At 47.2% G+C, this 71,868-nt stretch overlaps 2 protein-coding genes across 2 annotated transcripts; one reads left to right on the top strand and one right to left on the bottom strand.

Moving 5' to 3' along the window:
- Nucleotides 1-5,141: 5,141 nt before the first annotated feature.
- On the bottom strand, nucleotides 5,142-24,326 carry mpv17l2 (MPV17 mitochondrial inner membrane protein like 2). Its single transcript, XM_078198548.1, has 5 exons — nucleotides 23,246-24,326; nucleotides 20,958-21,119; nucleotides 18,317-18,393; nucleotides 16,169-16,297; nucleotides 5,142-5,469 (listed from the first exon to the last, which is right to left on the bottom strand). Exons 1-5 carry the CDS (start codon nucleotides 23,433-23,435, stop codon nucleotides 5,422-5,424), a joined length of 606 nt encoding a protein of 201 aa, XP_078054674.1. The 5' UTR covers nucleotides 23,436-24,326; the 3' UTR covers nucleotides 5,142-5,421.
- Nucleotides 24,327-25,900: 1,574 nt separating this feature from the next.
- On the top strand, nucleotides 25,901-54,866 carry plvapb (plasmalemma vesicle associated protein b). Its single transcript, XM_078198547.1, has 7 exons — nucleotides 25,901-26,005; nucleotides 34,482-34,932; nucleotides 39,651-39,702; nucleotides 41,402-42,045; nucleotides 48,043-48,106; nucleotides 48,931-49,039; nucleotides 50,896-54,866. The coding sequence occupies exons 2-7, from the start codon at nucleotides 34,570-34,572 to the stop codon at nucleotides 50,906-50,908; spliced, it is 1,245 nt and encodes a 414-aa protein (XP_078054673.1). The 5' UTR covers nucleotides 25,901-26,005; nucleotides 34,482-34,569; the 3' UTR covers nucleotides 50,909-54,866.
- The last annotated feature ends 17,002 nt before the right edge of the window (nucleotides 54,867-71,868 follow it).

Raw genomic sequence — 71,868 nt, 5'->3', positions numbered from 1 at the left:
TCAGTGGTCAGTGAGTGGCCAATGAGGGACACTCTAATTGTCGTGAGGCACCCGGATGGATGGGTTGCTCAGGTGTATTCTCCTCTCTCTGCTGAAGGCCGCTTTGCTCATGGACCTCCGAACATCAAGACCCCAGCAATGTGTCATTCATTCTGTGCCATTTATCATCAGCTACAGTTAGAGGCAGTAATGAAGGGAGGAAGGAACGGAGGGAGGGAGGGAGGGAGGGAGGGAGGGAAGAAGGCAGGGAGGGAGGGAAGGAGGCAGGGAGGCAGGGAGGGAGGAAGGGAGGCATGGAAGGAGGTGGGGGAGGGAGGAAAGGAGGTGGGGGAGGGAAGGAGGTGGGGGGAGGGAAGAGGCAGGGAGGGAGGGAAGGAGGCAGGGAGGGAAGGAGGTAGGGAGGAAGTGTGGGACGGAAGGTGGCAGGGAGGGAGGAAAGGAAGTGGGGGAGGGAGGGAAGGAGTGGGGGAGGGAGGGAAGGAGGGAGGGAGGGAGGGAGGGAGGGAGGGAAGGAGGCAGCGAGGGAGGGAAGGAGACAGGGAGGGAGGGAAGGAAGGAGGTGGGGGAGGGAGGGAGGCAGCGAGGGAGGGAAGGAGGAAGGGAGGGAAGGAGGAAGGGAGGGAAGGAGGTGGGGAGGGAGGGAAGGAGGGAGGGAAGGAGGGAGGGAGGGAGGGAGGGAGGGAAGGAGGTGGGGAGGGAGGGAAGGAGGGAGGGAGGGAGGGAGGGAGGGAGGGAGGGAGGCAGCAAGGGAGGGAAGGTGGGAGGGAGGGAGGGAAGGAGGGAGATGCCTTCAAGGGGCATGCCCGGTGGATGGCAGCAAACTTTCGACTCTAAATCTCTATCCTCCCGGGCGAATGGTCATGCCTGACAAGAGATCATGTGGTCAGTCTCTCTATGCTGCCATGGCAATGGTCTTTCCATTGGATTTGGAGAGTGGCAGTGCCAAGCAGAAAAGTGCCCACGTGATGGCTCATTACACTGGTCAAAGAGCAATGTCTCCAAACACATTCATTTATGAACGGGAGGAATATCCATCTCCGGCCTCCAGGATGCCCCTTACCCTGAAGGGGTTGGCGGTTGGTGGCGGGGGGGGGGAGGAGGGGGTAGGTGAGGGGGCGGGGGGGGGGGGGGGGGGAGGTGGGGGGATGCCAACTCTGGATAGAAATTCATAACGTGAAAAGGTGAAATTCGGACTCCTAAACCTGGTGCTGAGAGTGGAACAGATTGAGGGTGGTGGATGGTTGAGTTGAGCAGATTTGGAACGGTGTCTGTGCTCGCTGTCGAAGACGGTGTATTCTGTGCTGGATTTGAAACATTCAGGCATTTGGTCCATATTTAGCTTGTTGTAAGCACTATATTGCAAAGCTGTTTAGTGAGACGGTAACCATAGCAAATCAAAGTCAATGTGACTTATTATGAGAAATTGATTCAGCTGAGAAAAAGTGGATGTGCCGCAGAATTGTTTATCTCGTTGAAGTTACTGAAAAGGATGAGTATAGAATAATTGTCCCCCATCAAACACTCCCAGGACAGGTACAGCACGGGGTTAAATACAAAGTAAAGCTCCCTCTACACTGTCCCCCATCAAACACTCCCAGGACAGGTACAGCACGGGGTTAGATACAGAGTAAAGCTCCCTTTACACTGTCCTGTCACACTCAAAAGATAGATATTAGCAGCTTCTGTCCAGAACGCATGAAATATAGATTCATAGAATCCTACAGTGCAGAAGGAAGCCATTTAGCCATTTAGTCTGCACCAACCACAATCCCACCCAGGCCCTATCCCCATAACCCCATGCACTTACCCTAGCTAGTTCCCCTTACACCAAGGGGCAATTTAGCATGGCCAATCCACCTAACCTGCACATCTTTGGACTGTGGGAGGAAACCGGAGCACCTGGAGGAAACCCACGCAGACACGGGGAGAATGTGCAGACTCTGCACGTGACAGTGACTCAGGCTGGGAATCGAACCCGGGTCCCTTGGTGCTGTGAGGCGGCAGTGCTAACCACTGTGCCACCGTGCCACCACTGAGACCAGTTCCAATCGGGAATGTAGCTTCCAACATCATTTTGAAAAGCAGAACATAACTGAAGAGGCTGGTTGAATCTGCTCCAATCAGCTTCCCGCTCTACTCTGATACTGTTCACCTCTCGTTCGGAATGTTTCAGAGAATGTCGAACCCGGAAACGGCATTCAGGATAACCAGTCTGCGCTGCTGTTTATGCCCCACACGTCCCTCCTCTCGCCTGACTCCATCCCACCCTCTCCTTGTTTATGCGGGAAGCACACACCCTGTTGTGCCTCTCTGCTTAAGAGACTGCTGAGCACCACGAGACTATTTGACTATAGGGGCGTCGCAGATGAGCCCTAACCTGCTGTATCATTCAGTGAGAGTTGTGGGACAGGATGCAAATCCCACTTGCTGGCCGCTGAAGTCAGTTGTCCCTAACCGCAACACTCAGAGTTTTAACATTTACCCGTGCTCCACAATGAGGGAAAGGAGTGGGAAAAGGCCATTCGGCCCCTCAAATCTGTTCCGCCATTCAACAAGATCACAGTCGAGCAATGTCTTGACTCCACCTTTGCTCCAGAACCCTAATTATTCATTTTAAAAATCTATCAATTTCCCAGTCAGAGTGAGAGTTCTAGATGTCTGATATCTTCACATTTCATTCCCCTCCTCACTATCTGTATGAAATCAAATCCATATAAAGTAATTCTTCAAGTTAATCATTCCGAGCTCTGAACCGCCTCCCTTCGTGCATCTCACAGTAATTACTCAACTTTACCTCGATATTGACAGAGAGTGTTTTTGACCTTTCAAAAATCGCTCCACCCTTCCTAGTTAGACCTTATTCAGTAATTACAGTTTGTGTTGACACATGGTGGGAAAACGTTCTGGAAAAAGATTCCTCTGTCCCAACGGATTTGCTGTGACATTTCCCCCTCACGCCCAAACAAAGGCTATCAGACACTGCAAATCTGAAATAAAAACAGAAAACATTGGGAATGTTTGGCCGGGTTAATAGCATCTGCAGAATGCTTCAGTCCAATGACTTTCTTCAGTAAAATTGATGACAATTATTGACCCAAAACGTTAACTGCTGCTCAACCTACTGAAATTCTCACCAAGCTCCACCTTGAAATTTTCAACTGAGTCCCAGTCTCAACCTCCTTTTTGGTGGGACGCTGTTCCACATTTCCAGTACCCTGTGTGTTTCTAAGTGCCATTATCCTTGAACGGCCTGGACCTAATTTTAAGGTTCTGCCCCCTTGTTCTGCACTCTTCTCATCCCCTCCCACCCGAGGAAATAGGATCCCTTTGCCGACCCCATTGCATCCTTTAATCATCTTAAACCAACCAATCAGATCACCCCTTAATCTTCTAAACTCACTGGAATACAAGTCTACTCTATTCAACTTGTCTTCATAACTTAACCCTTCCAACCCTTACTTGCCTTCCAAGGGGAGGCAGTGGTGTACTGGTATTGTCACCGGACTCGTGATCCAAAGCAAGACCTGGGGACCAGGTTCAAACCCCACCACGGCATGGTGGTTAGCACTGCTGCTTCACAGCGCCAGGGGCCTGGGTTCGATCCCTGGCTTGGGTCACTGTGTGTGAAGTCTGCATGTTCTCCCCGTGTCTGCGTGGGTTTTCTCCGGGTGCTCTGGTTTCCTCCCACAGTCCGAAAGACACACTGGTTAGGTCCATTGGCTATGCTAAATTCTCCCTCAGTGTATCCGAACAGGCACCAGAGTGAGGTGACTAGGGGATTTTCACAGTAACTTCATTGCAGTGTTAATGTAAGCCTACTTGTGACATTAATAAATAAACTTTAATTTGAATTCAATAAATAATATCTGGAATTAAGAATCTCCTGATGACCATGAAAAACATTGTCGATTGTCGGAAAAATCCATCTGGTTCACTAATGTCCTTTAGGGAAGGAAATCTGCCGTCCTTACCTGGTCTGGCCGACATGTGACTCCAGAGTCACAGCAATGTGGTTGGATTCTGAAAGGGAGGGCAGTTAGAGTCGGGCAATAAATGCTGCTACAGCCAGTAATAAAAATACCCACTATCCATCCCTCCATGGGCAATATATCCTGAGAGGTGTAATGTGTAGCACTGGTCACTAAGGCACGCTAACCCTGCCAGTTTCATATCAGCCCCTCTCCATCCTGAGTTTTCACTGTACATTTGTTGATGCGGGAGAGTGAGAGAAAACAAGCCCGACAGCACCACCTAGCTGTGGTTCAGTGCCTAGCTCCTGAGCCCATCATCCAGACTCACCCTGTGCTGCCCCGAGGGTGAGCCGTGCTGTCAGAGGTGCTGTTTTGCAGACCAGACAATAAACTGAGACCCCGAATGCGGTCTCAGGTGGACTTAAAAAACAAATCCCATGGCCACTATTTTGATAAGGAACAGACCATAAGATGGAGGAGCAGAAGTAGACCATTCAGCCCATCGAGTCTGCTCCGTCATTCGATGAGATCATGACTGATCTGATGTGATAATCCTCGACTCCACTTTCCCGCCTTATCCCCATAACCCTCGACTCCCTTACGGATGAAAAGAGAGTTCTTCCCGGTGACCTGGCCAACATTTATTCCTTGACAATCATTCCTTGACGAAAGCAGGTAACATTGCGATGACCTCTTTTTAAAAATAAATTCTCTCTCGGGATGTATTCTCACAGTCAGCAATTGTTGCCCATTCCCAGCTGCGCTCGAGAAGGTGGTGACGAACCCCTGCACCCACAGCGTCGTTAGACAGCGAGGAGATGGCACCTTGCATTGGCACACCATCGCACTGGCACACCATCGCACTGGCACACCATCGCACTGGCACACCATCCCACTGGCACAGTCAGCACAACGTGCCTAAATCTCTGGAGGGGGACCTCCAATCCCCCGATTGAGAGGCAAGTCTACTTCCAGAGCCTGGAGTTACACATGAAGCTAATCCGTGGAAACCGCGCAGGGGCGCCACATGGCTGCTGCGATTTCTACAACAGTAATCGCACTCCAAAAAGGTACAGACTCAATGGGCTGAATGGCCCCCTTCTGCACTGTAGGGTTTCTATGATTCTACGATATCTCCTTTGCTGTAAATGCAAATCCATTCATTAGCGACTCATTTAAAAAATATTTTAATTTGTCAAAAGTCCCAAGTGACAATTTCCACAATAAAATATAATTTCATTTAGAATATCTCAACAGTAACCATTTTTCCTTCTGCGGCGAAGACTGGGAGCATTATCTCCGTTTGTTGGGGTCCCAGTTGCCAGTGGGCTGAATTCTGAGCTCTCCTGGAACATCCTTCACCGGCTAGCGGGTCCACATCGAGCCGTCAGTCGAGGTCCTCAACTCTCATCCTCCAACAGCCTCTCTCTGAGCTCTCCGGTTCCGTCTGCTATTTGTCCAGAACGCCCGCCTTATCCAGCGAACCTCCATGCTGATCCTGAGAGGAGGCGAGAAAGAAAGTTGTGCATTTATATAGCCACCACTTCAGGACATTGCAAATGATCTTACAGACAATAAATTGCTTCATTTGTCGGAGCGTTGCTGATCTATTAGCGGAAATAATGCAGCCAATTTGCGCTAATGTGGAGTTGCTGGTGTTGGATTGGGTTGGGCGCAGTAAGAAGTCTCACAACACCAGGTTAAAGTCCAACAGGTTTATTTGGTAGCACGAGCTTGCCGAGCGCTGCCCCTTCAGGAGCAGTATTCCGAAAACTCATGCTACCAAATAAATCTATTGGACTTTAACCTGGTGTTGTGAGACTACTTAATTTGCCACAAGGAAGCTCCCAGTGAGATTAGGGCAAGATTCTGGCGGAGGGATAAATATTGACCCAGGGCAGCTGGGAGAACTCCCCCTCCAACCCCCCTCTCACTCCTCTTCAACAAGTGTGATGGGATCTTTCACATCTACCCGAGAGAGGAGACAGGACCCAAGTCTGACAGCAGGCACCTCTGACAGTGCAGCACTCCCTCAGCGCTGCACTCCTGGCTGTCAGCCTGGAGAACACACTTCGACATTAGGTTCAAATTCACAAGGTGAGAGGGCGCCACCCAAATCCAGATATCAGTGCTGAACTAAGCATTATGTCAAATCCCCAGGGTTTTGCAACCCCCCCCCAGGATTGAAGAGTGATCTCCAGGACACGGCTGTGCGATCCTGGAGAAAAACCAACAGGACATTAGAAAAGATTGGGGCTGTTATTTGTCATCTTGTCTGAAATTTTCTCTGTAGCAGATATAAAAATATTGAAAATGGGGGAAGGCTGTTTGGCTGACAGCCCGGCATCGTCCAATTGGACACTGAGTCATTCTCATTCACAAAAAACTACAAAGGGTCGTGAATGTAACCCAATCCATCACGCAAACCAGCCTCCCATCCATTGACTCTGTCTACACTTCCCGCTGCCTTGGCAAAGCAGCCAGCATAATTAAGGACCCCACGCATCCCGGACATTCTCTCTTCCACCTTCTTCCATCAGGAAAAAGATACAAAAGTCTAAGGTCACATACCAACTGACTCAAGAACTGCTGCTGTCAGACTTTTGAATGCACTTACCTTGCATTAAGTTGATCTTTCTCTACACCCTAGCTATGACTGGAACGCTACATTCTGCACTCTCTCCTTTCCTTCTCCATGAATGGTATGCTTTGCCTGTATAACGCGCAAGAAACAATACTTTTCACTGTATGTTAATACATGTGACAATAATAAATCAAATCAAAAATCTCCTTTCCTATTGGTGTAGGAAGGCCGTATGTCACAGGGATGGATGTGTTGGCCGATTAATGGCTGGAGTGTGGGACAAGTCATGTGAGAGAACCTCCAGGAATACACGTGGTCAGAGTTGGCGACCTGAGTTGACCTGTGAGTCTGCACTTTGCTCATCCGCCCTGAGATTTCAGATACAAATCCACATGCCGGAACTCCCGCCCTGCGGGGGTGACAGCGCAGCGCACTGGCCACGATGTGGAGACATGGGGGTTCCACCTCTGCGGGCGACATCCCACCATCCCTCCCTCCCAAGTGGAACTCCGAGGGCAGCTTCGCTCCCGCTGCAGGTTGCTAATAGATCCCACAACATGTCCATGGGAAATGGGAACTCCCCGATTGGCCAGCTGCAGAGTTACGCCCTTGGCCAACATCGGACAAACTGCTTCCTGCCCATTGTGGGATCCTGCTATGCACAAACCAGCTGCCCCACATGTAAATAACACATTGAGCCTGGCTCAGCGTCTCCCAGAGAAACAGACCATTCAGCCCATCTGCTGCGGCCTGGTGCTTAAAATGCACATGAGCCTCTTCCCACACCCTCTCCATCCCCGAGACCCACAGTCTCCCCACTCCCCGTGGGAGCGCGCGCCGCAGCCTCCCCGCTCCCCGTGGGAGCGAGCGCCGCAGCCTCCCCACTCCCCGTGGGAGTGAGTCCCACATTCTCCCCACTCCCCGTGGGAGCGCGCGCCGCAGCCTCCCCACTCCCCGTGGGAGTGAGTCCCACATTCTCCTCACTCCCCGTGGGAGCGAGCGCCGCAGCCTCCCCGCTCCCCGTGGGAGCGAGTCCCACAGTCTCCCCACTCCCCTGTGGGAGCGAGTCCCTCATACTCCCCACTCCCCGTGGGAGCGAGTCCCACATTCTCCTCACTCCCCGTGGGAGCAAGCCCCACATTCTCCCCACTCCCCGTGGGAGCGAGTGCCGCAGCCTCCCCACTCCCCGTGGGAGCGAGTCCCACATTCTCCTCACTCCCCGTGGGAGCGAGTGCCGCAGCCTCCCCACTCCCCGTGGGAGCAAGCCCCACATTCTCCCCACTCCCTGTGGGAGCGAGCGCCGCAGTCTCCCCACTCCCCTGTGGGAGCGAGTCCCTCATACTCCCCACTCCCCGTGGGAGCGAGTCCCACATTCTCCCTACTCCCCCCGTGGGAGCGAGCGCCACAGCCTCCCCGTGGGAGCGAGTGCCGCAGCCTCCCCACTCCCCGTGGGAGTGAGTCCCACATTCTCCTCACTCCCCGTGGGAGCGAGTCCCTCATACTCCCCACTCCCCGTGGGAGCGAGTGCCGCAGCCTCCCCGCTCCCCGTGGGAGCGAGTGCCGCAGCCTCCCCACTCCCCGTGGGAGTGAGTCCCACATTCTCCTCACTCCCCGTGGGAGCGAGTCCCTCATACTCCCCACTCCCCGTGGGAGCGAGTGCCGCAGCCTCCCCGCTCCCCGTGGGAGCGAGCCCCACATTCTCCCCACTCCCCGTGGGAGCGAGCGCCGCAGCCTCCCCGCTCCCCTGTGGGGGCGAGTCCCTCATACTCCCCACTCCCCGTGGGAGCGAGTCCCACATTCTCCCTACTCCCCCCGTGGGAGCGAGCGCCACAGTCTCCCCTCTCCCCGTGGGAGCGAGTGCCACAGTCTTCCCTCTCCCCCCGTGGGAGTGAGTCCCACATTCTCCCCACTCCCCGTGGGAGCAAGTACCACAGTCTCCCCACTCCCCCCCCCCGTGGGAGTGAGTCCCACATTCTCCCCCACTCCCTGTGGGAGCGAGCGCCACATTCTTCCCACTCTCTGGCTACAGAAGCTTCTCCCGAGTTCCCCACTGGATGACCTTAGAATTATGACCCCTTAATTTGGAACTTTCCCACAGGAGATTCCATTTGTGGCTAACGTTTTGCAAAAACAAATGAATAACTGTCGTCGCACACACACCAGCTTTCACACACAAAAGGTTTATAATATTCTCTCAGCCCTCCCTTCGAATCAGTCAGACTTCATCGATCATGTGCCTTTCACGAGTCTCCACATGTTTATTTTATTTGTCTCGCCCTTTTCCGAACTCTCCTGCTGCAGATTCACTCAGGCACTATGTTCACTGTCAGGAGGCTTTGCAACCAAACACAGGCTTAAAACAACTGGTAAAAAACACAAGGGGAGGCGATGAAGAAACTGTTTTTATTTTTACGCAGCGAGTTGTTGTGTTCTGGAAGGCGCTGCCTGAAAGGGCGGTGGAAGCAGATTCAACAGGAACTTTCAAGAGGGAGTTGGATAAATCAGGAAGAGGGAACAAAAATGTTATAGCAGTGGAGAATTAAACAATGGAATGGGGGGAGGACAGGATTGATTATACACACACAACGACTCAGACACACAACGATGCCAAAATGAGCCGCCTTCTGTATTGTAACATTCTGAATTAGGAGATGGCTAATTAAGACTGACTAAGTCTGGGCAGCAACTTAAATACACAGCAATCCCTCCACCACCAGTGCACAGGGCAGCCGTGTGTACCATCTACACGATACACTGCAGCAGCTCATCAAGGTTCCCTTGGCAGCACATTTCAAACCCATAATCACTACCTTCCAGAAGGTGGTCCTGCTGGGACCACCACCACCTGGACGTACCCCTCCTAATCACTCACCATCCTGACTTGGAAATACCTCGGCTGTTCCTTCATTGTCGCTGGGTCAAAATCCTGGAACTTCCTACCTAACAGCACTGTGGGTGTACCTACACCAGATGGACTGCAGCGGTTCAAGAAGGCAGCTCACCACCACCTTCTCAAGGGCAATTAGGAATGGGCAATAAATGCTGATTTATCACATGTATATAGTGAAAAGTATTGTTTCTTGAGCGCTATACAGACAAAGCATACCGTTCATAGCAAAGGAAACGAGAAAGATGTAGCGTGTAGTGTTACAGTCATAGCTAGGGTGCAGAGAAAGATCAACTTAATGCAAGGTAGGTCCATTCAAAAGTCTGATGGCAGCAGGGAAGAAGCTGTTCTTGAGTCGGTTGGTACGTGTCCTCAGACATTTGTATCTTTATCCCAACGGAAGGTATCATAGAATCATAGAATCCCTACAGTACAGAAAGAGGCCATTCGGCCCATTGAGTCTGCACCGACCACAATCCCACCAAGGCCCTACCCCCATATCCCTACATATTTTACCCACTAATCCCTCTAACCTACGCATCTCAGGACTCGAAGGGGCAATTTTTAGCATGGCCAATCAACCTACCCCGCACATCTTTGGACTGCAGGAGGAAACCGGAGCACCCGGAGGAAACCCACGCAGACATGAGGAGAATGTGCAAACTCCACACAGACAGTGACCCAAGCCAGGAATCGAACACAGGTCCCTGGAGCTGTGAAGCAGCAATGCTAACCACTGTGCTACCGTGCCGCCCAGGTGGTGGAAGAGAGAATGTCCATGGTGCATGGGTGCCTTAATTATGCTGGCTGCTTTGCCGAGGCAGCGGGAAGTGTAGACAGAGTCAATGGATGGGAGACTGGTTTGAGTGATGGACTGGGCTTCGTTCATGACCCTTTGTAGTTTCTTGCGGTCTTGGGCAGAGCAGGAGCCATATTAAGCTGTGATACAACCAGAAAGAATGCTTTCTATGGTGCATCGGTAAAAGTTGGAGAGAGTCGTAGCTGACATGCCAAATTTCCTTAGTCTTCTGAGAAAGTAGAGGCGTTGGTGGGCTTTCTTAGCGATAGTGTCGGCATGGGGGGGGACCAGGACAGGTTGTTGGTGATCTGGACACCTAAAAATGTGAAGCTCTCGACCTTTTCTACTTCATCCCCATTGATGTAGACAGGGGCATGTTCTCCTTTACACTTCCTGAAGTCGATGACAATCTCCTTCGTTTTGTTGACATTGAGGGAGAGATTATTGTTGCCGCACCAGTTCACCAGATTCTCTATCTCATTCCTGTACTCTGTCTCGTCATTATTTGAGATCCAACCCACTACGGTGATGTCGTCAGCAAACTCGAAAATCGAATTGGAGGGGAATTTGGCCGCACAGTCACAGGTGTATAAGGAGTATAGTAGGGGGCTGAGAACACAGCCTTGTGGGGCACTGGTGTTGAGGATGATCGTGGAGGTGGTGTTGTTACCCATCCTTAACAACTCCACTTTTAGTGGAGTGGACTCGATGGGCCGAATGGCCTTACTTCCGCTCCCATGTCTTATGGTCTTACTGACTGTTGTCTGTGGGTTAGGAAGTTCAGGATCCAGTCACAGAGGGAGGTGCTGAGGCCCAGGCCACGGAGTTTGGAGATGAGTTTCGTGGGAATAATAGTGTTGAAGGCTGAGCTGTAGTCAATAAATAGGAGTTTGACATAGGTGTCCTTGTTATCCAGATGTTCCAGGGTTGAGTGCAGGGCCAGAGAGATGGCGTTGGCTGTGGACCTGTTGCGATGGTAGGCAGACTGTAGTGGATCCAGGTAGTCCAGGAGGCTGGAATTGGTGCCATGACATGCATCACTTCATAATGATGGATGTCAGAGCCACCGGCCGATAGTCATTAAGGAACGCTGCTTGGTTTTTCTTAGGTACCGGGATGAAGGTCGTCTTCTTGAAGCAGAGAGGAACCTCAGATTGTTGTAAAGAGAGGTTGAAGATGTCTAAGAATACCCTCGCCAGCTGGTCCGCGCAGGATCTGAGTGCTCGTCCGAGTACCCCATCCGGGCCAGTCGCTTTCCGTGGGTTGACCTTTGAGAAAGCTGCTCTGACATCTGCAATGGTGACCTCGGATACAGGTTCATCCGGGTCTTCCAGAGTGGAGGGCATGCTCTCGCTGATCTCTTGCTCAAATCGGGCGTCGAATGCATTGAGTTAATCAGGGAGGGGTGCGTTGGAGCCGGCGATTTTACATGCCTTTATCTTGCAGCCTGTTATGTCCTTGCCATAGTCAGCGGGGGTCCGTGTGGCTACCCTGGGACTGTAGCTTGGTTCGATACTGCCTTTTGGCATCTTGAATGGATCTCCTTAGATCGTATCTGGCTTTCTTGTATAGTAAGAAGTTTAACAACACCAGGTTAAAGTCCAACAGGTTTATTTGGTAGCAAAAGCCTTTTGCTACCAAATAAACCTGTTGGACTTTAACCTGGTGTTGTTAAACTTCTTACTGTGTTTACCCCAGTCCAACGCCGGCATCTCCACATCATTTCTTGTATAGTGTCGCCTGACTTGAACGCCTCAGACCTGGACTTCAGCAAGCAGTGGATATCCCTGTTCATCCATGGTTTCCGATTGGGGAACAGGCAGATTTGCTTCTTTGGCACGAGTCTTCTACACACTCACTAATGAAGTCAGTTACTGTAGTGGCGTACTCGTTCAGGCTGGTGGCAGAGTTTTTAAATACTGACCAGTCCCCACTGACTCCAAGCAGCCCCGTAGGAGATCATCCGATTCCTCAGACCAACATTGCACGACTTTCTTTGATGGATTCTCCCGCTTCAGTTTTGTGGTCTGATTTGCCAAAGTGTGGTGGGGCGGGGGGTGGGGGGTGGGGGTGTGGTGGGGCGGGGGGGAGGGGAGGGGGGTGGTGGGGCGGGGGGGGAGGGGGGGCGGTGGTGGTGGAGCAGGAGGTAGGATGTTCTTGAGCTTAGTCCCCGGCCACAATGAACAAGGCCTTGGGATGTTTCGTCTCAAGGCTATTCGTAGTGCTGTATATTTCGTGCAGCGCGATCTTCAAGTCCGCATGGGGTGGGATGTAAACTGCTGTCAGGATAACGGAGGTGAACTCCCACGGAAAGTAGTAGGGGTGAGATTTTAGCGTCAGGTATTCTAGATCCGGGGAGCAGAAACTTGCTACTGTTGCTACATCTAGCCTAGCTGTCTAGCCAGCAACACCCACATCCTGTGAAAATGAATGAAAGAGGTAATCGTATGGTCCACCCCACTCCCTAGAAGTACAAAATCCAACACGCTAATGCCTCCTGATGTTAAAATCATTCGGATCACAACATAACAGCAGCAAGGTTAGAGTTCAAAAGCAGTTTATCCCAAATTCTACCTTCCCTGCGGCTAATAGGCTTGGCACAGCTTTCGCTCAGGTCAAAGGTACAATACAAAGTGTAAATATCCGAGCCGAAAGTTCTGGGAAACTAGCAAATACTTACTCAGAAGGGAGTGCTCAAAAATTACGCAAGGACAGAACAGAAAGTGCAGTGCTCGATATCTAACCTCGTGCTGTCCCTGCCCTGAGAGTGTTTGATGGGGACAGTGTAGAGGGAGCTTTACTCTGTATCTAACCCCGTGCTGTCCCTGCCCTGGGAGTGTTTGATGGGGACAGTGTGGAGGGAGCTTTACTCTGTATCTAACCCCATGCTGTCCCTGCCCTGGGAGTGTTTGATGGGGACAGTGTAGAGGGAGCTTTACTCTGTATCTAACCCCATAAGAACATAAGAAATAGGAGCAGGAGTAGGCCATCTAGCCCCTCGAGCCTGCCCTGCCATTCAATAAGATCATGGCTGATCTGACGTGGATCAGTACCACTTACCCGCCTGATCCCCATAACCCTTAATTCCCTTACCGCTCAGGAATCCATCCATCCGCGCTTTAAACATATTCAGCGAGGTAGCCTCCACCACCTCAGTGGGCAGAGAATTCCAGAGATTCACCACCCTCTGGGAGAAGAAGTTCCTCCTCAACTCTGTCTTAAACCGACCCCCCTTTATTTTGAGGCTGTGTCCTCTAGTTTTAACTTCCTTACTAAGTGGAAAGAATCTCTCCGCCTCCACCCTATCCAGCCCCCGCATTATCTTATAAGTCTCCATAAGATCCCCCCTCATCCTTCTAAACTCCAACGAGTACAAACCCAATCTCCTCAGCCTCTCCTCATAATCCAAACCCCTCATCTCCGGTATCAACCTGGTGAACCTTCTCTGCACTCCCTCCAATGCCAATATATCCTTCCTCATATAAGGGGACCAATACTGCACACAGTATTCCAGCTGCGGCCTCACCAATGCCCTGTACAGGTGCATCAAGACATCCCTGCTTTTATATTCTATCCCCCTCGCAATATAGGCCAACATCCCATTTGCCTTCTTGATCACCTGTTGTACCTGCAGACTGGGCTTTTGCGTCTCATGCACAAGGACCCCCCAGGTCCCTTTGCACGGTAGCATGTTTTAATTTGTTTCCATTGAGATAGTAATCCCATTTGTTATTATTTCCTCCAAAGTGTATAACCTCGCATTTATCAACGTTATACTCCATTTGCCATATCCTCGCCCACTCACTCAGCCTGTCCAAATCTCTCTGCAGATCTTCTCCGTCCTCCACACGATTCACTTTTCCACTTATCTTTGTGTCGTCTGCAAACTTCGTTACCCTACACTCCGTCCCCTCCTCCAGATCATCTATATAAATGGTAAACAGTTGCGGCCCGAGTACCGATCCCTGCGGCACGCCACTAGTTACCTTCCTCCAACCGGAAAAACACCCATTTATTCCGACTCTTTGCTTCCTGTCGGATAGCCAGTCCCCAATCCACTTTAACACACTACCCCCAACTCCGTGTGCCCTAATCTTCTTCAGCAGCCTTTTATGGGGCACCTTATCAAACGCCTTTTGGAAATCCAAAAACACCGCATCCACCAGTTCTCCTCCATCAACCGCCCTAGTCACATCTTCATAAAAATCCAACATGTTCGTCAAGCACGACTTTCCCCTTATGAATCCATGCTGCGTCTGATTGATCGAACCATTTCTATCCAGATGCCCTGCTATCTCCTCCTTAATAATGGATTCCAGCATTTTCCCTACTACAGACGTTAAGCTGACCGGCCTATAGTTACCCGCCTTTTGTCTCCTTCCTTTTTTAAACAGCGGCGTAACATTAGCCGTTTTCCAATCAACCGGCACTACCCCAGAATGCAACGAGTTTTGATAAATAATCACTAACGCATCCACTATTACATCTGACATTTCTTTCAATACCCTGGGATGCATTCCATCCGGACCCGGGGACTTGTCCACCTTCAGTCCCATTAGTCTACCCAGCACTGCCTCTCTGGTAACATTAATCGTATTAAGTATTTCTCCTGCTGCCAACCCTCTGTCGTTAATATTTGGCAAACTATTTGTGTCCTCCACCGTGAAGACCGACACAAAAAACTTATTTAAAGACTCAGCCATATCCTCATTTCCCACTATTAACTCCCCCCTCTCGTCCTCCAAGGGTCCAACATTCACTCTAGCCACTCTATTCCTTTTTATATATTTATAAAAACTTTTACTATCATTTTTTATATTAATTGCTAGCCGAGCTTCATAGTCTATCCTTCCTTTCTTTATCGCTTTCTTAGTCTCTCTTTGTTGTTTCTTAAATTTTTCCCAATCACTTGTTTCTCCACTATTTTTGGCCACTCTGTACGCAGCTGTTTTTATTTTAATACTCTCCTTTATTTCCTTCGTTATCCACGGCTGGTTCTCCCTTTTCTTACAGTCCTTGTTTTTTGCTGGAATATATTTTTGCTGAGAACTGAAAAGGATCTCCTTAAAAATCCTCCACTGTTCCTCAGCTATCCTACCTGCCAGCCTGCTCTCCCAGTCTACCTTAGCCAATTCATCCCTCATCCTATCATATTTCCCTCTGTTCAAACAGAGGACACTGGTTTGAGACCAAACTTTCCATGCTGTCCCTGTCCTGGGTGTGTTTGATGGGGACAGTGTGGAGGGAGCTTTACTCTGTATCTAACCCCGTGCTGTCCCTGCCCTGGGAGTGTTTGATGGGGACAGTGTAGAGGGAGCTTTACTCTGTATCTGACCCCGTGCTGTACCTGTCCTGGGAGTGTTTGATGGGGGACAGTGTAAAGGGAGCTTTACTCTGTATCTAACCCCGCACTGTACCTGTCCTAGGGGTGTTTGATGGGGACAGTATAGAGGGAGCTTTACTCTGTATCTGACCCCGTGCTGTACCTGTCCTGGGAGTGTTTGATGGGGACAGTGTAGAGGGAGCTTTACTCTGTATCTAACCCCGTGCTGTACCTGTCCTGGGAGTGTTTGATGGGGACAGTGTAGAGGGAGCTTTACTCTGTATCTAACCCCGTGCTGTACCTGTCCTGGGAGTGTTTGATGGGGACAGTGTAGAGGGAGCTTTACTCTGTATCTGACCCCGTGCTGTACCTGTCCTGGGAGTGTTAGATGAAGAATGAATTTGATAAAATTTCAGGACTAATGTCTCTCACCGAGAGGTGCACCTAAGGGGGAGAATTTTATTTTGTTCTTTCAGGCAGTGGGGTTGCAGTTTTTACACGGCGAGTTGCTGTGATCTGGAATCTGCTGCCTGAAAGGGCAGTGGAGGCAGGTTCGAGGACTGGGTAAAGAGGAAGGTTTCAGCTGCAGTTGGGATCCACCTACCTGGTGTTTCAGATACGAGAGGAAAGTATCCCATCCGACAGTCACAATGTTCACGTACAGGACACGGTATTGTGGAGACAGGAAATAAAAGTTGATCATTTGTGCTCCTGGCCACACCATGCAATCAGCCTGCAGACAAATCAAATCATGTAAACTGTTAGACCTTCCAAAACAATTCCACAAGAGCAACCTCGCACTACAAACAGGCTTTCTCCAGACAGAGTCACAAACAAAAAACGATCGGGTGTGGTTTCATCCTGAGTGTGACGATTGTACAGCTGACCCCACACTCAGGGCCCTTCCCCCACACCCCCATTCCAATTCACACGGCCTTTACCCTATGAGGGGAGCTGGGCTAATGGGCCAAATACAACAACGTTACCCACTTTGTGACGGTACGTTTCCCTGGAGCGGCAACTGCAGAATAAACTCACTGGATCATCTCAGGAAAAAACACTTAGAGGGAAAGACAGGCTCACATTTACACAGTTCCATTCATGTCTTCAGAACATAGAATCATAGAATCCCTGCAGTGCAGAAGGAGGCCATTCGGCCCATCGAGCCTGCACCGACCACAATCCCACCCAGGCCCTATCCCCGTAACCCCACATATTTACCCTGCTAATCCCCCTGACACTAAGGATCAATTTAGCATGGCCAATCCACCTAACCCGCACATCTTTGGACTGTGGGAGGAAACTCACGCAGACACGGGGAGAACGTGCAAACTCCACACAGACAGTGACCCGAGGCCGGAATTGAACCCGGGTCCCTGGCGCTGTGAGGCAGCAGTGCTAACCACTGTGCCACCCAACATCTCTATCTTACACCAGAGGGAGGCAGTGCCATAATGGTAATGTCATTGGACTAGTAATCCAGTGACACAGTAATCCCACCACAGCAGATGGTGAAATTTGAACAGTACAAATATTTGGAATTAAAAGTCTGATGAGTTAATATCCTTTAACTGGTCTGGCTGACATGAGTCTCCAGACTCACTGCCCTTTGAAATCATAGAATCCTACAGTGCAGAAGGAGGCCATTCAGCCCATCGAGTCTGCACCGACCACAATCCCACCCAGTCCCTATCCACATATCCACCCACTAACCCCTCTAACCTATGCATCCCGGGACACTAAGGGGTAATTTAGAATGGCCAATCAACCTAGCCCGCACATCTTTGGACTGTGGGAGGAAACCGGAGGAAACCCACGCAGACACGGGGAGAATGCGCAAACTCCACACAGACAGTGACCCGAGCCGGGATTCGAACCTAGGTCCCTGGAGCTGTGAAGCAGCAGTGCTAACCACTGTGCTACCGTGCCACCCCAATGGCCTCGCAAAAACCTCAGCTCAAGACCGATTAAGGATGGGCACTAACTGCTGGCCCAGCCAGCAATGCCCACATCCTGTCAATACATTTTAAAAAAACTACACTTCAAAAGTACTTCGTTGGTGGTGAAAGGCTGATTCTGTTTGTAAAACAATGGTCTAAGAAAGAAAATAAACCTGCATTTATATAGCGCCTTCCATGACCTCAGGACTTCCCAAAGCATTTTGCTTTTGTAACATAAGAAATGCAGCAACCAACTTACGGACGTAAAGCTCTCAAAAAACAGCAACGTGTTAAATTACCAGATAACCGACATCACAAGAAGAATGTTAAAGGATGAATATCGATCATGATATGGGAGAGAATTCCCCTTGTTTGGCAAATGGTGACATTCATCTTTACCAAGGGCCAATGGGGCCTTGACTTAACATCTCAGAAGGAAGGCAGCACCTATAGCAGTGCAGCACTCCCTCAGCACTGCACCAGAGTGTCAGCCTTGATTTTTGAGCTCAAGATCTGGAGTAAGGTTTGAACCCACAACCTTGTGAATCAGAGGTCAGAGGGCAACCAACGGAGCCACAGCTGACACCAACTCAAGCAGGATCGTGATTCAGTCTAATCTTCTGTAAAACCCTCGATCCAGTGGCTTTGCTATACGCACTTTGATTAAACTGCAAGATAGTCTAATAAACAATGCAAGCTCTTGTCTAACATACAGTTCTGTCAGAAATGCCCACAGTTAAGGAGGATGCATCTGACAAGGACATCCTGATACACCCAAAATCAAAACCCCATCATAAAGAATTAAATTTTACCTTGTAAAATTGCCAGAACTTTCTCCTGAACTCCATCAGGCAGTCCTTGGGAGGATGGCCTTCTAGCATTCCCATTCCTGTCACAACATATTAGCAGCATGGTCAGTAAAACCTTCATCTCAACAACGTAACATACTATTGAATTCCGAGACAATTCTGTCATATCACTGCTGATCTCTGGGAGGCCTTCTGGTGCAGTGATAGCTTCCCTACCACTGGACCAGAAGCTCCGGGTTCAAGTCCAACACCAGGACTTGTGTTGGCCACCGACAGAATGTTCAACACGGTTCAACAGGGCGGTAAGATGGCACAGCGGTTAGCACTGCTGCCTCACAGCGCCAGAGACCCGGGTTCGATTCCCAACTTGGGTCTCTGTCTGTGCGGAGTCTGCACGTTCTCCCGTGTCCGTGTGGGTTTCTTCCGGGCGCTCCGGTTTTCTCCCACAGTCAGAAAGACGTACTGGTTAGGTGCATTGGCCGTGCTAAATTCTCCCTTAGTGTATCCGAACAGTTGTCGGAGTGTGGCGACTAGAGGATTTTCACAGTAACTTCATTGCAATGTTAATGTAAGCCGACTTGTGACTAATAAATAAACTTTAAACAGGCTGATAATCAGCTTAGGAATCGTTCCACCACTTCCCCCAAAGGGTAAAAAACAGTATGGGTGTGAAGATATGTTAAGAATAACTGCTGATCTGTAATATTAATTGTATCAACCATGGGGAAGTACGTACAGGTGGAGGGCATTGATTGGATGGTTATTTGAGTACATATAAAGAGACACTGACACAGGAGGAGAATGGAGATATATATACCTGTAATATTTCACTCTACGAATAAATCTGTTCCGAGTAAAGACTAGCTCTGGTTTATTCTCTCACAAACTGACTATCAGGACAATAACATGGAGCACAACTTCCATTTCCCCACTGTTGGGTCCATTCATTTGTTCGAATAGATGAGGGGACAGCACTTGGTACGATTTTTAAAATGGTTTTCTTGTATTGAACAGAACGAAAAGAAAATTAAATCATGACGGAAGCAGAGAAAAAGCAAAGTGAGCTTGGAGAGACTGGGTTTTACTCTCAGCCCCTGTACTGATCACACCGCAACAGATCGAAGAAACAAAACACTGAAAAAACACACCGAAATCCAAACTATATTTCAACCCTTATCTCGTTATTGGAAATGTTTTTCGCAGTCTGGCTCCATCTTAGAAAAACAATCCTTGCAGCTGCCGTTATGAAAAACTTGTTTGCCTGCATTGTGTACCCTTCAGGAATGCAGTCAATTTCTAGCTAACCTTTAGCCTTCTCACTCTACATGTAGTGAAGTTAGCAGTCGATTGTTTGGCTGAGCAGAGTTAGTTGCATAGGCAAAAATATCTTAAAATGATGTATTTGCATAGACTGCAAGCAAACAGAGCTAAGCTTCCACAGGATCACTCACCCACCTTTGTTCCAGATTCCTCAGTACACTTGCTTCTTAAAAAATGATTAATCTTAGTCCTGAAAGCTCCAACTGACTCCCAACATCCACAGCCTTTTAGGGCAGAGATTATCCTTTGTCTTACTGACATCAACCCAGAACAGCTGACTGTCAGCTTCTGCCCCTTTATCCCAGACTGGAACCCACCCGAAAGAAATACTTTGTCTCATCCTAACTCAAATGTTTTAATCAGATTAAACACGATGATTAGACCCAGCCTTTGCCCTTCTGCACGTGGTCCCGGTCAGTGCGAAACAGTCCTCATACTTTAACCCTTTCAGAGCTGTCACCATCAGTGTTATACAATCCTGTTTGTCATCAATTTCTGTTGGACCTTCTTCACAAATTGATTGGGAGCACCAGAAAGTTTGGGTGGTATCAGGAACAAAGAACAAAGAAAATTACAGCACAGGGACTCGCCCTCCGGGCCTCCAACCCTGCACCAACAATGCTGCCCAACTTAACTAAAACCCCCTGCCCTTCCGGGGACCGTATCCCTCCATTTCCATCCTATTCATGTATTTGTCAAGACGCCCCTTAAAAGTCACTATCGTATCTGCTTCCACTACCTCCCCCGGCAGCAAGTTCCAGGTACCTACCACCCTCTGTATAAAAAAAAAACTTGCCTCGTACATCTCCTTTAAACCTTGCCCCTCGCACCTTAAACCTATGCCCCCTAGTAATTGACTCTTCCACCCTGGGAAAAAGTTTCTGACTATCCACTCTGTCCATGCCCCTCATAAGCTTGTAGACTTCTATCAGGTTGCCCCTCAATCTCCGTTGTTCCAGTGAGGACAAACCAAGTTTCTCCAACCTCTCCTCATAGCTAATGCCCTCCATACCAGGCAACATCCTGGTAAATCTTTTCTGTACCCTCTCCAAAGCCTCCATGTCCTTCTGGTAGTGTGGCGACCAGAATCGAACACTATATTCCAAGTGCGGCCTAACTAAGGTTCTATAAAGCTGCAACATGACTTGCCAATTTCTAAACTCAGTGCCCCTTCCGATGAAGGCAAGCGTGCCGTATGCTTTCATCGGCATAGGTGGAGGAAGGCGGAGGGAGGGAGGAGAGGGGGTAAGAGAGGGAGTGGGTGGGGGGGGGGGGGGTGCTGGTGTATCCGAGATGTCTGAGAACGCAGAAATCTAACACTTACCACAGAAATAGATGATGCCAAAGATAGGTGAGGCAATGAGCTGGTCCAACAGAACCTTCTTCAGCACAATATGCGTGGTCCTTCCTGGGAACCTGCCATCCAGTGCCATGTACCAGAAATGGCCAAAGGGTCCCATTACACAGCCGGTGGCAAACATTCGCCCTGTGACAATGTGAAGACAGCAGACAGTGATACTGGCAATAGTGTGAATATCCCGTCTGTTAATGCAAAAGGGTCGACAGCTCTTATATCTTCAGATGTTGAGTAGAATAAATCTTAATCTTGAATTAGCGCTAGGATGGCAGGTGTGTCATAGGAGACACCAAGTCGGTTAGGATTCTATTCATTGGAGTTAAGAGTGAGAGGGGATCTCATAGAAAGTTATAAAATTCTAACAGGGTTAGATAGAGTAGATTCAGAAAGAATGTTGCTGATGGTGGGGAAGTCCAGAACTAGGGTCATAGTTTGAGGATAAGGGGTAAACCTTTTAGGACTGAGGGGAGGAGAAATTTCTTCACCCAGAGGGTGGTGAATGTGTGGAATTCACTCCCACAGAAAGTAGTTGAGGACAAAACGTTTTCTGATTTCAAGAAGAGATTAGATATAGCTCTTGGGGCTAAAGTGGTCATGGGAAATGGGGGGGGGGGGGGGGGAAAAGGGGAACAGGATATTGAATTCGATGATCAGCCATGGTCAAAGGCACAGTGCTGATGACAGCACCGTAGTGGGTCGGATCTCCAACAATGATGAGAGGGGGAATCTGGTGCAACGACAATAATCTCTCTCTCAATGTCAACAAAATGAAAGAAATTATTATTGACTTCAGGAAGCGAACATGCCCCCATCTACATCAACGGGGATGAAATAGAAAGGGTCGAGAGCTTCACATTTTTAGGTGTCCAGCTCACCAACAACCTGTCCTGGCTGTTTCTCCAGAAGGAACTCTTCAAAATGCAGCTAACGAAAATACAACAAAACTCACTCCAACTTATAAATCAAAGAAAGGGTTTAATAAAGAAACATCATTACTCCAAACTTGGGGCCTCGCCCTGGGCCACTCCAAGCTCCCCACAATTCTACATAGTTCCTTATTTATAGTGAATCAGCTGGTCAGCTGACTCTGTAATTGGTTCCGGTGTGATTCTGTTACCTGTGTAGTACGGGGGAAGGGTTGCAATGCCTATGACTGGGCATGGAGATGGCTCAGCATGGTGCTAAAATGCTATCCTGATTAAATCCCCATGCGCGAGGAACTGAATCCCAAGTTTCCAGCAGCCTGATGTGTCTCAGAGTGGGACGTTAATAACGGCTGCTGGTTCTCCCCACCCGGCACCAGCGTCAGGGGAGCTCAGCAAGTTCCATCCCTTTGGGCAGTGCCAACCTGGCACCTCAGTAATGCTCATCAAGCACCTTGGCACTGCCTGAGGTGGGGCCTATGAAGGCAGGGCCTATGGGGGAGAGGGGGGGGGGGGGGGGGGGAGGAGCACACGGGGCGGATCGGAGGCGGGGCAGGGCAGCCCACTCTGCATCGCGATCATTGAGTGGGGGGCACGTCAATCTGAGCAGCGGGGGGGGGGGGGGGGGGGGGGGGGGGGGGCTGCATGTTGGGCAGTGTAGGGCTCATGAATAGCCACGGGAGGAAAAAACAAATCACTGTGTTCAGGCTGCCTGCAACAGCAGAGGCCTGACAGCTCTTGCTCTGTCAGACCTCTGCTGCTGCTGCTATTGCGCATGTGTGCAGAGTCACCAAGATCTACGCATACACAATAGCTCCCTCTGCAGTTGCTATCGCGCGTGTGCAGTCACAGAGGTATGTGCATGCGCAATAGCTCCCTCTGCAAACTGGCTGGTGAATTAAGCGCAGCCCACTGTCTGCAGCAGCTGGAAATGTTCGAGACCATTTTTCCATGCACAACGTGTACAAGGTTGGGCATTAAAACCCACCCAAAAAACAGATCTGCAACTCTCCCATTTTCACGCTAGCTGGACACTTGGAATCATTTTCGAAAAATTCCGCCGCTCACCTTTCCGATATGACACTGAACCTCTCAGGTGGGTGTAAAGAGCCCAAAACCACTACTCTGAAGAAGAGCTCATTTTTGCTCGCGGTCAACATCCGAAAGTTATCACATTGCTGTTTGCGGAATCTTGCCATGCACAAATTTCTTGCTGGGTTTCCGACAACAGTGACCACACTACAGAAAGGTACCTCGCTGGCCGTGAAGCACCCGAAGGACATGCCGAGCTGGGGACGGGGGGGACGGGGAGGCTCTGTATAAATGCCTTACCTGTTCGAGCCCATTCACGCACACGGGCAGGCTCCCGCCACATCTCACGAGTTTGTTGGATCGTGTCACCAACGGCCATCAGAGCTCCACAACTCACAGTGTTGGTGACAAGCAGAAGCTTGCCGCTGAACAGAGGTTTCCAGTAGCCCAGTAGGCGGACAAAGAAACTCTGACATGGGGGACCAGACATCCTGGCTGGAGGGGCGAGGTGTTCGACTAACAGACAGAATAGGACTCCAACCCACTGCCTCGTACAGAGATCTTTAAGCTAATTGACAAAGTTTATTGACTAGCCCTCGCTAATTTCACTGAGTTCGTCAAGGTAGCCTTGAAACCTCCTGTCAATGTACAACGTTAAAAATTAAATAAGCCAAACTTCAACTCTAGGAACAGCATAAACTTCAGATTACAATCTAATCTGCATGAGACTCACCCACATGTGACATTTAAGCTTCATTACACTCAATTAGCACACCATCAAAATGCTGCTTTCTGGATATATTAAGGTGTTAACCCTGAGTCTGAACCATTCAATATAATGACAATTGGTTTCTGTAATACTTTTATATTAATAGTATTTGGAATAGGCGGTGTTGCCTCTCCCAGTATGGGCTCCTCACACTTGCTTCTGCCCAGCTGTCTAAGCATGAATTGAACTTTGACTCTTGCAGGGTCACAATAACTCAGTGCCTTCTCCTCAGTATGTCTCCATAAGTCTCCAGTTCCGCCCTACACCACCTGCCTGTATTGTCTGTGTGTGTGTTCACTCCCTTTGATCCCTGAGCCTTGTGAATGTCTATTACTGTCTGAGACAGTTGCCCTCTCTGCCCTCTGTCCTCTCTCTCTCCCTGTCAGTCCATCCCCATTTACACTCTAACCTATCTCGCTGACTTGATTCCACTCCTGAACCCTCTCTCTTTCTCCTGCCTCTATATATTTCTCTCTCTCTCTCCCTCCCCCTCCCTGCCCCTCTCTCTCCCTCCCCCTACCTGCCCCTCTCCCTCTCTCCTCTTCTCTTCTCTCCTCTCCCCTCCTCTTTCTCTCCTATTTTCCTGTTGCCATTGAGCCTCAGTCACGTGGCTCAGAATCCGGAAGGAAATTACAATTCCCAGCACTGTAACACTTGCGCTGACCAATCACATTCCTCCACTGCTTCAATTGCTACAATTACTGGCCAATGAGAGCTGCTGAATGAAGCCGGCTCCATTGACCAATCAGAATGGACAGTGGGTGGGGTTACTGTGCATTGCGTCATCCCCTGTTTTGCATACGTTAATATTTAAATTAGATCCCGTGGATCCACGCCCCCAAGGCGTCAGGACTTAAAGGTACAGGCACCCAGGCTTCAGCGAGGTTACGCTTTATTGATCAATCAGATGACTTGTTTCCACTCCGGGGAGGTGAGTTTGGTCAAACTGTCCAAATCAGGAGCACAGTAAGAAGTCTCACAACACCAGGTTAAAGTCCAACAGGTTTATTTGGTAGCAAATACCATAAGCTTTCGGAGCACAGCTCCTTCGTCAGATGGAGTGGATATCTGCTCTCAAACAGTGCAAACAGACAGAATCAATATCCACTCCATCTGACGAAGGAGCTGTGCTCCGAAAGCTTATGGTATTTGCTACCAAATAAACCTGTTGGTCTTTAACCTGGTGTTGTGAGACTTCTTACTGTGCTTAGTCCAACGCCGGCATCTCCAAATCAGGAGCCACAGACTCTGCCGCAGGGTGACACGGTGGCACAGTGGTTAGCACTGCTGCCACAGAGCGCCCAGGGACCCAGGGTCAATTCCCAGGATCACTGACTGTGCAGAGTCTGCACATTCTCCCCGTGTCTGCATGGGTTTCCTCCAGGTGCTCTGGTTTCCTCCCACAGTCCCAAAGATGTGCTGGTTAGGTGCATTGGCCATGCTAAATTCTCCCTCAGTGTACCCAAACAGGCACCGGAGTGTGGCAACTCGGGGATTTTCACAGTAACTTCATTGCAGTGTTAATATAAGCCTACTTGTCACACTAATTGTCACCTCTGGGCGGCACGGTAGCACAGTGGTTAGCACTGCTGCTTCACAGCTCCAGGGACCTGGGTTCAAATCCCGGCTTGGGTCACTGTCTGTGTGGAGTTTGCACATTCTCCTCATGTCTGCGTGGGTTTTCTCTGGGTGCTCCGGTTTCCTCCCACAGTCCAAAGATGTGCGGGCTAGGTTGATTGGCCATTCTAAATTGCCCCTTAGTGTCCCGGGATGCATAGGTTAGAGGGATTGGTGTGTAAATATATCGGGATAGGGCCTGGGTGGGATTGTGGTCGGTGCAGACTCGATGGGCCGAATGGCCTCTTTCTGCACTGTAGGCTTCTATGATTCTAACTAATAAATAAACATTAAAGCTCATTGTTCCAGAGGAGCAGCTAGAGTGGTGGTTCAAGTGAGGAGAGCGAGTAGGTCAGAGGTATTTTTAACTTACTCTTTTTTTTCGGTGTTTTGTTTTCTCTAAGGCAGCCGGGAGCGTAAAACCGGAAGTCGGCCCCAGTGAATGTTTTGAGTCAGAGCAAGGGGGAGGCAGCGAGTGGAACGCGAGACTGCGCAGGCGCCTGACGTCAGCCAGTCGCGCGCGGAAGGTTTAAAAAGCAGGCCACTCTATCCAGCGGGCAGCGTTGTGAGCGGGTGGCGGAGTGACAGGGAGGCGGAGTGAGAGGCAGCAGAGTGGGACGGCTTTGGCTCAAACAGGCTTCAGCGTGAACAGGCAGAGGCGAGGGTAGGTTCCGGTAAGTTGTTTTTTTTTCTTCAGAGTGGAAAGAATGCCAGGCAGGATGTTGGTATGCTTCCCTTGCAGGATGTGGGAAGTCAGGGAGACCTCTGGTGTCCCTGACAATGACACCCGCAGGAGGTGCATCCAGCTGCAGCTCCTAACAAACCGCGTTAGGGAACTGGAGCAGGAGCTGGATGACCTCCGGCTCATTCGGGAGAATGAGGAGTAGCTTCATGATGGTAGCTTCAGGGAGGCAGTTACGCCAAAGGCACAGAGCACAGGTAATTGGGTTACCATCAAGCGAGGGAAAGGGAAAGGGCAAGGGCAGGCAGAGCAGGGTTCCCCTGTGGTCATTCCCCTCCACAACAGGTATATTGATTTGGATACTGTTGTGGGGGATGCCTTACCTGGGGCAAGCTGTGGCAGCCGGATCTCTGGCACTGAGTCTGGTTCTGCAGCGCAGAAAGGAGGGTGGAAGAAGAGGAGAGCGGTAGTGATAGGGGACTCGATAGTCAGAGGTACAGACAGGAGGTTCTGTGGTCGTGACAGAGACTCCCGGATGGTTTGTTGCCTCCCGGGTGCCAGGGTCAGGGATGTCTCTGATCGCGTGCACAGCATTCTGAAGTGGGAGGGTGATCAGCCAGATGTCATGGTACACATCGGTACCAATGATGTAGGAAGGAAGAGTGAGGAGGTCCTGAAGAGTGAGTATAGAGAGCTTAGTAGGAAGTTAAAAAGCAGGATCCCGAGGGTAGTAATCTCAGGATTGCTACCTGTGCCACGTGCCAGTGAGGGTAAGAGTAGGATGCTCGGGCGGATGAACATGTGGCTGAGGAACTGGTGTAGGGGGCAGGGTTTCAGATTTCTAGATCATGGGGCAGGTGTGACCTGTACAAGAGAGACGGGTTACACCTGAACTACAAGGGGGACCAATATACTTGCAGGAAGGTTTGCTAGTGTTATTGGGGAGGGTTTAAACTAGATTTGCAGGGGGATGGGAACCAGAATGCCAGAGCAGATAGTGGAGCGGGGGTGAAAATAAATGATGTTAATAGTTCATGCAAAATCACAAATAGAAGGGTTGTGTGTGGTGGTAATAATCTTCTGAGGTGTGTCTATTTCAATGCCAGGAGTATTGTGGGGAAGGCAGACGAGCTGAGGGCGTGGATTGACACGTGGAAATGTGACATTATAGCCATAAGTGAAACTTGGCTACAGGAGGGGCAGGACTGGCAGCTCAATGTTCCAGGGTTCCGATGTTTCAGACGTGATAGAGGCAGAGGGATGAAGGGTGGCGGGGGGGGGGGGGGGGGTGGCATTGCTAGTCAAGGAAAATGTTACAGCAGTGCTCAGGCAGGACAGATTAGAGGGCTTGTCTACTGAGGCCATATGGGTGGAGCTGAGAAACAGGAAAGGTATGACCACATTAATGGGGGGCGTATTATAGATCACCCAATAGTCAGCGAGAATTGGAGGAGCAAATCTGCAGAGAGATAGCAGACAACTGCAGGAAACATAAAGTTGTGATAGTAGGGGATTTTACTTTTCTACATATAAATTGGGACTCCCATACTGTTAAAGGTCTAGACGGGTTAGAGTTTGTAAAATGTGTTCAGGAAAATTTTCTAAATCAATATATAGAGGTACCAACTAGAGAGGATGCAATATTAGATCTCCTATTAGGAAATGAGTTAGGAGTGACGGAAGTGTGTGTAGGGGAACACTTTGGTTTCAATGATCATAACGCCATTAGTTTCAACTTGATCATGGATAAAGATAGATCTGGTCCTCGGGTTGAGGTTCTAAACTGGAAAAGGCCAAATTTGAAAAAATGAGAAAGGATCTAAAAAGCGTGGATTGGGACAGGCTGTTCTCTGGCAAGGATGTGATTGGTAAGTGGGAGGCCTTCAAAGGAGAAATTTTGAGAGTGCAGAGTTTGTATGTTCCTGTCAGGATTAAAGGCAAAGTGAATAAGAATAAGAAACCTTGGTTCTTGAGGGATATTGGAACTCTGATAAAGAAGAAGAGAGAGATGTATGACATGGATAGGCAACAGGGAGCAAATAAGATGCTTGAGGAGTATAAAAAGTGCAAGAAACTACTTAAGAAAGAAATCAGGAGGGCTAAAAAAAAGACATGAGGTTGCTTTGGCAGACAAGGTGAAGGATAATCCTAAGAGCTTCTACAGGTATATTAAGAGCAAAAGGATAGTAAGGGATAAAATTGGTCCTCTTGAAGATCAGAGTGGTCGGCTATGTATGGAACCAAAAGAAATGGGGGAGATATTAAATGGGTTTTTTGCATCCGTATTCACTAAGGATACTGGCATGGAGTCTATGGAAATAAGGCAAACAAGTAGGGAGGTCATGGAACCTTTACAGATTAAAGGGGAGGAGGTGCTTGCTGTCTTGAGGCAAATCAGAGTAGATAAATCCCCAGGACTGGACAGGGTATTCCCTCGGACCTTGAAGGAGACTAATGTTGAAATTGCAGGGGCCCTGGCAGATATATTTAAAATGTCGATATCCATGAGTGAGGTGCCGGATGATTGGAGGATAGCTCATGTTGTTCCGTTGTTTAAAAAAGGCTCAAAAAGTAATGCGGGAAATTATAGGCCGGTAAGTTTGACGTCAGTAGAAGGTAAATTATTGGAAGGAATACTAAGAGATAGGATCTACAAATATTTGGATAGACAGGGACTTATTAGGGAGAGTCAACATGGCTTTGTGCGTGGTAGGTCATGTTTAACCAATCTATTAGAGTTTTTCGAGGAGGTTACCAGGAAAGTGGATGAAGGGAAGGCAGTGGATGTTGTCTACCTGGATTTCAGCAAGGCCTTTGACAAGGTCCCTCATGGGAGGTTAGTTAGGAAGGTTCAGTCGCTAGGTATACATGGAGAGGTAGTAAATTGGATTAGACATTGGCTCAATGGAAGAAGCCAGAGAGTGGTCATGGAGATTGCTTCTCTGAGTGGAGGCCTGTGACTAGTGGTGTGCCACAGGGATCAGTGCTGGGTCCAATGTTGTTTGTCATCTATATCAATGATCTGGATGATAATGTGGTAAATTGGATCAGCAAATTTGCTGATGATACAAAGATTGGAGGTGTAGTGGACAGTGAGGAAGGTTTTCAAAGCTTGCAGAGGGATTTGGACCAGCTAGAAAAACGGGCTGAAAAATGGCAGATGGAGTTTAATGCAGACAAGTGTGAGATATTGCACTTTGGAAGGACAAACCAAGGTAGAACATACAAGGTAAATGGTAGGACACTGAAGAGTGCAGTAGAACAGAGGGATCTGGGAATACAGATACATAATTCCCTAAAAGTGGCGTCACAGGTAGATAGAGTCGTAAAGAGTGCTTTTGGTACATTGGCCTTTATAAATCAAAGTATTGAGTATAAGAGTTGGAATGTTATGGTGAGGTTATATAAGGCATTGGTGAGGCCAAATTTAGAGTATTGTGTGCAGTTCTGGTCACCTAATTACAGGAAGGATGTAAATAAGGTTGAAAGAGTGCAGAAAAGGTTTACAAGGATGTTGCCGGGACTTGAGAAACTGAGTTACAGAGAAAGGTTGAATAGGTTGGGACTTTATTCCCTGGAGCGTAGAAGAATGAGGGGAGATTTGATCGAGGTGTATAAAATTATGATGGGTATAGATAGAGTGAATGCAAGCAGGCTTTTTCCACTGAGGCTAGGGGAGAAAAAAACCAGAGGGCATGGGTTAAGGGTGAAGGGGGAAAAGTTTAAAGGGAATATTAGGGGGGGACTTCTTCACACAGAGAGTGGTGGGAGTTTGGAGCGAGCTGCCGGATAAAGTGGTGAATGTGGGCTCACTTTTAACATTTAAGAAAAACTTGGACAGGTTCATGGATGAGAGGGGTGTGGAGGGATATGGTCCAGGTGCAGGTCAGTGGGACTAGGCAGAAAAATGGTTCGGCACAGCCAAGAAGGGCCAAAAGGCCTGTTTCTGTGCTGTAATGTTCTATGGTTCTATGATTTGACAGCTGGTGTTCAGTGAGGTGGGTGGGATGCTCTGGATTCTGTGCTCTCTTTCCGTCTTACCAGTTTTTAAAAAAGTTCCCTAACTTTTTTAATGCCAAAGCTTTAAGAGTTTACATTTCTGTGTTGTCTCACTTCCCTCCGTCTCAATGATCTTCTACAACAATGTGTAATTTTGGAATGCGTTCTCTGTTATCATGCAGCTGCTAATATCGAGAGCAGCAAGATTCCAAAATAACAATACCCGGAAATATCCATCAATCCTTACTGCATCTTACAAACTTTATCAGTAAATACTGAAGCCAGAGGTTACAAAAAAGAGAGAAATCAGCTGAAAGGGAGGAAATCAAAGAGACTCCAATACTGCAGTTTGAATCACAATCGCTACAGTGCAGAACCATAGAATCATAGAATCTCACAGTGCAGAAGGAGGCCATTCGGCCCATTGAGTCTGCACCGACCACAATCCCACCCAGGCTCTATCCCCATAACCCCATGCATTTATCTTAACTAGTTGATACATTGGCCTTTATAAATCAAAGTATTGAGTATAAGAGTTGGAATGTTATGGTGAGGTTATATAAGGCATTGGTGAGGCCAAATTTAGAGTATTGTGTGCAGTTCTGGTCACCTAATTACAGGAAGGATGTAAATAAGGTTGAAAGAGTGCAGAAAAGGTTTACAAGGATGTTGCCGGGACTTGATTCTATGATTCTGCACTGTAGCCATCTAGTGACACTAAGGGGCAATTTAGCATGGCCAATCCACCTAACCCGCACATCTTTGGACTGTGGGAGGAAACCAGAGCAGACTGGGGGAGAACGTGCAAACTCCACACTGACAGTGATCCAAGCCAGGAATTGAACCCCGGTCCCTGGCGCTGTGAGGCAGCAGTGCTAACCACTGTGCCACCCTGCCGCCTTTAGAAGGAGGTCATTCGGCCCATTGAGTCTGCATCGACCCTCCGACAGAGCATTCTATCCAGGCCCATCCATCGTCCTATCCCATAACCCCACTAATCCCTCTAACCTATGCATCTCAGGACACTAAAGGGCAATTTAGCATGGCCAATCCACCTATACGACACATCTTTGAACTGTGGGAGGAAATCGGAACGCCCGGAGGAAACCCACATAGACACGGGGAGAACGTGTAAACTCCGCACAGACAGTGACCCAAGGCTGGAATCAAACCCAGGTCCCTGGCGCTGTGAGGCAGCAGTGCTAACCACTGTGCCACCATGCCAGTTTGGTAAGAATGATCTCGTCAATCAGTCGAAGACACAGAGAGATGAGACGACATGTAGTACCGGCTGGTGGAGTCTGTAGCCACACGAGGGGAACTCATTGATTTCGGGTATTGTAAATGTAACTTTTCCACAAACTCATTGTCAATAGGTTTGTGGAAAATAAGGGCGGCATTGTGGCACAGTGGTTAGCACTGCAGCCTCACAGTGCCTGGGACACGGGTTCAATTCCGGCCTTGGGTCACTGTCTGTGTGGGGTTTGCACATTCTCACCGTGTCTGCGCGGGTTTCCTCCGAATGCTCTGGTTTCCTCCCACAGTCCAAGGCTGTGTTAGATTGATTGGCCATGCTAAATTGCCCCTTAGTGTCAGGGGCAATGTCAGGGGCAGGATAAATACGAGGGGTTACGAGGATAGGGCCTGGGTGGGATTGTTGTTGGTGCAGGCTCGATGGGCTGAATGGCCTCTTTCTGCACTGGAGGGATTCTATGATTCCATTCTATGAAACAATGCTAAGTGGAAACAAATTGAATCTGATCTGAGTGTGTCACATTCAGACCTGTCCAGAGTAAGGCTCTAAACTAAAAAGTAAGATTTTCAGATCCAACAGAGTCTCTGGTGTCTCCGACTCAGGGGGTCTTGGTGAGAGTGCCCACAGGCTGACAGAAAATGCCTCGTTTAGCTGGCCTTGCTCGACCCAGTCTCTTTTCTCTCTCGTTTCTCTGTCCCGGATTATTCTTCCTTCCGCCCTTATCATGTCTCCACCTCACTCCTTTCCCCTCTCCTTCTCTTCCCCAGCTCCCCAGCGACCTTGGTGTCTCTCTCCTGCCCCGCTCTGGAGCTCTGGCCCTTTCCCCAGTCTGTCATTCTGCTCCCCTACTCTGTGGTCTGCAGAGTCCACAGTTCCCTTCTCGATCTGCAAATGGACAAATATTCAAATGTAAATGTCCATTCTGCAGAGGAATGATTCACGCAGTCAAATCACAAAGTGTTTTACATGTCCCGAGATCAAACATCAAACCGGTTTAAATTGCTCACAGGGCAGGAAACGCCGCAACTGCAAAACAGACAACACCATTGGCACAGTGGTTAGCACTGCAGTCTCACATCGCCAGGGGCCCGGGTTCGATTCCCGGCTCGGGTCACTGTCTGCACGGAGTCTGCATGTTCTCCCCGTGTCTGCGTGGGTTTCCTCCGGGTGCTCCGGTTTCCCCCTACAGTCCGAAAGACGTGCTGGTTAGGTGTGTTGGCCGTGCTTAATTCTCTCTTCATGTACCCAGGCGCCGGAGTGTGGCAACCAGGGGATTTTCACAGTAACTTCATTGCAGTGTTTATGTAACCTACTTGTAACACTAATTAATAAACTTAAACATCACCATGAGAGAGAGAGAGAGACAGCAAGAGAGAAAGAGCATGACAGAGAGAAAGATATAAAGAGAGACAGAAAGAGATAGAAAGAGAATCAGACAGTACAGGAGTGAGAGAAACACTGGAACAGAGACAAAGCAAAGAAGGAGTGGGAGAGTTAGATGAGGTTAGATAGGGAGAATGACACAAAGTGAAGAAATTGGAGCGAAAAACAAGGACAGAAATGGAGAGGGGTGCTTGATTTAATGCAGTCTGTCATTCTCTGATATACGCCTCACTGTCACACTCTGATATACCTGAACCCCCTCACTGTAACACTCTGATATACCGCACACCCCTCACTGTAACACTCTGATATACCCCACACCCCTTACTGTAACACTCTGATATATCCCACACCCCCTCACTGTAACTCTGACATATCCCACACTCCTCACTGTAACACTCTGATATATCCCACACTCCTCACTGTAACACTCTGATATATCCCACACCCCCTCACTGTAACTCTGACATATCCCACACTCCTCACTGTAACACTCTGATATATCCCACACCCCTCACTGTAACACTCTGATAAATCCCACACCCCTCACTGTAACACTCTGATATATTCCACACCCCTCACTGAACACTCTGATATATCCCATACCCCTTACTGTAACACTGATATATCCCACACCCCCTCACTGTAACACTCTGATATATTCCACACCCCTCACTGAACACTCTGATATACCCCACACTCCTCACGGTAACTCTGATATATCCCACACTCCTCACTGTAACACTCTGATATATCCCACACCCCCTCACTGTTACACTCTGATATATCCCACACCCCTCACTGTAACACTCTGATATATCCCACACCCCCTCACTGTAACACTCTGATATATCCCACACCCCCTCACTGTAACACTCTGATATATCCCACACCCCTCACTGTAACACTCTGATAAATCCCACACTCCTCACTGTAACACTCTGATATATTCCACACCCCTCACTGAACACTCTGATATATCCCATACCCCTTACTGTAACACTGATATATCCCACACCCCCTCACTGTAACACTCTGATATATTCCACACCCCTCACTGAACACTCTGATATACCCCACACTCCTCACTGTAACTCTGATATATCCCACACTCCTCACTGTAACACTCTGATATATCCCACACCCCCTCACTGTTACACTCTGATATATCCCACACCCCTCACTGTAACACTCTGATATATCCCACACCCCTCACTGTAACACTCTGATATATCCCACACCCCCTCACTGTAACACTCTGATATATCCCACACCCCCTCACTGTAACACTCTGATATATCCCACACCCCTCACTGTAACACTCTGATATATCCCACACCCCTCACTGTAACTCTGATATATCCCACACTCCTCACTGTAACACTCTGATATATCCCACACCCCTCACTGTAACACTCTGATATATCCCACACCCCTCACTGTAACACTCTGATATATCCCACACCCCTCACTGTAACACTCTGATATACCCCACACCCCTCACTGTAACACTCTAATATATCTCACGCTCCTTGCTAACAGCAAGCTGCTATTACTGCTCCTTTGTCCTTCAGGATCAGTGTTAGGGGACAAGCTCCACACCCAGGAGCCAAACCAAACACCCACCAGAGATTGTCAATGGCTCTTTTCCTGTGCTTCGCTGGATGTGGAGAATTGTTGAAACCTGGTGACTTGAACACAAGGTCTTGCAGGAAGGATCTTGAGAGGCAGATAAAACAAACAGACAAAGAGTGTTTATGCTTCATTCCGGATGATTCATGTGCAGGCTCTCTTGAGATCAGGTCACGTCTAACCAATTACGTCCTTACAGAAGTGGTGCCGTCTGTGTCCCGCCTTTCCTGCTCTCCGATGCCTCTGCCGATCTCACCCAGAAGCTCGACAGTGCGAGGAGTCGAGTGATGGACCACAACAGCTACCCAATGAAGAAACTGGGCTATGATAGCAGGGACTATGAGAGGGCGAAATCCAATAGCTGTGGCACCTACGTGAAATACTTTCTCCTCTGCACCAGCATCATCCAGCTGCTGATAATCATGGGGCTTGTACTCTTCATGACCTACGGGAATAACCAAAGCAGACAGCAGACTCACCTGGAAAGCACCCAGAACCAATCTGTTGAGTTCATTGGAGAAATTAACAAACTCCGTGCCATCAGATACAGCCAGGGTAATGAACTGATGAATTGTGGGTACAAGAGTGGCAACCTAACGGCCCAACTCATCAAGATCAACAAAGTTCTGAACACCTGCATTTCCCAAAAGGCAAGTCTCTGTTATTAACAATTCCTAACTGCGGCATGGACAGGGTAGATTCAGAAAGAATGTTCCCAATAGTGAGGGAGTCCAGAACTAGGGGTCATAGTTTGAGGATAAGAGGTAACCCTCTTAGAACTGAGGTGAGGAGAAATTTCTTCACCCAGAGGGTGGCGAATATGTGGAATTCACTCCCACAGAAAGTAATTGGGGCCAAAACGTTGTGTGATTTCAAGAAGAAATTAGATATAGCCCTGGGGGCTAAAGGGATCAAGGGATATGGGGGGAAGGGGGAATCAGGATATTGAATTTGATGATCAGCCATGATCAAAATGAATGGTGGAACAGGCTAAAAGGGACAAATGGCCTACAGCTGCTCCTAGTTTCTATATTTCTATGTTTCTTGATTTGATTTGATTTATTGTTGTCACATGTATTAGTATACAGTGAAAAGTATTGTTTCTTGCGCGCTATACAGACAAAGCATAACATTCATACAGAAGGAAAGGAGAGAGTGCAGAATGTAATGTTACAGTCATAGCTAAGGTGTAGAGAAAGATCAACTTAACGCAAGGTAGGTCCATTCAAAAGCCTGACGGCAGCAGGGAAGAAGCTGTTCTTAAGTCGGTTGGTACATGTCCTCAGACTTTTGTGTCTTTTTCCCAACAGAAGAAGGCGGAAGAAGAGAATGTCCGGGGTGCGTGGGGTCCTTGATTATGCTGGCTAGTTTTCTGAGGCAGCAGGAAGTGTAGACAGAGTTAATGGATGGGAGGCTGGTCTGCGTGATGGACTGGGCTTCGTTCACGACCCTTTGTAGTTTCTTGCGGTCTTGAGTAGAGCAGGAGCCATACCAAGCTGTGATACAGTCAGAAAGAATGATTTACATGGTGTATCTGTGAAAGTTGGTGAGAGTTGTAGCTGACATGCCAAATTTCCTTATGAAATTTTCTAATGTTCTCAATGGTTTGCAGCATGAAACACGGCCTTCTGCGTCTCAGTCATCGTTCAGTGGGTGGCACACTCAGCCCTGAAAGCAGGAGCTTGCGGAGGGGGTGGGGAGGTACCAATCCCAGGTCAGAGACTTGAGTGTGTAATCCAGACAGACAGACACTGCCAGTACAGTACTGAGAGAGTGCTGCACTGTTGCTGCCTTGTCTGTCAGATGAAACCATTTACCGAATCCACAGCGCGATAGTAAAGTGACGGCGGCGGTTTATACCCTCGGTGTCCTGGCCAATACTTAACCATGATGTGGAGATGCCGGCGTTGGACTGGGACGTTGGACTTTACCCCAATACTTAACCCTCAGGTGAAATAGCCACTTCACACATTGCTGTTTGTCAGTGCTTGCTGTCCACAAACTGGCTGTCACATTTCTTTCATTACAACATAGAATTTACAGAGCATGAACAGATAATTTGGTCCAACTAGTGGATTCTGCTGAACACATTCCGCATGACCTTATCCAAGAACCATCAGCAAGAAATCAGATCGAGAAACGCCAGGAGAAATGTCTACCCCAGCGAGTGGTGAGAATGTGGAACTCGCTACCACAGGGTGAGGTGAAGGGTTCAGGCACATTTAAGTGGAGGCTAGATAAGCAGAAGAGAGAAAGAGGTTCCGCAGTAGAGGATTAGAGTGAGGCAAAGAAAGACACTGGGATTTTCCAGCCGCACTCACCCCAAAACTGGAAAATCCCACCCGAGGTCAATGGATCTTTCCATGCTCCACCCTTCACCCGCTTCAATTCCCATGGCGGGCGGGACGGGAGAATTCCCCCCACTGTTATTTACTGCTTGGCCAAATGGCTTGTTCCTGTCCTGTAAATTCAATGCCATTCTATGAATATCTTTATCAGTGTTTCCATCTGTCTGGTGATTATTCAGCATTCTATGAAATTTTTCTTTGAATGTTTCATTGGATTTGTTGCTGACTATCTCATACTTATTGACCCTTAGTTTATGATTTCCACTTTCATGACCTTAAGGACCTTCATCAGGCCACCCTTTGGTCTCTCTTCGCTAAAGACAATGTTCATTCTTTCTGAGAAGGTGTAACCTCTCCTTCCTGGTGCCATTCTTGTAGATCCTTATCGCACCTTCCCTGTGTCTCTATGGCCGGAATGTTGCCGCCTCTCCCGCCTCAGAATCGGAGCGAGCGAGGCTTGCAGAATGGCATTCCCCGTAGGCCTCGGGCGGGACCTTACAAGCCTCAGGTGGGCGAGCGGTAATATATCTTTTCGGGAAGATGGGGAGCAGAACCATTCACCGTACCCCTGATGTGGTCTAACCAAGGTTTGATACAAGTATAGCCTTGCTGCTTTCCAATTCTCTCTCGTTAGAAACAAGCTCCAGTGCTTTGTAATGGTATCAACCTGTGCTTTTTGTGATGTGTGTGTCTTTAGCTCCAGCTCCCTCTGCGCCTCCACCTCATTCAAACTCTGCTTCTGCAGAGAGTAATGAGCTTCCTTATTCTTCAGAGCAAGATGAATCCCCTCACCTTTACTCAGATTGCAATTCATTTGCTCTGACACCCATTCTGCAGCTTTAATGATGTCTTCCTGTATTTTGTTGCATTTTTCCCCCAGTGTTAACAATCTTACATCATCCGCAAATCTTGAAATTATCCCGCTAATTGCCGAGTCCAAATCATTAATATAAATAATGAGGATTCACGATCCAGCCCCAATCACTGTGGAACGTCTCTTATCATTTGTCAGTCTGAGTAACTGCCTTCGATAACTATTCTCTGTACTCTCGGTTTTGTAATTAACTTGCTGTCCATTCCATTACACATCTCTTTACCTCACAGGGTCCAATGTTAGCCAATAGTCTATTTACTAAATGCTTAAAAGAAAGTACTTTGTTTGCTATAAAGTGGCACGGTGGTTAGCATTGCTGCCTCACAGCGCCAGGGACCCGGGTTCAATTCCGGCCTCGGGTCACTGTCTGAGTGGAGTTTGCACGTTCTCCCCGTGTCTGCGTGGGTTTCCTCTGGTTTCCTCCCACAGTCCAAAGATGTGCTGGTTAGGTGGGTTGGCCATGCTAAATTGCCCTTTAGTGTCCCAAGATGTGTAGGTTAGGGGGATTAGTGGAGTAAATAGGGATAGGGTGGGGGGTGAGCCTGGGTAAGATCCTCTGACAGAGAGTCGGAGCAGACTAATGGGCTGAATGGCCTCCTTCTGCACTGTAGGGATTCTAAAGTGTGTTGGGACATTTTGAAATCATGAAAGTCACTATGCAAATGTTAATTTGTTTAACCTTTGGTGGGACACCAAGACATATAACAACAACTCCTAGTTATATAGCACCTTTTAATGAGGTAAATCATCCCAAAGTGCATCACAGGAGCATTGTTAAACAACATTTAACACCAAATCACAGAAACGTTTAATGGGCAGCTAACCAGAGGAGTTTGGTTTTAAGGAGTAGCTTACAAGAGGAAGAGTGAGCTGAGGCACGGACAGTTTTAGGCAGAGGAATTCCATAGCTCGAGGCTCAGAGGGATTTGATTAAAAAGTGCGAATCTGTGATGTGAGGATCTGGCGAGATTCTCTTTCACATTCATGAAGACAGGAGCATGAATGACTCAATAGATTGGACCCAACACAACAACTTGTTGCCACAGCAATGAATTTTGAACATTGTCTTACTCTGTCCTATCTCTAATTTTCTTGATCCTACAACCCTCTGAGATTTCTCTACTTCCTCAATCCTAGTCCCGATTTTAATGACTTCCCCATCGCCATTCTTCCCTTCAGCCTCCTGGGTCCTAACTCTGGAATTGCCTCGGATAATCTCTTGGACTCTCTACCTCTCTCCTCCTTTAAGACATTCATAAAACCTGCATCTTTGATCAAGCTTTTGGTCACCTGTCTTAATATCTCCTTTAGAAGTTTAACAACACCAGGTTAAAGTCCAGCAGGTTTATTTGGTAGCAAAAGCCACACAAGCTTTCGGAGCTCCAAGCCCCTTCTTCAGGTGAGACTCACTGCGGTGAGGCACCTTGGAATGTTTTACTGTGTTAAAGGTGATATATAAATGCAAGCTGTTGTTCTTAGAATCATTGAATCCCTACAGTACAGAAGAAGGCCATTCGGCCCATCGAGCACCAACCACAATCCCACCCAGACCCTATCCCTGCAACCTCATGTATTTACCCTGCTAATTCCCCCGGCACTAAGTGCCAATTTAACACATCCAATCCACCGCCTAACCTGCACATCTTTGGACTGTGGGAGGAAACAGGAGCACCCGGAGGAAACCCACGCAGACACGGGGGGAACGTGCAAACTCCACACAGCCACCTGAGGCGGGAATTGAACCCAGGTCCCTGCCGCTGTGAAGCAGCAGTTCTAACCGCTGTGCCACCCATTGTTGCACTGAGTGTTCATCCTGCTCTTTCCTCTATAGGTTGTCCCATCCCAGGATCTCATCCCCTCTTCTTCCTCGGCCTTTCCTTTCTCTCACAATCCAAGGACACTTGATGCCCAGTCTTGGCATCTTCTAACCATGGCCACCTGATTTGCTGCCTCTTAGTTGCAGCTATACCAGTGTTTGAGCTGTTTTGTTCACAATGGGTGGGGGGAGGAGGTGGGGAGAGCTCATGATGAGTTGACCTGCTCCCCCTTCAGATTAAGGGGTGGGTTTGGAGACGATGGAATATCTGGGGTTGAAATGATTGTGGTCACATGAGGGATAATAACGGCGGTTTTATTTCACCAACAGAATGCCTTAAACAGCACCCGCTTCCACGGCATTATTAATCCCTACAGCTCCGGTAAGTCACTGAACTTTACTACTATGTGGGACTCAGCTAGATCTGAACAAATTCAGGGTGATGTGGGGCAGCCCTGCTTCACACAGGGGAGTGGGAATCTGGAACTTTCTCTTCCAATATAACTATTGCAGTTGGGAGACTGCTGAAAAGTTCAAAACTTGAGATTGATTATTTTTTCACACGGTTCTTTGTTTGGTAATGAGGGTAACCTGGTAATGAGGGTAACGGTTACGGAAGCAGGGCGGGGAGATGGAGACAGGTAAGCTGTGATCTAACTGGACTGCGGCACGGAACAGGCTCTATGACCTCCTCTGGTCTCTTTCTTCCTTGGGATTTAATTTTGTTCCATTTTGTGCTTTCCAAGTGCATGTGGCTAATTACTCACATTGCATCGCAATCCTGTTCTCATTGTGCAGTGCAATGGATCATACACATGCCCCACATTACTATAGAACATCTTCCTGACATGCATTGTTGCAGAACATAGAAACATAGAAAAACTACAGCACAATACAGGCCCTTCAGCCCACAAAGTTGTGCCGAACATGTCCCTATCTTAGCGATTACTAGGCTTACCTCTAACCCTCTATCTTACAAAGTTCCATGTACTTATCTAAAAGTCTCTTAAATGACCCTATCGAATCCGCCTCCACCACCACTGACGGCAGCCCATTCCACGCACCCACCACCCTCTGAGTGAAAAACTTACCCCTGACATCTCCTCTGTACCTACTCCCCAGCACCTTAAACGTGTGTCCTCGTGTGGCAACCATTTCAGCCCTGGGTAAAAGCCTCTGACTATCCACTCGATCAATACCTCTCAACATCTTATACACCTCTATCAGGTCACCCCTCATCCTTCGTCTCTCCAAGGAGAAAAGGCCGAGCTCCCTCAACCTATCCTCATAAGGCATGGTCCCCAACCCAGGCAACATCCTTGTAAATCTCCTCTGCACCCTTTCTATGGCTTCCACATCCTTCCTGTAATGAGGTGACCAGAACTGAGCACAGTACTCCAAGTGGGGTCTGAGCAGGGTCTTATATAGCTGCAACATTATCTCACGACTCCTAAACTCAATTCCTCGATTGATGAAGGCCAGTACACCATACGCCTTCTTAACCACAGCCTCAACCTGCACAGCTGCTTTGAGCGTCCTATCAACTCGGACCCCAAGATCCTTCTGATCTTCCACTCTGCCAAAACATGTTTCTGACATGCATTGTAGTAGAACATGTTCCTGACATGCATTGCTGTAAATATGTTTCTCACATGCATTGTTGTAAACATGTTTCTGACATGCATTGTTGTAGAACATGTTCCTGACATGCATTGTTGTAGAACATGTTCCTGACATGCATTGTTGTAGAACATGTTCCTGACATGCATCGTTGTAAATATGTTTCTGACATGCGTTGTTGTAAATATGTTTCTGACATGCATTGTTGTAGAACATGTTCCTGACATGCATTGTTGTAAATATGTTTCTGACATGCGTTGTTGTAAATAGGTTTCTGACATGCATTACTGTAAACATCTTGCTGAGATGCATTGTTGTAGAACATGCACCTGAGGTGCATAGCTCTAGAACATGCTCTTACCAGGTAATATGTACTGAAATGATTTGAGTTTGAAATTGTTTTGAAAAATTACGAATAGATTAAAAAAAAGTAACTGTCTTTGCATCTTTAATGACTCCAGGCCCCAATGTGAAAAGTCAATGGGAATTCATGAAGTCATGTGAGAGCTTGCAAGCAAACTACTCAATCGTCCAAAGGAAGCTTGCAATTGCCAACGGTGAGAAAGAGCTGCAAGAGGCCAGACACATCTTGGTGGAAATGAAACTGAACAGTCAGCTAGCAGAGCTCCGAGGGAACTGCTCCTCCATGGGCAAAGCATTTCAAAAGATGATGGCAGAGATCAAGACAAATTATGAAGTTCGCTTCAGGCCTCTTGCAGAACAGATCGGGAGGCACTATGATCAGAGTCTGAGTCAGAAATTAGAGAAAATAAGAGCCAACTGTATCCCACTGTCCTCAAACTTCCAGAGTGAGCTCCAGGAGAAGATAGACCGCTTTGATGCAATCGTCAAAGGTGTGTGGCAGAACAACAATGATCAAAGCTCAAAGATAAGCACCTTGGAAAAGATGAACGAGAAATGTAAACGGGACGCAGAAGCCGAGAAGTATCAATTCAAAACCAAGGAGTCGGAAATGCAGGATGAAAAAGCAAAATACTTGGCAGAGAAGGTGCAGCTCCTGGTGGAACGGAATACGTTGAGGGGTCAACTGGAAAAACTCAAACCAGAATTCATCAATGCCCCATCATCCTGCCACAGAGAAATTGTGAGTGAGTGAGTGAGGCTGGTGGAGTAGATTTAATTTGATTTATTATTGTCACATATATTAGTATACAGTGAAAAGTATTGTTTCTTGCACGCTATACAGACAAAGCATACCGTTCATAGAGAAGGAAAGGAGAGAGTGCAGAATGTAGTGTTACAGTCATAGCTAGGGTGTAGAGAAAGATCAACTTGTGAAGTAGGTCCATTCAAAAGTCTGACGGCAGCAGGGAAGAAGCTGTTCCTGAGTCGGTTGGTACGTGACCTCAGACTTTTGTATCTTTATCCCGATGGAAAAGATCAGACTGGTTATTGAGCTGATTAATTTCAGAGATGAGTTGATCACCCAGATAGACTAAGAAGAAACCCTCAACTTCCTGGGTCAGTAATCAGAGACAGGAATTTAGAATAACTGGCAGGAGAACCGGGAGGGGGGCGGGGGGGGGGGGGGGGGGGGGGTGTGGGTGGGTGGGAGGGGGGAGGGGGGTGAGGGGGGAGAGGGGGGGAGGGGGGAGGGGGCAATGTAAGGAGGAGCTTCTTGGGATGTTAAGAGTGTGGAATGATGGTGACATCAGTTAGGTGTGCGTTTGAAGAGGACATCTTTGCAGAGTTAAGGAGAAAGGTCTGCCTCCGAGGTAATTTTAGGGTCAGCTCTCCCTAAGAATTGTTCACGGTGAATTGATCTTTTCAGACGAGGCAGCCACCCATGGGACCCTCAGCTTCTTTCAATGTCTGTGGTTACAGGAAGTAAAACATCTGCAGGCAGCAAACCAACTCTGGAAAAGAAACAAAAGAAAGATCTACATTTATGTAGCGCCTTTCACAACCTCAGAGAATCCCAAAAGCTTTGCCATCAATGTGGTGCTTTTCAATTCTCATCACAGTCAGTGAGTAAAGGAGGAGAAGTTTGTGATGGGGGTGGGGGTGGGGGTTGGGGGGGTAAATTCCAGAGATTGGGGTCCAGGCAGCTCAATGCATTGCCGCCAATGGTGGAGAGATTGAAATCAGAGGACGCGCAAGAGGCCAGAATTGAAGAAGCGTAGAGCTCTCGGAAGGGTTGGTGGAGGTTACAGAGATGGAGGTGGAGGAGGTGGGGAGGGAGGTTGGATGAGGTCATGGGGGAGGGTTGAGAAAGATGGGGGTTGGTGGGGCTGTGGGAGGGCTTGATTTGAATTCCCACGCATCTACATGGCAAACAGGTGTCAGATCTGACATGGCTGATATTGGTGGCATGCCCTTCTTAACATGTTAATGTTTGCTGACTCCACCAAACCTTACCATTTAGGAGTGGAGAGGGGAAGCCTGGAGGCTCCAAATGGGACTCCAAAGAGGGAGAAACCAGCCCACTTTTTCAACCCACAAGGAAACTCCTGGGTCCTTTCTGGACCTGGGACTACTCTGGGTGGGGGAGCTGCCATTGTGCACACTCAGACCCAGTTTGAAATGGTACATCAGACCTGCATGACATTAAGGGAGGCTTATTTTATTTATACATTTTATGGGATGCGGGCATCGCTGGTTGGGCCCAGCATTTATTGCCCATCCCTAACTGCCCTCCATTTCAGAGGGCATTTAAGAGTCAACCACATTGCTGTGGCTCTGGAGTCACATGTAGGCCAGACCAGGTAAGGACGGCAGATTTCCTTCCCTAAAGGACATCAGTGAAGCAGATGGGTTTTTACAACAATCGACAATGGTTTCATGGTCATCAGGAGATTCTTAATTCCAGATTTTTATTGAATACAATTTTCACCATCTGCCGTGGTGGGATTTGAATTCTGCTCCCCAGAGCATTACCCTGGATCCCTGAATTATTAGTTCAGTGACAATACCATTATACCACCACCTTCCTTGACCTGCATATTTCAAGGGACCCCAAGTTCCATGTTAACTCTGGCCTCACCAATACAGAGAATTACTTTGAATTTATGACAAAGAAACAGACCATTTGGCCCACCTACTCTATGCTGTTTTTTTATGCTCCATGTAATTCTCCCATTTTCCATCTACCTCTTCCTGATCTTTCAGCAAACAGTTTATTCCCTTTTCTCTCATGTTTTTTTCAGGAAACATCCTTATTCCAGTCTCACATTCTCACCACTCTCAGGAAGTGGTTAGAACAGGAAGCAGCTGTTCCCCTTGGCCGAGGGGGTCAGTCACGAGGGGGCGGAGTTTTAGGGTGAGGGGCAGGAGATTCAGAGGGGATTTGAGAAAATGAAATTCACTCAGAGATTGGCGGGAACCATGTAACGTTTTAAAAAGTATTTGGATGAGCGCTTGAAACATCACAACATTTATGGGACAAGTGTTGGAAAATGGGATTCGCTCACTGCATCCTAGTGAGTGGAGAGCATTCTGGAGAGAACGGAAAAAGCTGGAGGAAGATGCACATCCGAACAACTTTATTAGACACAACTTCCTTTCCATAAAGTCCCGTTGGCTCAGAGTCTGATTGCTTTGACTCCCACCTGAAGCTCCTCTGATTGCTTCCCTGATAACTGTTAAAAATATTTCCAGCACAGCTCGCAGAGAGATAAAAATGCACATTTAGACACCACTTCAGGACATCCCAAAGCACTTTACAGACAATTAAATGATTTTTAAAGTGTGGTTGCTGTTGTGATCTGTAATGGCCAACCAGTGTGTACACTGCAAGATTCCACAAACAGCAATGAGCAACGGCAAAGTCAATGAATATTTTTAAGACCGAGGTAGATGGACTCGTGATTAACAAGGGAGACAAAGGTGTAAAACGTGTAGCTGAGGCCGCAATCGGATCAGCCATGATCTTATTAAATAACACAACAGACTCGAATGGCCTGTATTTGTTCCAAATTCATAAGTATGTATGTACTTAGGGCCCTTGGTTCTGACGTCCTCCAAAGCTATAAGACCATAAGACATAGGAGCAGAATTAGGCCACTCGGCCCATCGAGTCTGCTCCGCCATTCAATCATGGCTGATATTTTTCTCATCCATATTCTCCTGCCTTTTCCCCATAACCCCTGATCCCCTTATTAATCAAGAACCTATCTATCTCTGTCTTAAAGACACTCAATGACCTGGCCTCCACAGCCTTCAGTGGCAAAGAGTTCCACAGATTCACCACTCTCTGGCTGAAGAAATTCCTCTCATCTCTGTTTTAAAGAATTGTCCCTTTAGTCTGAAGTTGTGCCCTCTGGTTCTAGTTTTTCCTACTAGTGGAACATCCTCTCCACGTCCATTCTATCTAGTTCTCGCAGTATCCTGTAAGTTTTAATAAGATCCCCCCTCATCCTTCTAAACTCCAACGAGTACAGACCCAGAGTCCTCAACCGTTCCTCATACGACAAGCTCTTCATTCCAGGAATCATTCTTGTGAACCTCCTCTGGACCCTTTCCAAGGCCGGCACATCCTTCCTTAGATACGGGGCCCAAAACTGCTCACAATACTCCAAATGGGGTCTGACCAGAGCCTTATGCAGCCTCAGAAGTACATCCCTGCTCTTGTATTCTAGCCTTCCTAACTGCCGACTGAACCTGCACCTTAAGAGAATCTTGAACAATGACTCCCAAGTCCCTTTGTGCTTCTGATTTCCTAAGCATTTCTCCCTTTAGCAAATAGTCTATGCCTCCATTCTTCCTCCATTCTTCCTTCCAAAGTGCATAACCTCACACTTTTCCACATTGTATTCCATCTGCCACTTCTTTGCCCACTCTCCTAACCTGTCCAAGTCCTTCTGCAGCTCCCCTGCTTCCTCAATACTACCTGTCCCTCCACATATCTTTTATCATCTGCAAACTTAGCAACAGTGCCTTCAGTTCCTTCCTCCAAATCGTTAATGTATATTGTGAAAAGTTGTGGTCCCAGCACTGACCCCTGAGGCACACCACTAGTCACTGGCTGTCATCCTGAAAAAGACCCCTTTATCCCCACTCTCTGCCTTCTGCCAGTCAGCCAATCCTCTATCCATGCTAGGATCTTACCCTTAACACCATGGGCACTTAACTTATTTAACAGTCTCATGTGCGGCACCTTGTCAAAGGCCTTCTGGAAATCTAAATAAATCACGTCCACTGGTTCTCCTTTATCTAACTTCCTTGTTACCTCTTCAAAGAGCTCCAACAGATTTGTCAGACATGACCTCCCCTTGACGAAGCCGTGCTGACTCAGTCCAATTTTATCAGCTACCATACTAAACCCTGTCATCATTTAAAAAAAACCTTTATCTAGTTATCCCTCGACCTCTTTTCTAGAGAAAAGAGCTCCAGCCTCTTCATCCTTTTTGAATAGTTGTAACCTCTCGGTCCTGGTTACACCCGTGTGAATCTATTTTGCAATTCCTCCGACCAAACTGTTCAAAATTCTTCAGGTGAGAAAGAATCAAAGTTCCGTACAAGTTTGACATCACTGCATCGCTTTTCAATTCTATCCTTTTAGAAATGAACCCTAGTCCTTGAATTGTCCTTTCACTATTTTATTAACCCTTACTTGCTACTTAGAGTAATTTATAATTCTGTATCACATTTCCCAAACTCATCTTCCGTATTTAGACTGTTAATATTTAGTGTACAAGGCTTAATCCCAACTTCCATTCTGGTGGAATGCCGAGAGAATAGATTTTGATTTGATTTATTATTGTCACATGTATTAGTATACAGTGAAAAGTATTGTTTCTTGCGCGCTATACAGATAAAGCATACCGTTCAAAGAGAAGGAAAGGAGAGGGTGCAGAATGTAGTGTTACAGCCATAGCTAAGGTGTAGAGAAAGATCAACTTAATGCGAGGTAGGTCCATTCAAAAGTCTGACGGCAGCAGGGAAGAATCTATTTTTGAGTCGGTTGGTACGTGACCTCAGACTGTTGTGTCTTTTTCCCGATGGAAGAAGGTGGAAGAGAGAATGTTTTACAGTGAGAGGAATCTGGGAAATTTGAAACAGTTTTCAGAGTTCAATTCCCTGCTCCTGGTGTCCTGATACCTTCTGATATTCAATAGACAAATCTATACAATATGTAATGATACAACCACTCTAATACCAGACCCCAGACCCAATCCTGTCCCACTCTAACCCCAGACCCCAAATACAATCCTGGTCCACTCTAATACCAGACCCCAAATTAAATCCTGTCAAACTCTCAAACCAGGCCCCAGTCCCAATCCTGTCCCAGTCTAATACCAGACCCCAGTCCCAATCCTGTCCCAGTCTAATACCAGACTCCAGTCCCAATCCTGTCCCAGTCTAATACCAGACCCCAGTCCCAATCCTGTCCCACTCTAATACCAGACCCCAGACCCAGTCCTGCCCCAGTCTAATACCAGACCCCAGACCCAGTCCTGCCCCAGTCTAATACCAGACCCCAGACCCAGTCCTGCCCCAGTCTAATACCAGACCCCAGACCCAATCCTGTCCCACTCTAATACCAGACCCCAGTCCCAATCCTGTCCCAGTCTAATACCAGACCCCAGTCCCACTCTAATACCAGACCCCAGACCCAGTCCTGCCCCAGTCTAATACCAGACCCCAGACCCAATACTGTCCCACTCTAAAACCAGACCCCAGACCCAAACCTGTCCCACTCTACCAGACCCCAGACCGAATCCTGTCCCATTCTAATACCAGACCCCAGACCCAATCCTGTCCCACTCTAATACCAGACCCTAGGCCCAATCCTGTCCCACTCTAGTACCAGATCCCAGACCCAATCCTGTCCCAGTCTAATACCAGACCCCAATCCCAATCCTGGCCCACTCTAACACCAGACCCCAGACCCAATCCTGGACCACTCTAATACCAGATCCAGTCCTGTCCCACTCTAACACCAGACCCCAGACCCAATCCTGTCCCACTCTAATACCAGACCCCAGACCCAATCCTGTCCCACTCCAATACCAGACCCCAGTCCCAATCCTGTTCCCACTCTAATACCAGACCCCAGTCCCAATCCTGGCGCACTCTAACACCAGACTCCTGACCTGATCTTGTTCAGTTGTAACAGTTCGGTTGTTTTTCATTCACACAGACGGCCATGGCCAACGCACAGGCTGAATATTGGGTGCTGAAGAACGAAAAGCTGTTGTTGGAAGGTCGGTGCTTGAACCTTTACCATTCATGAGGATTATGAACCCACACATCTTCACATAAATGTGTGGTTTACAGACAAATATTTGCATATTTAATCTCTTCCTTTGGTTCTTTTGCCAATCACTGACCCTCTGGGTTTCTGGCCTTCCTGCCATTGGAAATAGTTTCTCCATATGGATTTTCGGATCCTCCCTTAACCTTCTCTACTCCAAGGAGAACAAACCCAGAGGGTGGAACTTTCCCGTCCTGCCGGCAACGGGTATGGTAGTGGGCGGGACACGGACCATACAAAGGTCCGTTGACCCCAGGCAGGAATTTCCAGCCTTGGGGCGAGTGCAAGGACAAAGAGGTGGAGAGGTTTAGGGAGAGAATGCCTGAGTTTAGCACCAGTACTGAGTGAAGGCTTTAAAATCCAACAGCCTTCTGACTGTGGAACGGGAGGACGTCCCACTGAGACGCTGCTGCCAACACAAATGGGGCATGTGATCCAGAGAGAGGACGAGGAGCCATGAGACCTTGAGAGTTTGCAGGTGATCAGTTCTCCATCAGTGGTTGAGTGCCAATAATGAGAGGACACAGAGCTAAGGTGATTGGTAAAAGAATCAGAGGGGACATGAGGATGGACTTAGTAGGCAACCGGTGTTTGAGATGTAGAACGCGCTGCATATATCAAGAGTATTTGATAAATACACAATGGAGAAAACATTGCAGGGATCAGCAGAAGGCACAGGGAAGTGGGACTAACTGAAAGAGCTGCCACATACTTGATGGCTGGGCTGAATGACCTCCTTCAATGATGGAGTACTCTATGATTCTTTGTCACTAGGGCGTCGAGCGGAACTTGAGCAAGAGTTGGAGGGACTGAGGAAGCAGCTGAGGGAACCGACTGCAAGCTGTTATAATCTGATGGAAGAAGGGAAACGCTTGGGTTGCAGGTGAGGATTGATTGGGGTGACATTTTTCCCTCTCGGGGTTAGATTAAAGTTTAAGTTAGTGGGAGGAAACTCTGGAAGTTGTGGTTAAATCGTGTGAACCACTTCATCCAAACCTGCCACAGCCAATGGTTATAATGCTGATAACCGGTTGGTGCAGAAAGTAACCAGCCATTACTTGAAATAGATTTATTCACAGCGTGAAATATTACAGGCATATATCTCCTGTCTCCACCTGTTTCAGAATCTCTTTATATGTGCTGAAATAACCATCCAATCAATGCCCTCCACCTGTAGGCACTTAACTTAAATTGATACAATTAACAGCTACTGGTTATTGGAGACAATAATGTTGTTGCCAATGTGGGCCGAATGGCCTCCTTCTGCACTGTAGGGATTCTATGAAATGTTGCCATCTGTAACTGAGGGGGGGGATGATTTTTAACCTCTTCTACATTCTTCCAAATAGCTGGCCATAACCCTGACCTTATAACACAGTTGCCGGAATTTTACCTCCTCACCTACCCGAGGCTCGTAAGATCCTGCCCGAGGCCAGCGGAGAATGCCGTTCTTTAAAGCCCCACCCGCCCCGATTCTGGCCATTGTCTGAGTTACTGCCATTGCCCTGAACTATAACTGCCAGCTAGATTGAATCTGAAGGTTTTCCCCTTGTCTCCCCTTGGCCCGGACACTTTTGCAGATGCCATCCAACTACCCCAACACCCCCCACCACCCACCCCCCCCCCCCCCCCCCCCACCCCTCCCCCCCCCAGCACACAGCCAAGTGGCTACCTCTTCATGTTAGGACCATCAAAATGTGAGCGTTTACCAGCTATTCCTCCACAGAGGCATCACAGCCCCTTTTCCCTATGACACCCGGGCATCTGAGCACCCTGCCTACAGGGATAATGGGACGCCAATCGGGAATGGGAGCCCTGGATGATCTTCCCATCAAAAGGCTCTGAGACCAGTAACAGCAATCCGGCTAAAGTCAGCTAAATACAGACAGGGTGGGGGCATGGGGATGGGGAGGGGGCTGGGTGGGGTGGGGTGGGGTGGGGGGAGGTCTTTGTTCAGTTTAGTTCAGATCCAAAACTGGAGAGAAAATGGGACTGAGTACCGAGGAAGAGAGGGCAAATGGGATGAGCAATAGAAAGTGGTGAGTATAGAAAGTGGTGAGGAAACAGTGGGATTTAATGTTGGGTTGTAATGGGATATATAATGGGGAAAACAGTTGGATTGGGAATTATTTTTGGGACATGGGTGGCATGGATAAAAAAGTGTTTATTACCCAATGGTGCGGAACTGGAGTTACTCGGTAAGGGGAGGTTTTCTTTCCTCAAGAACCTGGTGCTGTGAGACAGCAGTGCTAAATACTGTGCCACTGTCTAACCACTGTGCCAGCATGGTTAGCACTGCTGCCTCACAGCGCCAGGGACCCGGGTTCACTTCCTCAGGTCACTGTCTGTGTGGAGTCTGCACGTTCCCCCCGTAACAGCGTGGGTTTCCTCCAGGGGCTCCAGTTTCCTCCCACACTCCAAAGATGTGCGGGTTAAGTTGATTGGCCATGATAAATTACCCCTTAGTGTCGGGGGGATTAGCAGGGTAAATACGTGGGGATAGGGCCTGGGTGGGATTGTTGTCAGTGGGCCGAATGGCCTCATTCTGTGCTGTATTTATCTGTGACTTGAATGGAGCGGTGGGAAATTGGGAAGCTTGAGTGTGAGTGAATAATTGAGGATGTAAAGAGTCGTTGTAGAACACGGATACATCCTAGGGTGAGACGTGGAGGCAAACCATTCATAAAACCACCTGAAACAGACAACAAGCAATAACATAAACACTTTTCTGTTTTACAGAATGTCGGGATAAATTAAACAAAGACACCTTGGTGTTCACAGAGTCAGAAGCATCTTGGACAGCAGAACCTAATCCCATCGATGTATAGACACATTCAGTGGAATCCTAATATTCTGGTCTATTTAATTGGCAGAATGAAAGTTCACAATGATCCAATTGTGTGGGTGACAGCTCCCGTGACCTCCCTGATTAACACCCAGCGGCAGCGTAACTATCTGATTGAGTGACAGTCAGGAGAGGGGTCAAGAGGGAATGCTTTGCACAGAAGCTTCTCGGATCTTGAAGTGTTTTATCCCAGAGAGTTTTTGAGTCAGAAACCATTACATTGTTGAAGAGAAAACTCAGGAATGATTTGAGGTTAGGGGCAACTACAGAACTGTGGGAGTATGGGATTGATACAGGGCTACGGGGAGAAAGTGGGGCAGTGGGATTAGTTTGGGATTGATAAAGAACTATGAGGAGAAAGCGGGGCAGTGGAATTAGAATGGGATTGATACTAGACTACGGGGAGAAAATGGGCAGAGGGATTAGTTTGGGATTGATACTGGACTACAAAGATTGATTGGGGCAGTGGGATTAGTTTGGGATTGATAGAGGGCTCTCAGGATAAAGTGGGGCAATGGGATTAGTTTGGGATTGATATAGGGTATGGGGAGAGTGGGACAATGGGCTAAATTTGGGATTGACACAGGGATATGGAGTGGGATTAGAGTCATAGAGGTTTACAGATGGAAACAGGCCTTTCGGCCCAACTTGTCCATGCTGCCCAGTTTTTACCATTAAGTTAGTCCCAATTGCCCGTGTTTGGCCCATATCCCTCTATACGAATCTTACCCATGTAACTGTCTAAATGCTTTTTTAAAGATAAAATTGTACCCGCCTCTACTACTACCTCTGGCAGCTTGTTCCAGACACTCACCACCCTCTGTGTGAAAAATTGCCCTTCTGGATTGGGACTGCCCTTTTGTATCTCTCCCCTCTCACCTTAAACCTATGCCCTCTAGTTTTAGACTCCCCTACCTTTGGGAAAAGATATTGACTATCTAGCTGATCTATGCCCCTCATTATTTTATAGACCTCTATAAGGTCACCCCTTAGCCTCCTACACTCCAGAGAAAAAAGTCCCAGTCTATCCAGCCTCTCCTTATAACTCAATCCATCAAGTCCCGGTAGCATCCTAGTAAATCTTTTCTGCACTCTTTCTAGTTTAATAATATCATTTCTATAATAGGGTGACCAGAACTGTACACAGTATCCCTTACCAATGTCTTGTACAACTTCATCAAGACATCCAAACTCCTGTATTTAATGTTCTGACCGATGAAACCAAGCATGCCGAATGCCGCCTTCACCATTCTGTCCACCTGTGACTCAACTTTCAAGGATCTATGAACCTGTACCCCTAGATCTCTGTTCTATAACTTTCCCCAACGCCCTACTGTTAACTGAGTAAGTCCTGCCCTGATTCAATCTACCAAAATGCATTACCTCACATTTATTAAATTAAACTCCATCTGCCATTCATCGGCCCACTGTCCCAATTGATCAAGATCCCATTGCAATCCTAGATAACCTTCTTCACTGTTCACTATGCCACCAATCTTGGTGTCATCTGCAAACTCACTAACCATGCCTCCTAAATTCTCAGCCAAATCATTAATATACATGACAAATAACAGTGGACCCAGCACCGATCCCTGAGGCACACCGCTGGTCACAGGCCTCCAGTTTGAAAAACAACCCTCTACAACCACCCTCTGGCTTCTGTCACCAAACCAATTTTGTATCCAATTGGCTAACTCACCCTGGATCCCGTGAGATTTAATCTTATGCAACAACCTACCATGTGGTACCTAGTTTAGGATTGACACAGGGTTATGGAGGAGATCAGAGGAGTGGGATTATTTGGGGTTGATACAGGGCTATGGGGAGAGCTGGACAGTGGGATTAATTTAGGATTGATACAGGGCTATGGGGAGAGAGTAGGATAGTGGGATTAGTTTGGGTTTTATCAGATAAACAGATTTGATGGGTCGAATGATGTCCTTCAGTGCTGGAAAGGTCTCTGGTTTAATTGTTGCATAGGGACATCCTATGAACTCTCCTGTGTCAATTTTACAGTTTAATTCCAGCCTCTATTAACTTGTAGCTTTCTGAAGTGACAAACAGTTCTGGGAATCCAGAATGAGGGTTTATCCACCAGTGAGGCAATACTAATACAAACTTCCCTTCCAAACCAGCTGATGAATACAAAATCTAAACAAAAACAGGACAAAATTACCTGGGCAATAAGGAGCAGAGATTGGAGTAGAGAGTTTAGCACTGCATCCAAAGTTGCAGGTTGAAAATACCTGATACAAAGAGTTGCAGTCTCAGGTAAGGTCTAGTTTGATAAGCTAGTGACTGGTTTATGATCAGTATAATGGGATTCCACTGTGTGTGAATGTGTGTGTAGATGCGGGTGTGTTTGTGTCCCTGAGTATGTGTTGGTGTGTGTATGTTGTTGTGAATGTGTTGGTGTAAGTGTGTGTGACACTATGGCAGGGTTTTATCACCTCGCCCGCCCCAGAATCGGGGTAGGCGAGGTTCGCAGAACAGCATTCTCTGTTGGCCTCGAGTGGGATCTTAGGAGCTGGGATGGGCGAGGCGGTAAGATTCCAGACTATGGGCGGGATTTTACAGCCGTGCTCGCCCCAAAACCGGAACATCCCATCTGAGGTCAACGGACCTTTGCATGGTGTCCCCCTCCCCCCACCTCGCCCGCTACGATTCCTGTGGCGGGCAGGATGAGAAAATTCCCCTCTTCGATTGTGTTTGTTGGGGTACGTTTGTGCGTCATTATGATTGTGAGTATATCTGTGTGTCGCTGCAAGTGTGAGTATATCTGTGTGTGTGTCACTGTGAGTGTGAGTATATCTGTGTGTGTGTCACTGCGAGTGTGTGTATATCTGTGTGTGTGTCACTGCGAGTGTGTGTATATCTGTGTGTGTGTCACTGCGAGTGTGTGTATATCTGTGTGTGTGTCGCTATGAATGTGAATATATCTGTGTGTGTCACTATGATTGTGAGTATATCTGTGTGTCGCTATGAGTGTGAGTATATCTGTGTGTGTGTCACTGTGAGTGTGTGTCAGTATGTTGCTGTGAATGTGTATCAATGTAATTGTGCTGATTACTGGAAGAATATCTTTCTCTGTTTTCTCACTCGTGTAAAGTCAGAATCGTAACTACTTTTTGTTAAAATCAGAAATCCAAAAGAAATAAATGAGTGATATTAACCTGTTAACCAATGAGTATAAACCGACACATATTGACTAACAATGACTAACCAAACCATTAACTGGTCAATATTAACCAATAAACATTTGCTAATAAATATTGATTAAAGGCCTTTAACCAAAGGATGTAAACGAGTGAACAATAACTAATGATTATTATCCATATCAATAAAGGTTGATAACAGATGTAAATCGCTCTCCACCCCTCACGCTCTGATATTGCCCTAACCTAGTAAACCCCCAACTTAACCACCGAAGCACTGGTTATAACTTGTAGCTGTTCTTGGTTTATTGGCCATTTGCTACACACATTTATTCATGATACCTTTTTAAAAAACAAGTAATGATTAGATTTAATTAATATGTTCGTTTCTGCAGGATGTAATACTCCCATCATATTCACTGCCCCCTGTCGCACCCCAAATATCGGATCAGCCTAAGTGCCCATTTATCTGCATCTCAGTGTCATTCTGCTGATGTCCAGGGTCATGTCACAGCTTGGGATCAGTTTAAGCCACTGTCCGCCCCTGTATCTAGTCCCTGCTTCCAGTGGGATGGACGTGGATGGTGTCCAGGGACAGGGTGCGCCATCATGAAGCTGCAATGGTGCTTTGTAAATGTCGGTTCCTGCATTGTGAAAATCAACCCAAAAAAAACCATGTTGTTTACTTTGGGTAACCAATAAATAAATGATATACTATGTCTGGCTGGAATGTGTCATGCAATATACACGCACACATACACACACAGAACATGCATACGCATACATGCATGCTTACACATGCATGACATGTACACACATTAAACATGTGAGTCCAGAATCCACTTTACAATTCTACTGTTTCTCCTCCGTCAAAAGTCCAGTGAGTGTAAAGGTCACAATATCGGATCGTCCTGAGGTTGGAAATGTTAAGGAAAAGATGAATGATTATCGAATGCCAGGGAAGACAGAAATGGATGGAGGCCATTCAGCCCTCCAGCCTGACCCACTGTTCAATCATGTCATTGCCGATTTATACCTCGTGCCCCTTTACCCGTGTTTGCTTCAAATCTTATTGGATTGTGGGGTGGAGGGGTGGGGGTGGGTGGTCGGGGTGGGGGGGGCCTGTGAGAGGTGAGGAATTTCACAATGCTGCAGCCCGGGGGGGGTGGGGGGGAAGAATGTGTTGGGGTCAGAGTCTCAGTTAGAGTGAAACCAAGGAAATGTCTCCATACAAAGAGTTGTGAGGGCGTGGAACACTTTGCCCCAGTGCCACTGGGTGGAATTAATTTGACTGCTAGGACACGAGAGAAAAAAACCTTGTTTTCCATCGCGCTGCTGCAGCCTCGGGACAAAGGAATAGTTTCACCAGATACTGAATTAGCTTGTGTTCTCCAGCACCACCCAGTCTACTGAGTGTGTTACCATGCCAGAGACCAATAACTTCTTAAAACAAGGTGGCACAGTGGTTAGCAGTAATGCCTCACAGCACCAGGGACCTGGGTTTGATTCCCGGCTTGGGTCACTGGCTGTGTGGAGTCTGCACATTCTCCCCGTGTCTGCCTGGGTTTCCTCCGGGTGCTCCGGTTTCCTCCCACAGTCCAAAGATGTGCGGGTTAGGTGCATTGGCCTTGCTAAATTGCCCGTCAGTGTCCCAGGATGCGTAGGTTAAAGGGATTAGCAGGGTAAATAGGTGGGGTTACGAGGATAGGGCCTGGGTGGGATTGTTGTTGGTGCAGACTCGATGGGCCGAATGGCCTCCTGCACTGTAGGGATTCTAAGATTAATTTTCCAGTGACTGATAGAAATAACCAATGGATATGATTGCACAATTTAAGCTGGGAAACCATCATTTGATTTGATTTATTGTCACATGTACTGGGATACAGTGAAAAGTATTTTTTGCGTGCTGTACTGGCAAAGCATACCATTCATAGAGTCCATAGAGGAGAAGGAAAGGAGAGAGTGCAGAATGTAGTCTACAGTCATAGTTAGGGTGTAAAGAAAGATCAGCTTAATATATGGTTGGTTCATTCAAAAAACTGATGGCAGCAGGGGAGAAGCTGTTCTTGAGTCTGTGATCTCAGACTTTTCTATCTTTTTCCCAACGGAAGAAGGTGGAAGAGAGAATGTCTGGGGTGTGTGAGGTCCTTAATTATGCTGGCTGCTTTTCCAAGGCAACAGGAAGTGTAGACAGAATCAATGGATGGGAGCCTGGTTTGCGTGATGGATTGGGCTACATTCACAACCCCTGTAGTTTCTTGAGGTCTTAGTCAGGGCAGGAGCCCCATACCGAGCTGTGATACAACCAGAAAAGATGCTTTCTACGGTACATCTGTAAAAGTTGTTGAGAGCCGCAGCAAACATGCCAAATTTCCTCCGTCTTCTGAGAAGGTAGAGGTGCTGGTGGCCTTTCTTAACTATAGTGTCAGCGTGGAGGGACCAGGACAGGTTGTTGGTGATCTGGACACCCAGAAACTTGAAGTTCTGGACCATTTCCACTTCAGCCCCTTTGGTGTAGACAGGGGCATGTCCTGCACTGCGCTTCCTGAAGTCCTGAAGTCAGGAGGGGGAATGGAAGATTTGGCAGGATCAGAAAATCTCACCCTAAATCTTTTACTTTAACAGACAAACTAACATCAACATAAATCAAACATGACTGAACAGACGACTGATACACCAAACTAAAGAAAAGGTATCTTCACATTAACGAATACAATCAAGATGTGCCATACAATCCCCTTCACTGAACTGCCAGATGTGCAGCATTAGAAAAACAAGTCCAAAGTCTCTCCCTGATTCCCAGCATGCTCCCTTCTCTCTCTAACACTAGATTGAAACTTCCAAAATCATTGCACTCACCCTGAGTTTTAAATATTAAAACGTCCTATTGGTTCCGGACACATCCTCTAGAACAGAAAACCACACTTCACAAACATCTGGGTTTCAGATGTTTCAGGAGGGACAGGGAAGGAGGCAAACGAGGTGGGGGAGTGGCACTGTTGATCAGGGATAGTGTCACGGCTGTAGAAAAGATGGACGCCACAGAGGGATTGTCTACGCAATCTCTGTGGGTGGAGGTTCGCAACAGGAAGGGGTCAATAACTTTACTGGGTGTTTTCTATAGGCCGCCCAATAGTAGCAGGGATGTGGAGGAGCAGATTGGGAAGCAGATCCTGGAGGGATGTGATAATAACAGAGTGGTCGTGATGGGAGATTTTAATTTCCCAAATATCGATTGGAATATCCCGAGGGTAAGGGGTTTAGATGGGGAGGAGTTTGTTAGGTGTGTTCAGGAGGGCTTCCTGACACAGTATGTGGATAAGCCTACAAGAGGAGAGGCTGTACTTGATTTGGTATTAGGGAATGAACCTGGGCAGGTGTCAGACCTCTGAGTGGGAGAGCATTTTGGGGATAGTGATCATAACTCTATCTCCTTTACATTAGCATTGGAGACAGATAGGATCAGTCAAGCTAGGAAAGTGTTTATTTGGAGTAAGGGCAATTATGAGGCTATTAGGCAGGAAATTAGAGGCATAAATTGGAAGGAGGTTTTCTCAGGGAAATGTACAGAAGAAATGTGGCAAATTTTCAAGGAAAATTTGTCTGGAGCTCTACACAGCAACATTCCAATGAGACAGGGGAGTTATGGTAGGTTACAGGAACCATGGTGCACGAAAGCTGTAACGAATTTAGTCAAAAAGAAAAGAAAAGCCTACAAAAGGTTCAGGGAGCTAGGTAGAGTTAGAAATCTAGAAGAGTATGCGACTAGTAGGAAGGAACTTAAGAGGGAAATTAGAAGAGCAAGAAGGGGTCATGAGAAGGCCTTGGCAGACAGGATAAAGGAAAACCCCAAGGCATTCTACAAGTACGTTAAGAGCAAGAGGATAAGATGTGAAGGAGTAGGACCTATCAAATGTGACGGTGGCAAAGTCTGTATCGAACCGGTAGAAATGGCAGAGGTACTCAATGAATACTTTGCTTCAGTATTCACAGTGGAAAAGGATCTTGGTAGTTGCAGTGCAGACTTGCAGTGGACTGAGAAGATTGAGCATGTGGGCATTAGGAAAGAGGATGTGTTGGAGCTTTTGAAAAGCATCAAGTTAGATAAATTGCCGAGACCGGATAGGATGTACCCCAGGTTACTGTGGGAGGCGAGGGAAGAGATTGCTGAGCCTCTGGCGATGATCTTTGCGTCATCAGTGGAGACGGGAGAGGTTCCGGAGGATTGGAGGATTGCGGATGAGGTTCCGTTATTCAAGAAAGGGAGAAGAGATAGCCCGGGAAATTATAGACCAGTGAGTCTAACCTCAGTGGTTGGTAAGTTGATGGAGAAGATCCTGAGAGGCAGGATTTATGAACATCTGGAGAGGAATAGTATGATCAGAAATAGCCAGCACGGCTTTGTCCAAGGCAGACCATGCCTTACGAGCCTAATTGAATTTTTTGAAGAGTAACTAGACACATAGACGAGGGAAGAGCGGTAGATGTAGTTTATATGGATTTCAGCAAGGCGTTTGATAAGGTGCCCCATGAAAGGCTCATTGAGAAAGTGAAGGGGCATGGGATACAAGGAGACATTGCTTTGTGGATTCAGAACTGGCTTGCCCACAGAAGGCAAAGAGTGGTTGTAGATGGGTCTTTTTCAGCATGGAGGTCGGTCACCAGTGGAGTGCCCCAGGGATCTGTTCTGGAACCCTTGCTCTTTGTGGTTTTTATAAATGACCTGGATGAGGAAGTGGAAGGATGGGTTGGCAGGTTTGCTGATGACACAAAGGTTGGTGGGGTTGTGGATAGTGTAGAGGGATGTCAGCAGTTGCAACGAGACATAGATAAAATGCAAGACTGGGCGGAGAAGTGGCAGATGGACTTCAACCCAGGCAAGTGTGTGGTGGTTCATTTTGGCAGGTCGAATAGGATGAAAAATATAATATTAAGGGTAAGACGCTTCGCAGTGTGGAAGATCAGAAGGATCTTGGGGTCCGGGTTCATAGGACGCTCAAAGCAGTGTCGCAGGTGGAGGCTGTGGTTAAGAAGGCGTATGGAATACTGGCCTTCATCAATAGAGGAATTGAGTTTAGAAATCGGGAGATAATGCTGCAGCTGTATAGGACCCTGGTCAGACCCCACCTGGAGTACTGTGCCCAGTTCTGGTTGCCTCATTACAGAAAGGATGTGGAAGCCATAGAAAGGGTGCAGAGGAGATTTACAAGGATGTTGCCTGGATTAGGTGGCATGCCTTATGAGGATAGGTTGAGAGAGCTCGGTCTTTTCTCCTTGGAGAGGCGAAGGATGAGAGGTGACCTGATAGAGGTGTATAAGATGTTGAGGGGTATTCATAGAGTGGATTCTCAGAGGCTTTTACCCAGGGCTGAAATGGTTGCCACAAGAGGTCACAGGTTTAGGGTGCTGGGGAGTAGGTACAGAGGAGATGTTAGGGGTAAGTTTTTCACTCAGAGGGTGGTGGGTGCGTGGAATCGGCTGCCGGTAGTGGTGGTGGAGGCGGATTCGATAGGGTCTTTTAAGAGACTTTTGGATAAGTTCATGGAAGTTAGTAAGATCGAGGGTTATAGGTAAGCCTAGTAGGAAGGGACATGTTCGGTGCAACTTGTGGGCCGAAGGGCCTGTTTGTGCTGTAGCTTTTCTATGTTCTATGTTCGATGTTCTATCTGCTTGACTGACAGTACAAAACAGTCATTATCAGCTCCGCACAGCAGTATCTGCTGTGTCTCTCTTTGCCTCAAAACACAAATGTCCCTGGTGTGAAAATAGCCACTCGATATTTCAATTGGTTTCTGTTTGGGTTTCTTTTTCCATGACAACCAGCTCACCTGGGCCTGTCTCTGAGCAGAGGTGTTTAATATAACCTCACTTCCGAAGGTTTCACCTTTATTTAAAGGAGACATTTCAAAACATAGTCGTCTTGTAAAGTCCAGCGTTTGGAACAAGTGGATAGACCAGTGTAGGTCATGGGAAGTTGCATCAATGTTGACTTATTTGGATGATAATCACCATAGCTGTTGGTCACAGTTCCAGCAATGATAAATCAGCTTATCCATTTCCGCGGGGCGCAATCCGTGTTTAACTTGAGGCTGTGTTATTGATAAATATTGTCCAAGTGTTTCCTCTGTTTAGCTTGGCATGCTCCCGGTACAGGGGACACAGATGGTTGATAAATCAGACGGTTCTGCCTCACCACTTCCAATCTTTGCTGAAGAGAAGATTGTGTCTATTTTTTTTTCAATTCATAGTCCAGTGCGTGCAGCTTTCTGTTACAATGATGAGGAAGATTCCGGATTTATTCCCCAATGGATGACAGAGGAGGAACCAAAAGTCCGACTCGGTCCCTCTTTCTGTCGGTTAAATTTGTCCCTCCAGAATGGGAGTGTTGGTTAGCAATGGTACTGAGCTCAATATGTTTGAACTGGCATTGAGAGATTGATTTTCAACCCCTCCCACCTCACCCAGCACCAATGAAATGCGAGAGGGGATCAAATTGAATGGAATTTTTGTTGGCGTTTGTTAGCATTTGGGCAAAGTTGGGTAAATGGAGTTAAGCTACCGATGAAACATAAGAACTAGGAGCAGGAGTAGGCCATCTGGCCTCTCGGGCCTGCTCCGCCATTCAATAAGATCATGGCTGATCTTTTTGTGGACTCAGCTCCACTTACCCGCCCGCTCACCACAACCCTTAATTCCTTCACTGTTCAAAAATCTATCTATCCTTGCCTTAAAAACATTCAATGAGGTACCCTCAGCTGCTTCACTGGGCGGGGAATTCCACAGATTCACAACCATTTGGGTGAAGACGTTCCTCCTCAACTCAGTCCTAAATCTGCTCCCCCTTATTTTGAGGCCATTCCCCCTAGTTCTAGTTTCACCCACCAGTGGAAACAACTTCCCTGCTTCTATCTTATCTATTCCCTTCATAATATTATATGTTTCTATAAGATCTCCCCTCATTCTTCTGAATTCCAATGAGTATAGCCCCAGTCTACTCAGTCTCTTCTCAAAGCCAACCCTCTCGGAATCAACCGTAACGTCATTGAATGGCAAATTGGTTGAAGAGGCTGAATGGCCTCCTTCTGTTGCTATGAATTGAATTACAGGCCCAAGGCAGTGCCATTTCCTGCCCAGGGACGTTTTTTTCTCCAGGCCTTTGGCGTTGACTCAAGTTTCCTCTCATTGTGGGCAGGTGAATGGTCAGTTTCAAATCTCAAGCATCGTGAAGCCAATGGTGCCACAGCAATGTTTGAACTTCAGTATTAGGGATAATAGTAGCGTAGTGGTATTGTCCCTGGGACTAGCAGTCCCAGAGAGTCAGAGCAAGATTTGGTGGACCTGGGTTCAAATCCCACCATAGCAGATAGTAAAATTCAATAGAAATCTGGAATTAAGAATCTAATGTATTTGTAATGAGAGAAAAGCTTTTTTCTCCAAACTGATGCTGCCAGACCTGCTGAGATTTGCCAGCGTTTTCTCTTTTGGTTTCAGATTCCAGCATCCGCAGTAATTTGCTTTTATTAAGAATCTACTGATGACCATGAAACCATTGTCAATTGTCGGAAAAGCTAATGTCCTTTAGGAAAGGAAATCTGCCGTCTTTACCTGGTCTGGTCAACATGTGACTCCAGAGCCACAGCAATGTGGTTGACTCTCAACTGCCCTCTGAACAAGGGCAACTAGGGATGGGCAATAAATGCTGGCCAGCCAGCGATGCTCTCATCCTGTAAATACATTTTTTAAAAACTGCCTGATATTTCATGCAGGGAGATCAAACTATCGTTGGAAAAAATATAATGTTTCTGTAGATTTATATTATAGCCAGGATTGTTCATACCCCATCCTCGACCCTCCCACCCACCCCCATTCCGGCTCCCACCCAGCCTTGGTCTGCATGCTGAGTGTTTTCTGGTCAATGAGATTTTGCAAAAGCAGTCACACACTTGCTCATGAACGCAGGGCTCTTGTGTTGAGAGGCAGCTCCTTTCTCTATGCAACTGCTCAAGAATGAGGTCAAGTCATAAACAAACCCCCGTGACAGTGATGGGAGGCGGAATTGATCCCTTGAGCGACATGGAGAAATGACAGACCTCTCCTTCTGACCCTGAAACAATGGGACAGGGTCTGGCCAATATCCAAGACCCACATTCCCAAGAAAAAATAAGTTCCTCTGGCGTCAAAGTTTATAACAAACAAAACAAGAACTACTGCCTGCTGACTGAAAACACTGAGGTAACAACCAATCCCAAGAGACACTAAATAAACAAAATCTGTCTCATTGGCACTGACACTGCTTTTATTTCAGATTGTTAATTGTCAGAAGGTCTATCGGTTTAACAACAAAACAGGAAGAAGGGGACAGAATCAAAGAGTCCTATTTTAGAAAATGTTCCTTTCTAAATACAGCCATACATTGTCTATATTCTGAGATGAGCCATTTAACTGAGGGATGGGGTGAGACCAAACTGTCAAGAGAGTTCAGCCTTCAAATTAATTGCGCTTGTATTATCCAACCACTCTCCTAAAAGACGTGGTTTGGTTTTGGTAAATACTTTGATTCACTGGTGAAGAGAATGGAGTGTTTTACAAACAGCAGAACACATAAGTTACATTTCAGAGAATAGCTGTCCCTGTGTATATTATGAAGAATAGCTGTCCCTGTGTATATTATAAAGAATAGCAGTCCCTGTGTATATTATAGAGAATAGCTGTCCCTGTGTATATTATAGAGAATAGCTGTCCCTGTGTGTATTATAAAGAATAGCTGTCCCTGTGTATATTATAGAGAATAGCAGTCCCTGTGTATATTATAGAGAATAGCTGTCCCTGTGTATATTATAGAGAATAGCTGTCCCTGTGCATATTATAGAGTAAGAAGTTTAACAACACCAGGTTAAAGTCCAACAGGTTTATTTGGTAGCAAAAGCCACACAAGCTTTCGGAGCTCTAAGCCCCTTCTTCAGGTGAGTGGGAATTCTGTTCACAAACAGAGCTTATAAAGACACAGACTCAATTTACATGAATAATGGTTGAATGCGAATACTTACAACTAATCAAGTCTTTAAGAAACAAAACAATGTGAATGGAGAGAGCATCAAGACAGGCTAAAAAGATGTGTATTGTCTCCAGACAAGACAGCCAGTGAAACTGGAGACAATACACATCTTTTTAGCCTGTCTTGATGCTCTCTCCATTCACATTGTTTTGTTTCTTAAAGACTTGATTAGTTGTAAGTATTCGCATTCCAACCATTATTCATGTAAATTGAGTCTGTGTCTTTATAAGCTCTGTTTGTGAACAGAATTCCCACTCACCTGAAGAAGGGGCTTAGAGCTCCGAAAGCTTGTGTGGCTTTTGCTACCAAATAAACCTGTTGGACTTTAACCTGGTGTTGTTAAACTTCTTACTGTGTTTACCCCAGTCCAACGCCGGCATCTCCACATCATATTATAGAGAATAGCAGTCCCTGTGTATATTATAAAGAATAGCTGTCCCTGTGTATATTACAGAGAATAGCAGCCCCTGTGTATATTACAGAGAATAGCAGCCTCTGTGTATACTATAGAGAATAGCAGCCCCGTGTATATTATTGACAATAGCATTCCCTGTATATATTATAGAGAATAGCTGTCCCTGTGTATATTACAGAGAATAGCAGCCCCTGTGTATATTATAGAGAATAGCAGCCCCTGTGTATATTATAAAGAATAGCAGTTCCTGTGTATGTTATGGAGAATAGCATTTCCTGTGTATATTACAGAGAATAGCAGCTCCTGTGTATATTATAGAGATTAGCAGCCCCTGTGTATAATATAGAGAATAGCAGTCCCTGTGTATATTATAGAGAATAGCAGCGCCTGTGTATATTATAGAGAATAGCAGCCCCTGTGTATATTATAGAGAATAGCAGCCCCTGTGTATATTATAGAGAATAGCAGTCCCTGTGTATATTATAGAGAATAGCAGTCCCTGTGTATATTATAGAGAATAGCAGTCCCTGTGTATATTTTAAACAATAGCAGCCCCTGTGTATATTATAGAGAATAGCAGCCTCTGAGTATATTGCAGAGAAAAGCAGTCTCTGTGTATATTATGGATAATAGCAGTTGCTGTGTATTTTGATGTCATACCTGGCACAAAGGAAGATAATTGTGGTTGTTGGAGGTTAGTGTGATGAAACTGTGCCTTTAAGAAATGTATTTCTGTCATGTTTCTTGTGAAAGATATGTTTGAAATTCAATTCTGGTTTATGGTGCCCCTCTGTCTGCTCCGGGCAGCCCACATGCTGAGAATATAGAAGAATAATTGATCTTAGATATTGTGGTGTTTGTTTTTATCTGAACTAATGCAGTTTTTTTCATTTTTTGTGTTGTCCCTGGGGTTTCAGAGTAGGGTTGGATTAGGCTGATTGACAGAGGCAGAATCATGTGCTAATGGGAGGAGCTAGGCTTACAGAGACAAGCAGGCAGTTTCTGCTTGGGTCTGCAAGGAGCAGGAGCTCCTTTCTCTCTCTGGATGCTGCAGTATAGGACCTGCTAGAAAATAAGTATCTTTCTCCAGAAGTGTTCTGGAGGCTTGAGGACTTGCAGCCCTCTGAGCAGCATGTAAGCCTGTTGCTTGCTATTTGATTTTGAAGGGGAGTTTACATCTATGAGGAATCTTTCTTAAGTCGAAACTAATAAAGATAGGCTAGCAGTTAAGAATTGTATCTTGTCGTGTTTAAGTATTTCAGTTGGTAAATGTTATGCTAATTCTTTTGTTATATTTTAACTGTGTTGTTAAATTAAGTTTGTTTTCATAAAAGCTTCCTGGTGTGTCAATAGGATCACGCCTGGAGTGAAACAATTTATCCTCACACTAATGGAAAAATCAAAAATAGTTGGAGTCTAGTCTAACTTTATAATATACCTTGGAGTTTCTGATCTGGTCGCTAACATCAATCATCTCAGCTCCAGCCCATCACTGCAGGAGTCCCTCAGGGTCAGTGTCCGAGACCCAACCATCTTCAGCTGCTTCATCAATGACCTTCCTTCCATCATAAGGTCAAAAGTGGGGATGTTCGCCGATGATTGCACAATGTTCAGCACCATTCACAACTCCTCAGATACTGAAGCAGTCCATGTTCAAATGCAGCAAGACCTGGACAATATCCAGGCTTGGGCTGACAAGTGGCAAGGAATATTTGTGCCACACAAGCGCCAGGCAATGACCATCTTCAACAACAGAGGATCTAACCATCTCCCATCTAACCAATGCTGATCCCCCACTATCAACATCCTGGGGGTTACTATTGATCAGAAATTGAACTAGACTAGCCATATAAATACTGTGGTTACAAGAGCAGGTCAAAAGCTAGGAATTCTGTGGTGAATAACTCACTTCCTGACTCCCCAAAGCCTGTCTACCATCTACAGGATACAATTCAGGGTGTGATGGAATACTCCCCACTTGCCTGGATGAGTGCAGCTCCAACACGTTTGACACCGTCCAGGACAAAGCACCTGCTTGATTGGCACCCCATCCACAAACATTCACTCCCTCCACCACTGACAAACAATGGCAGCTGTGTGTACTATCTACAAGATGCATTGCAGGAATTCACCAAAGTTCCTTAGGCAGCACCTTCCAAATCCATGACCACTTCCAGCTAGATGGACAAGGGCATAAGATACCTGGGAACACCACCACCTGGAGGTTTCCCTCCAAGCCATTCATCGCCCTGACTTGGAAATATAGCGCCGTTCCTGGAACTTGATCCCTAACAGCACTGAGGGTGTACCTACACCACACGCGTTTCAAGAAGGCAGCTCACCACCTCCTTCTGATGGGCAATAAATGCTGGGCCTAGTCAGCAGTCACATCCCGTAAATGAATTAAAAAATACAAAGGACCATGGTGGATGGATGTGTTGTATATATTAATGATTTAGACTTAAATGTAGGTGGCGTGATTGGGAAATTTGAAGTTGACACAAAAACTGGCCGTGTGATTGATAGTAAAGAGGCTCGCTGTCAACTCCAGAATGACATCAATAGTTTGGTTGAGTGGATAGAGAAATGGCAAATGGAATTCAGTCGGAGAAGTGTGAGATGATGTATCTGGGGAGGGCAAACAAAGCAAGGGAATTCTCAATAAATGTGAAGATATTGAGAGGGATTGAGCAAGTGAGGTACCTTGGAGTACATGTCTACAGGGCCCTGAACATGCTGGACAAGATGGTTAAGAAAGTAGATGGAATACTTTCCTTTATTTGGCGAGGTATTGGATGCAGCCCCTCTGTATATTATAGGGAATCAGAGCTCTGTATATAATATAATTCTCACTAACTGTCCTGGCTGGAGACAATTCACACCTCTTTAACCTGTGCTTAACCCTCTCTCCACTCATATTGTCTGCACTTGTAAAGACTTGATTACCTGTTAAGACTCGCATTCCAACCATTATCTTGTAATTGAGTTTGTGTCTATATATGCCCTGTTTGTGAACTGATCTCTTCACTCACCTGATGAAGGGGCAATGCTCCGAAAGCTCGTGCTACCAAATAAACCTGTTGGACTTTAACTTGGCGTTGTGAGACTACTTACTTTAATATAGAGGATTTCAGCCCATGTGCTGATATTCTGGTTCAAATACTTATGCACCACTGCTTTTCTCAAACTCCTCTGATTAGTCACACCATTTGTTCAATGTCCGGTATTGGATTAGCAGCATATTTTCCAAATAAATATGGAGAAGCACAAAATCTTTAGATCTTTCCGTGGTCTAGGCATTGACTTCATCTCCCTGTGGCTAATAAATACCTGAAGCTGAACCAGACTGTCACAGCTTTACCATAATGTGACTCCTGAACTGATTATTGGACCACACGCCCATAGCAACGGCATGGCTACCTCACTGCATCTACATCTAGAGCCATTATCATGCCTTTGTTATCTGTCGGCATGACATTCCCAACACTTCCTGCTCGCCCTCCATCCGTATCCACTTCAACTCATCCTCAGCTCTGTTGTCCATATCTCAGCTCACACCAAGTCCTGCTCACCCATCTCCCAGGCTTTGCCGGCTGATACTGGCTCCCAGTCCAGAAATGCCTCCATTTTAAAGCTCCCATTTTGTATTCAATTCCACCCCACCCCACCCCCCACCCATGAGCCCACCCTCTCCTGACCTCTGTAACCTCCTCCAGCCCCACTACACTTCAAGACATTTGTGCCCTTTAATTCTGCCACCCGGGTTTGATAGTTTGAATGAAGGAGGGATACAAATTGCCTCATTAACCTCATCTGTGTCGGAGCCTCAAATATTTACCATATTTATTAACCACTTGGATGATGTGATTGAAAGCCACCTGCCCAGATTTGCCAATCACATGAAGATGAACGGTATCGATAGAAGGATAACATTATAAAGAGATATTAATAGATTAAGTAAATGAGAAAGACTGTGGCAAATCGATTTCATAGAAACACAGAAGATAGGAGCAGGAGGAGGCCATTCGGCCCTTCGAGCCTGCTCCGCCATTCATCACAATCATGGCTGATCGTCCAACTCAATAGCCTAATCCTGCTTTCTCCCCATAACCTTTGATCCCATTCGCCCCAAGTGCTATATCCAGCCGCCTCTGGAATACATTCAATGTTTTGGCATCAACTACTTCCTGTGGTAATGAATTCCACAGGCTCACCACTCTCTGGGTGAAGAAATGTCTCCCTCATCTCCGTCCTAAATGGTCTACCCCGAATCCTCAAACTGTGAGTCCTGGTTCTGGACACCCCATCATTGAAAACATCCTCCCTGCATCCACCCTGTCTAGTCCTGTTAGAATTTTATAAGTCTCTATGAGATCCCCCCTCATTCGTCTGAACTCCAGCGAAAACAATCCTAACCTCATCAATCTCTCCTCATACATCAGTCCCGCCATCCCCAAATGTAATTGCTACGTTTCAATGTGGATAAAGTGAGATCATCCACTTTAGACCCAACAGTGATAAAAAACTGGGTAATTTCTAACTGATAGAAAGCTGGAATCAGTGGAGATCCAAAGAGATCTGAGGGTCTGGAGTCATCCATCATTAAAATGTCAGTGGCACAGTGGTTAGCACTGCTGCCTCACAGTGCCAGGGACCCGGGTTCAATTCCCAGCTCGGGTCACTGTCTGTGGGGAGTTTGCACATTCTCCCCGTGTCTGCGTGGGTTTCCTCCGGGTGCTCCGGTTTCCTCCCACAGTCCAAAGATGTGCTGGTTAGGTTGATTGGCCATGCTAAATTGATCCTAGTGTCAGGGGGATTAGTAGGGTAAATATGTGGGGTTACAAGTATAGGGCCTGGGTGGGATTGTGGTTGATGGGCCGAATTGCCTCCTTCTGCACTGTAGGCATTCTATGATTCTATGAATGTCAGGAAGAGGAACAGTAATGAAAATGGCTAATGGAATGTTGGTCTTTCCATCGAGAGGAATGGGATACAGGGCGGGACAGTTACACCTCAGCTAAACAAAGCCCTGGGTAGACCACACCTAGAGTCACTGTGCCCCACATCTCAGGAAGGGTATACTGGCCTTGGAGGGAGCAGTGTCGATTTAACAGAATGATACCTGGACCATCAGGGTTAAATTATGAGAAATGCCAATAATGATGGGGTTGGGGAGGCTGGTAAGGAAATCTAGAGCAAAAGAAACGGAAAGTAAATTGGAGCCAGAGCTTTCAGGAGCGAAATTAGGAACTACTTCTGCACACAAAGGGTAATGGAAGCTTGGAACTCTCTCCCACAAAGAGTAACTGATCAACTGCTAGTTTTAAATCTGGGGTTCTTAGAGTTTTGTCATCCAAAAGTGTTAAGGGATATGGGGAAAAGGCAAGTATTTGGAATTAGTTTGCAAGATCTCAAAGGCTCGAGGGGCTGAATGGCCTCCTCCTGTTCCTGTGTGACTACACCTTAGAACAAGTTTGTGATTGTACGCCTGTAAATCTTCTCTTGGGGCTCAGTGCCTTGCGGTGTTTTGATACATTAAAGGTGCTACGTAAATGCAGGTTGCTGTTGTTTGGAGTTCCTATTTGTTTGTTCCCAACAATCATATCCACATAGAGCCACAGGGAGGCAGCAAATTCACCCAAATATTGAAGAATTTTCACAAACCGCTTCCAAATGAACTTTCCGTCCATCATTCCTCAAATATCTGAAGTGGGTGGAACACCAGGCATAGAGTCATGGAGGTTTACAGCATGGAAACAGACCCTTCAGCCCAACTTGTCCATGCTGCCCTTTTTTTTAAAACCCCTAAGCTAATCCCAATTGCCCGCATTTGGCCCATATCTCTCTATACCCATCTTACCCATGTAACTATCTAAATGCTTTTTAAAATATAAAATTGTACCTGTCTCTACTACTACCTCTGGCAGCTTGTTCCAGACACTCACCACCCTCTGTGTGAAAAAAATTGCCCCTCTGAACACTTTTGTATCTCTCCCCTCTCACCTTAAACCGATGCCCCCTAGTTTTAGACTCCCCTGCTTTGGGAAAAGATATTGACTATCTAGCTGATGTGTGCCCCTCATTATTTTATAGACCTCTATAAGATCACCCCTCAGCCTCCTACGCCCAGAGAAAAAAGTCCCAGTCTATCCAGCCTCTCCTTATAACTCAATCCATCAAGTCCCGGTCGCATCCTAGTAAATCTTTTCTGCATTCTTTCTAGTTTAATAATATCCTTTCTATAATAGGGGACCAGAATTGCACACAGTATTCCAAGTGTGGCCTTACCAATGTCTTGTACAACTTCAACAAGATGTCCCAACTCCTGTACTCAATGTTCTGACCAATGAAACCAAGCATGCCGAGTGCCTTCTTCACCACTTTGTCCACCTGTGACTCTACTTTCAAGGAGCTATTAACATGTACCCCTAGATCTCTTTGTTCTGTAACTCTCCCCAACGCCCTACCATTAACTGAGTAAGTCCTGCTCTGGTTCAATCTACCAAAATGCATCACCTCGCATTTGTCTAAATTAAACTCCATCTGCCATTCGTCAGCCCACTGGCCCAATTGATCAAGATCCTGTTGCAATTGGAGATAACTTCCTTCACTGTCCACTATGCCACCAATCTTGGTGTCATCTGCAAACTTACTAACCATGCCCCCTATATTCTCATCCAAATCATTAATATAAATGACAAATAACAGTGGGCCCAGCACTGATCCCTGAGGCACACTGATGGTCACAGGCTTCCAGTTTGAAAAACAACTCTACAACCACTTCTGTCAAGAAGCCAATTTTGTATTCATTTAGATACCTCACCCTGGATCCCGTGAGATTTAACTTTATGCAACAACCTACCACGCGGTACCTTGTCAAAGGCCTTGCTAAAGTCCATGTAGACAACATCAACTGCACTGCCCTCATCTACCTTCTTGGTTACCCCTTCAAAAAATTCAATTAAATTTGTGAGACATGATTTTCCACTCACAAAGCCATGCTGACTGTTCCTAATCAATCCTTGCATCTCTAAATGCCTGTAGATCCTGTCTCTCAAAATACCTTCCAACAATTTACCCACCACAGATGTGAGGCTCACTGGCCTGTAGTTCCCAGGCTTTTCCCTGCAGCCCTTTTTAAACAAAGGCACAACATTTGCCACTCTCCAATCTTCAGGCACCTCACCCGTGACTATCGATGATTCAAATATCTCGGCTAGGGGACCCGCAATTTCCTCCCTAGCCTCCCACAACGTCCTGGGATACACTTCATCAGGCCCCGGGCAGTGTGGTGAACCATCGTTGGTTCACCACTGGGGTTGTTATTGTGTTACTGTTGGGCTAGGGTGTTGTTGTTATGGGGGTTGTACTATGTTGTTGGGTTAGGGTGTTTACCTGTCCTAAGTGTTATCGTGGCACACTCCAGTGGGGTCCCGCCTCCGGTGGCAGGGTATAGGACCCCCTGCTCCGGCAGGACCCCTTCAGTCTGAACGGGTGAATTTGTGTTAGTAGTTTCATTGTTAATGTATTAAAGCCTTCAGTTCTAAAGCCTTGTTTCCGGGTGCTCATTGAGGTGCATCAATTTAATACATTAACTGAGAATATGGAACAGATCCTAAAACCGGATCGTCTGACACTGGACCCACGTGCGGTCGGTGCAGCTAACACGTTCGAACATTGGTGGAAGTGCTTCGAGGACTACCTGGCAGCCTCGGTAGCTATCACTACAGACAGTGATAGACTCCAGGTCCTCCACGCAAGGGTAAGCGACACGATTTACCTAGCCATTCGTGCAGCTTCCACTTACCAGGGTGCCGTCGAGCTCCTAAAGAATAGGTACATTACGCCACCCAACGAGATTCACGCTCGTTATCTCCTCGCTACACGACGTCGGCAGTCGGGCGAGACCATAGAAGACTACGCCAATGAACTCCTGCAGCTTGCCAGGGGTTGTGACTGTAAGGATGTCTCCGCCGAGCAGTACATGCAAGACCTCGCCCGAGACGCGTTCGTAGCAGGGGTAGGGTCCTCGTACATCAGACTTAAATTATTAGAAAAGGGGAAACTCAACTTGACCCAGGCAATGGGGATGGCCGTGAGGTTGGAGGCGGCGTCGAAGAGCTTGGCGCTGTACCCCGAGGACCACGTGCAGTCAACGTGGTTGGAGCAAGCTCTGCTCCCTCCTCGCCCCGCGAACCCGCGCTCCCAGATCGATTCGACGACGGCGGCAGCTCCAGGTGGC

The sequence above is a fragment of the Mustelus asterias genome, chromosome 26 (assembly GCF_964213995.1).
Source record: "Mustelus asterias chromosome 26, sMusAst1.hap1.1, whole genome shotgun sequence".
NCBI classification, from domain to species: domain Eukaryota; kingdom Metazoa; phylum Chordata; class Chondrichthyes; order Carcharhiniformes; family Triakidae; genus Mustelus; species Mustelus asterias.
Note: the sequence above shows the minus strand (reverse complement) of the source record. Positions and strands in the feature narration are given on the sequence as shown.

What these genes read in the sequence shown, in the direction of transcription:
- mpv17l2 (XM_078198548.1), bottom strand. Translation starts at nt 23,435, where the DNA reads ATGTCTGGTCCCCCATGTCAGAGTTTCTTTGTCCGCCTACTGGGCTAC. An exon ending in GCGTGAATGGGCTCGAACAG is followed by an intron (nt 21,120 to 23,245) that starts GTAAGGCATTTA and finishes ACATTGTCACAG; the next exon opens with GGCGAATGTTTGCCACCGGC. An exon ending in TCTCGTATCTGAAACACCAG is followed by an intron (nt 5,470 to 16,168) that starts GTAGGTGGATCC and finishes GCCTCCTCTCAG; the next exon opens with GATCAGCATGGAGGTTCGCT.
- plvapb (XM_078198547.1), top strand. Translation starts at nt 34,570, where the DNA reads ATGGACCACAACAGCTACCCAATGAAGAAACTGGGCTATGATAGCAGG. An exon ending in ACACCTGCATTTCCCAAAAG is followed by an intron (nt 34,933 to 39,650) that starts GCAAGTCTCTGT and finishes TTTCACCAACAG; the next exon opens with AATGCCTTAAACAGCACCCG. An exon ending in TATTAATCCCTACAGCTCCG is followed by an intron (nt 39,703 to 41,401) that starts GTAAGTCACTGA and finishes TAATGACTCCAG; the next exon opens with GCCCCAATGTGAAAAGTCAA.